This window comes from Oncorhynchus kisutch, linkage group LG23 (assembly GCF_002021735.2).
Source record: "Oncorhynchus kisutch isolate 150728-3 linkage group LG23, Okis_V2, whole genome shotgun sequence".
Lineage (NCBI taxonomy): Eukaryota > Metazoa > Chordata > Actinopteri > Salmoniformes > Salmonidae > Oncorhynchus > Oncorhynchus kisutch.
Genome location: NC_034196.2, coordinates 37909858 through 37981946, shown reverse-complemented (window position 1 = coordinate 37981946; position 72089 = coordinate 37909858). Strand labels below are relative to the sequence as shown.

Here is a 72089-nt window from a genome sequence, read left to right as displayed (position 1 = left end):
TTGGCACATATGATACGATATACATTGCAGTACATACAACACAATACAGTATATTACATTATCCCGGAGCTCATTCTAGAATGAACATTATAAACTGGGTGGTTCGAACATTTCTTTTTACTGCTCTAATTACCTTGGTAACCAGTTTATAATAGCAATATGGCACCTCAGGGTTTTGTGGTATATGGGCAATATACGAAGGCTAAGGGCTGTATCCACGCACTCCGCGTTGTGTCCCTCGAAATAATAGCCCTTAGCCATATTGGTCATATACCACACCCCTCTGGGCCTTATTGCTTAATTCTAGAAGCATGCTCTAATCTATAATGGAGATCATCCTATAAGGATAATGTGATTATCCCTGAGATCATTCTAGAATGGACATTCTATAATCATGCTCTAATCTATAATGGAGATCATCCTATAAGGATAATGTAATTATCCCTGAGATCATTCTAGAATGGACATTCTATAATCATGCTCTAATCTATAATGGAGATCATCCTATAAGGATAATGTAGTTATCCCTGAGATCATTCTAGAATGGACATTCTATAATCATGCTCTAATCTATAATGGAGATCATCCTATAAGGATAATGTAGTTATCCCTGAGATCATTCTAGAATGGACATTCTATAATCATGCTCTAATCTATAATGGTGATCATCCTATGAGGATAATGTAATTATCCCTGCACTAATTACACTACTCACAACCATTATCATGCTCCACCAATTGAGCCACGCGAATTAAGAATCTATCATTGCATTGTTTTATTCAGCCCTACACCTCTCACAGTACATTGATTGTACTACAGTAACATTAATGATTCAAAGTTTAACAAGACTGTTGGAAGTCATTCAAAGTGTGTCTGGGTTTGTGTGTGTGTGTGTGTGTGTGTGTGTGTGTGTGTGTGTGTGTGTGTGTGTGTGTGTGTGTGTGTGTGTGTGTGTGTGTGTGCGTGCGTGCGTGCGTGCGTGCGTGCGTGTGTGCGGCGGGTAGCTGGGTGGGTCGGAGGGGAGTCAGACAGTTCTCCATTGTGCCACTGCCTGTGTATTAGACAAACTGGCACAGCTGGCAGGCTCCATGTGTTGTGAGCGGGACAGCTGCTCTGCTCTGTCTCAATGGGGCTGCTGTGTCAGGTAGGAGCAGCTGCTACTCAAACAGGTACCACGGCAACAACGGTATTGTGCCACATGTGCATGCAGCAAACCCGCCCCGGCTGTTACATTGTTTAATCCCGCCTCCTGTGAGGGCATTTGGAGAAAGTTCTGGAGATGTTCTGTTTAATTAGTGTTGTGTTAAGTACTAAAATAAATGTTTGAACCAATGACTGTATGGTTTGAACTTGATCTCTAAGGAATTGATTCATTTGGAGAGAAAAAAAAATATTGACACAATTACCTACAGTATATGCAAAGCTGGAAAGTTTTAGAGACTGTGTCATTACTATTCAGTACCAGTAGAAATGTTTAAACCAATTACTTTATGGGTTGAACCATAGAGGTACAAAGAGGACTTACTTTGTATCTGTGCTATAGTGGCTTCTGTAACAGCATGGGCGGTGCCATTGAGGGCTAGTTCAATTTGAAGAAGAAGACAATGCTCTGATCATTGGCTGATCCCTCCCAACCCATAGGAATACCCATCCAGTAGACTACTTTAAAATAGTGGAAGCCCTCAATGGCAATATCCATGTTAAAACTGGTTTTATTTGTCCAGAGCCCTCTTTCTAGCTCTATGGTTTTAAATCTGTATCCGAAAAGCTGATTCATTCATGAGAACTTTATTGACACTCTTACATATATGACATACAGCGCTTTTCCATATGTTTTTTTATTTGAACATGTGGGTAAAGTGAGAGGTATAGATGTAATGAACGTATTCCTATGCCTTGGTTTCCTTATATTACACATTTAAGGCACTTTACACTTCATGTTCTCTCTTTAGTTTGTTTAGTTGTTTCAACCCAGTATACAGAGTATATTTGATTTGGTATACAGAGGTTTCATGTGAAAAGTCAAAAGGTCATTGACTGTTTTCTGTTATTACAATGATACGGTATTGTTACATTTTCCCATGCTCTATAGGGTACTTCTATTTTCCTTAGATATTTACAGTCAAAGTAGTGCTTGCCAAGGATCAACATTGGAACACATATAATCTTATAATGTAATAAACTATAGGCAAGCCGCCTGGTTGTGACTCAAGAGATCATTCATTTCACATGAGATTTGATCAACCATGCAGAACAGTCAGATAGGTGTCAGCCAAGCACCTCATTAAAGTAATGAAATGAAATGGTAGAGAATTGTAGGGAAAATGTAAGGCAAGATAATACATTACCTTACCAAGCGTAAACACAACCCAAATAAATAAGACACTAAAGTAATTTGGCAAAACAAACATAAAACAATGTCTTATACATTATTAATATGCTAGTCGTTTATTAGCTAGATTCACATTTGAGTGTTGGCGTACTTGGTGTCCAGACAAGATGTCACAACAGAGTTATCTGATGATATCAATGACAGTCCATTGTCCTCTTTTGTCTCCCTGTTTTGTGCCCAGCTGCCACCCGATGTCTGGCGAGTGCTCGTGCCAGCCTGGCTGGTCGGGGACCTACTGTAATGAGACGTGTACACCCGGCTTCTTCGGCGAGTCGTGCCAGCAAGTGTGCCAATGCCAGAATGGTGCCGACTGCCACAGCGTGACCGGGGAGTGCATCTGCGCTCCTGGCTTCAAGGTAAAGCCACTATGAGGGGTCTAGGAAGGCTCTGTGAAAGGTTATGAAGGCTAATGAGTGGTAATATACTCCATGTGCAGTCTAATAATGCTACAGTAGCCTAAATCATTCATAACATTATTGATTATACATTGTGTTCTGAAGAAGTAACAGTTGACTTTATTAAGGTGGTGTATACTTGGAATTGTAAGGTCCAAGGATTGGACTGACTTAGTCTTGAGCATTCTAACAGACTGTCTAACAGACAGTATTCACTCGTAATTCCATTGTGATGTTACCTGGGTCATGTTCAATAAGGAGAAAATGTTATGAAATGTTTTCTACGGTATGCCTCCCTGAACACGACCCACTTACCATGTATGATGAATAACACAAAATCAACTAAACTATAGTACAGGAATGCTAACAGTATTTCCATTGCAGGGGTCCGACTGTTCCACAGCCTGCCCATCAGGGACCCACGGGATCAACTGCTCTGCCACGTGTGGCTGTAAGAACGGGGCACAGTGCTCTTCAGTGGATGGAGCCTGCTCCTGTAAAGCAGGTAGGCTGCTTACACCAGGGAATTCTGTGTGTGTAAGGCTAGCCCATTCAAGGAGCACATACAGTAGAAATACAGTAGAAATACAATAGAATATAGTAGAAATACAGTAGAAATACAATATAATATAGTAGAAATACAGTAGAAATACAGCAGAATATAGTAGAAATACAGCATAATATAGTAGAAATACAGTAGAAATACAATATAATATAGTAGAAATACAGTAGAAATACAGCAGAATATAGTAGAAATACAGTAGAATAAAGTAAAAAAGCAGTAGAAATACAGTAGAAATGCAGTAGAATACAGTAGAATATAGTAAAAATACAGTAGAACTGCAGTAGAAATCTTAACTTGCATATGAAAGCAAAACTTAATTTGTAATTTGTGGATCTGCTGGATCATTCTACTTATGCAGTGGCATTTGGGTACGACTCTTTGGGGACCAATTCATATTCTCAATTAAAGATTTACAAACATAACTGTAGACACTAGTTCATTCGAGAGAAATTGACTACTCCTCTGTTAAACTATGTTGATGTTCAAAATGTCTTCTCCCCCTTCCAGGTTGGCACGGAGTGCACTGCTCCATCAACTGCCCCAGTGGCACATGGGGGCTGGGGTGTAACCTCACCTGTATGTGTGGTAACGGGGGCGCCTGCAACGCCCTCAACGGACAGTGCACCTGTGCCCCCGGCTGGAGGGGTGAGAGGTGTGACCTCCACTGCCAGGTGAGTGATGTTGTCCCCCCCACCCGCCCCTGTCGCACAGTGATGACATCATTATAGGGTATAACACTCTTATTATCTTCCTATAATATTATGATGAATGTGTACAACGTAATAGGCATATATATTATTATTTCAATTTAATTTCAGTTGAGAAAAAGGTGGTGAAAGCTTTGATAAGATCAAACCACAGAACACTCTAGATACATTGCGTACAATGCTGGCTTTGATAGGGATCTGTGAACTACAATATGCACAGTTAGATATACATCACACCAGTGCTTAATTTGAGCTTGATCCTGCCGGAACAGAATCTGGCACCTCTCCGTTTTGGAATGTTTTGTTCTAGTACCTATTTGGATCCTGTACCTCTCGTGGCATTTAAAATAATGTACTTTTTTCTACGTAAAAATTATAATTAAAGCAATCTAAGTTCATTTGAGTGTCCTCTTCGTTAATTCTCCTGCCCCCACAAAAAAACGTTAGTAGATTTTCAGCCCGGCCCTAATATTCTAAGAGTTTGGGTTGGGCCGTACCGGGTTTATGGTTTTTCGCAACATTGTACCCAGTTTGAGACCAACGCTTGGCCGTGGCTGTGTGAGAAGTGGACCAGTATCTCACATAACTAGAATTAGATTAACTTTATATGATCTCTCTCTCTTCTGATAGACATGAGCCTGCAACTCTCATCTCTCCAACGTTGCACTTCATCCTTTATTTACTTATAGAAGCATAGCAGCACGAAGGGTTCTGAAGGAACTGCAGCACCCCTGATAAATTGAAATACATTTGCCAAAGTTATGAAATCATTCAGAATAGACAACTACACCATGAGAATAACTATGATGTAGCCACAGATCAATAGCTTATGTTTTTAAATAGCCTAACTATGGACTGCCAACAGTCGGGAACTCGCAGAAAATCTGCCAACAGTCGGGAACTCGCAGCAAATCTGCCAACAGTCGGGAACTCACAGCAAATCTGCCAACAGTCGGGAACTCGTAGCAAATCTGCCAACAGTCGGGAACTCGCAGCAAATCTGCCAACAGTCAGGAAATCACAGCAAATCTGCCAACAGTCGGGAACTCACAGCAAATCTGCCAACAGTCGGGAACTCACAGCAAATCTGCCAACAGTCGGGAACTCACAGCAAATCTGCCAACAGTCGGGAACTCACAGCAAATCTGCCAACAGTCGGGAACTCACAGCAAATCTGCCAACAGTCGGGAACTCACAGCAAATCTGCCAACAGTCGGGAACTCACAGCAAATCTGTCAGTGAAAAAACTTAATGCAGACAAAACAGCCCTTTCTCAATATTTCAAATACAATCGAGGGAAAACACAGGTTGGAAAGCAAATGGCTCCTGCTGAAAAGCTAAGACAAGGTCCTTTTCACTGATCTCAGATTCTCAGTTTGTCAGTGTCAAAGTAGCCTGTCATTTCCATCATTTCTGCTGTATTAAAAAAGATTCTGCTAAAGTCTCCAGTCATGTAAAATGACATAGAATTGAATGAAATGTGTTTAGAAAAGGCCACATTTTTCCCAGACCCTAGTCTACTTAAAATGTTCCCAAAGTGTGCAACTTTTTCAAGTGCCTCTACTGTACTGCTCTATGTCACTACGCAAATACCATGAAATGTATTATAAAGGTGATTTTTTTCCAGTACCTCAGAACTCCCCAGGTCACTCCCCTCTTGCGCTAACTTTTTGTTTCCGACATCTCCCGATTTACAAATGAACAACTGCATCACACTGACTCTGACCTCCATAGAACTTGAGCAGCATTCTTACAGCCAATTTGCATTGGAAACTCGCAAATGTGAAACTTGTGAAAGTGTGTTTCGTGGCCAATTGCTACCTTGAAGAAACTGCAGCTCTAGCACTTGCGGTGGAGTCTTGAGCAGTCACATGCTATGCTAAGCGCTAGTCCTTTGATCCACAGCTTTCTGTAATGATTTAGCAAATCCACCCTCTTCCAAGAGCTACTTGCCATTCAGGAAGTCAGGAGTTGGTGGATTAAGACTCTTTTCCCAATAGCTTGGCGTCGAGAAGCTCCAAATCTAGAGGATTTGTTCTTATATCTGCATACAAAGCCATATACCAGTTTAATGGTAGTTTCAAACAAGGTGGTGATGATGGAGGAGGTCAAATTAAGACTGATACAGTGAAATGTGGAATGAATCAAACATAACAAATATTTCACTCAGATGTTTAATGTTAGTGTCCCTTAATAGAAGGCATCACAAGTACTCAGTACTCAGTGTGAAATACCATACAGTATAATTCATATCGGCAGTTTTGCCTTCCGAGGTCCATAGTTTCAGGAGTTTTCCAGGACACTGGTTTAATCTTGTGAGGATGAAAACAGTATTTATTGAACACACATAAAATAAGCTTACCAAATCATAGGAGTAGTCCTGGGTGAGCTAGTGTTTGCTTAAACGGATTTCAACACCATTTATTTTCTGCATCATTTCCAATCCCCTATATTTTTTCGTAAATATATATATTATATATACAGTACAAGTCAAAAGTTTGGACAGACCCTACTCATTTTTCTTTATTTTTACTATTTTCTACATTGTAGAATAATAGTGAAGACATCAAAACTATGAAATAACACATATGGAATCATGTAGTAACCAAAAAAAAGTGTTAAACAAATCAAAATATATTTTAGATTTGAGATTCTTCAAAGTATCCACCCTTTGCCTTGATGACAGCTCTGCACACTCTTGGCATTCTCTCAACCAGCTTCATGAGGTAGTCACCTGGAATGCATTTAAATTAACAGATGCGCCTTGAACAGCTCAAATAAGCAAAGAGAAATGATAGTCCATCATTACTTTAAGACATGAAGGTCAGTAAACCTGGAACATTTCAAGAACTTTGAAAGTTTCTTCAAGTGCAGTCGCAAAAGAACATCAAGCACAATAAAGAAAAACACCTGAATGAGTGTGTCCAAACTTTTGACTTGTACTGTATATAACATTCTATTGGATGGGCCTCCCGAGTAGCACAGTGGTCTACGGCTCTGTCGCAGCCAGCCATGACAGTGGCGCACAATTGACCCAGCATTGTCCGGGTTAGGGGAGGGTTTGGCTGGCAGGGATGTTTCTGTCCCATTGCGCGCCAGTGACTCCGGCTGGCTTCCGGGTTAAGTGGTTGTTGTGTCAAGAAGCAGTGCGGCTTGGCTGGGTTGTGTTTCGGAGTACGCACGGTTCTCGACCTTCGCCTCTCCCGAGTCCATACGGGAGTTACAGTGACAGGACTGTAACTACAGATTGGATACCATGAAAAAGGGGTCAAATAATATATAACATTGGTTGCAAGAATGATTGTATTATACATTTAATTGAAAAACTCTGCATTTTGAATCCAGTGTTGTTTTGTGTATCAGTTCATAAACCATGTGCCATGGAATTATCGAAAATCTCTTCCCAACTATTTTACAATCTAAGTGTTTTGGTCCTTAATTGAAACTGGCATACTTTTTTATTTATCACAGTTTTCTTTAGCCAATTTTGGTCTTTAATGCAGACAAGTTCCTTACTTTCTCCCCTTTCCACTTGCCTCTTCCATTATTGCAGTAATGCTCCGAATAGTTGGTATTTTTGAGTAGAGCAGACATTTCAATATATTTTTGTTTCCTGCATGTGTGACATAAATCCACCTGTCCTATTTATGATATCATTTACAAAGATAATACCTTTTTTAAACATTTGTCCAAAAATATATATTTTTAATCAATTAGTATATTTGAGTTTAACCATAATATTTGTTCGGCCTTTTCAGGTGGATTAAACTGAAATTGCAACCAAATTCTCTGGCTTGTTTTAAAAATAGTGATATTTTAGAGCTCATTTCATTTTCAAATAACTGAAAGTTTAAGGTTGTAATCTGAATAAAGGGGAAAAGGTCATTCTTGAACAAGGGGTGAAACATTCTTACTAATCTGCTAGAGAACCAGTTTGAATTTAAGTATAACTTTTGTATGACTGAAGCCTTTAGTGAGAGGTCTAATGCTTTAATATTTAATCATTTCTGCCCCAGAATTCATATTCATTATATAAATAGGCCTGTTTAATTTTGTCTGGCTTGCCATTTCAAATCAAATGTAATATTCTTTGCTCGTATAATTTAAAAAACAAGTCTCTGGGTGTAGGCAAGGCCATATGCAAATAGAGAAACTGGGATATGACTAAAGAGTTCATCAGAGTAATTTTGCCACAAATAGACAGGTATTTTCCTCTTCAAGGTAGCAAGATCATATCTATTTTTGCCAACTTTCTATTAACTTTCTATCATCTCAAAAGAATGAAATTATCTCACTACAATACATTTGTATTTGTATTGTTTTGAGATGAATACCAACACGGTAATGTAGAAGTTGTATTTTTTAGTAATCCAATAAATAATATAGTACACTTATTATAATTTGGTCGTAATCCAGAGAGGTTAGAAAAAATATCTAGATCCTCTATGAGGCTGTTGAGGGATCCAAATTGTAGATTTAAAAGAGAATATGAATCATCAGCGTACAATGACACCTTTGTTTTTAAGCCTTGGATATCTAGGTCCTTGATATTATTGTTGGATCTTATTTTAATAGCTAATGTTTTAGTCGCTAACGTAATGTGCCGATAGTGTTGATTGAAATTAATGAAAAGACATCAGGCTGCAAAACAAAAACTTGCGTAGACAAAGCACCTGAAGGACCAGACTGAGACTGAGACTGAGACTGAGACTGAGACTGAGACTGAGACTGAGACTGGGACTGGGACTGAGACTGGGACTGAGACTGGGACTGAGACTGAGACTGGGACTGAGACTGAGACTGGGAAAGGGTGCCTAATGTACATGCACAACGTTTACCAAATATACTGTGTGTTGACTATGCAGAATCTGTCAAAACATCAGTCGATGGCCTCCCGAGTGGTTCAGTGGTCTAAGGCTGTGCCACTAGAGGTCCTGGTTCGAGTCCAGGCTCGGTCGCAGCCGGCCGCAACCGGGAGACCCATGGGGCGGCGCACAATTGGCCCAGCGTCGTCCGGATTAGGGGAGGGTTTGGCCGGTAGGGATGTTCTTGTACCATCGCGCTCTAGCAACTCCTGTGGCGGGCTGGGCGCAGTGCACGCTGACACGATCGCCAGGTGTGCGGTGTTTCCTCCGACACATTGGTGCGGCTGGCTTCCGGGTTAAGCGGGAATTGTGTCAAGAAGCAGTGCGGAGGACGCACGGCTCTCAACCTTCGCCTCTCCCTAGTCTGTTCGGGAGTTGCAGCGATGGGACAAGACTGTAACTACCAATTGAATACCATGAAATTGGGGAGAAAAAGGGGTAAAAAAAAAGTTACAATTAAAAAATAAACATCAGTCTAAACGGCATCTTTTGGGTTTTCTCCAGGATGGCACCTATGGCATGGACTGTAGGGAGCGCTGTGACTGTAGCCATGCCGACGGGTGCCACCCCTCCACGGGGTACTGTCGCTGCCTTGCTGGATGGACAGGTGAGTCTGGAGCCTTAACCTGTAGAACCCTCTAGCTTAAAATATTATCTATCTGTCCATTCATCCTATCCACCCATCCATCCACCCACCCATCCATCCAATCCAAATCCAAAATTACTGGGAATATTTATTGACTTTGCCTCAAATTTAAACCACTGTTAAAAGTAGTTGTACGACTATACCACCTGCCTCTGGATGATTTGACCTGTAAGCATGGCCCAAAAACTGTGTCACCAGTAAGTCTCCTCTCTTTCCCTCTCTTCTCCCGTGTTTTGCTTAGGTCCATACCTACACAGCATACTGATGTCAGACCTTTAAAAACTGCCGCATTTCTTCCAAGCTACTTAGCCGGACATTTATCGCCAGCATTCCGCCATCGCCTAGCAACGCGCACACAGCCCCTCAATGAGCCCTTTGTCCCCAGCCTGGGCACCGCACTCCATCACACTGTTGCCTATCACCCCCTGAGCATCAAAACATCCCAGAGAGAGAGGGAGAGAAAGTGAGGGGTGGGATAGAGGAAAAGGGGAGAGCATCAAAACAACCCAGAGAGAAAGAGATAGAGAGAGAAAAGGGAGAAAGAGAGGCGGGGAGGGAGGGAGAGAGAAAGTGAGTGGGAGAAAGTTAGAGAGAGAAAGAGGGAGAAAACAGAGGGAGATGAGAAAAGAGGGGTAAGGGAAACATAGAGGGGGAGAAAGCCTTTGACACAGAGAGGGAAGGGTAAGAGGAAAAGAGTGAAGAGAGAGAGAGATGTGAGGGAGACGAAGAGAGAGGTGGCAAAAAGACGGAGAGAGGAAGAGAGAGGTGGCAGAGGGAGTGAGAAAAAACAGAGTGAGTCAGGGAGGAGGAAGGAGGGGGAGAACTCCCTGGTTCTCAGATACGGTTCAATTTCCAACAGAAGAAAACAAGTTTTTTGTCACAGCTTGTCCTGCCAACTCCAAGTTAATATCTCTCTCATATTACATGCGTTTACACTTAAAAGTTTGAGAACTGTCTCTTTTTTCATAAACACGCTCATCATGCTTTGCCCATGCCTTTGTTGAAGTGATTCAGGGGGGAAGACAATGTAATTGGGAAACTCTATAGTGTCCAATCTCCCCATTGAAGCATTCTCTTTATCCACCAAGGGGCACAGTGCCCAGACAGTCTTGTGTGCTGCTCTTGTATGGCCCATATTGTCATAGTCTGAAACCAATCCCCTTGGACAATAACAAAGGGCCGTATTGTTTGTCTCACCTTTCTATTTCATGTTCTCAGGAGGAAAAAGTTAACTTAGTGTCATTCCTGCTAAGTCCTAGAGATAAAAATCTTGGTGTGTTTTTTTCTGCTTTAAAATGGCTTGCTCGATAGAGACAGAGAATGTGAGAAGCATTGTAATGCAGGTTAAAACGACTTGCGGACAAATTGCTGGCAAATTGAATCATATTACTCATTTGGCACAGGGCTGCTTCTGTGTCACCATCCAAAATAGAAAGTAATGTAGACCATCAAAAGAGTTTGAAGTTTGATAGGGTACAAAGATGTCATGTTTTCTTGACAGGCTTAATGTTAATAAACCATTAGAGCAATTCACTTGTAGATGTTGTTTGGGAAATTGAACGACTGAGGTCTACTACATGTATGTGACCAAAACATTACACTTGAATTTCTATTTGCAAGTAGAGTGCACAGTGTGTGGGAGTCCTTTCACCCTTTCTACTTCACTTTTTGCTAAGCCTATGATTTAACATTACTTCAGGTGTGCTACCTCTGTTTACTAAAAAACAATGAGACGTTACCAAGACTGGGCCTTATTATAGCCTACAACTAATGCCCAGATGATTTCCTTGTCAGGGCACTTGTTTGGGAAAGACTGAGGGCCCTAGTCCAATCAAATAGCCACATTTGGTAAATGTAATACATCACAAATGGAAAGATGCTGCATTGGAGACCCTAGTAGTATTGTGTTTGTGTGTGGAGCTTTGCCAGTAAGATGGTATTGACAGAAACCATCCCCGTATGATGCATTTTATGTCATATGATGCAAAATGCATCATACAGGGATGATTTCTGTATTTTGAAAGTTATACGTCTTGAAAACTTGATTGCTGAGAAGCAAAACAATTTGGGACTATGCCAACAATGGACTAATGAAACAAATGCCAAAAGATAGTTATTGGGTGGAGTTTTCCTTTAAGAGGCTTCCGTCTGGTATTAAACCCTGCAGCAATCTGGAAATCAATCCCTGTAATTAGCAGATTTACAATACCAAGCCTTCTTCAGCTGGGTCGTATTCATTAGGCGCTTAAATGGAAGAAAAGGGACTGAAATTGTTTTTGTTTTCTATTGCAAAATGTTTTGCTACGGTGTGATTGTGTGAATGAATAGAACCTTGGGCTATAGTGTAGAGTTAGTTAACCCTCACCCTTGTATGCTATGTGTTGTCCAACTGATACTGATGCTACCTATAGTGATGCTACCTATAGTGATGCTACCTATAGTGATGCTACCTATAGTGATGCTACCTATAGTGATGCTACCTATAGTGATGCTACCTATAGTGTTGCTACCTATAGTGATGCTACCTATAGTGATGCTACCTATAGTGATGCTACCTATAGTGATGCTACCTATAGTGATGCTACCTATAGTGATGCTACCTATAGTGATGCTACCTATAGTGATGCTACCTATAGTGATGCTACCTATAGTGTTGCTACCTATAGTGATGCTACCTATAGTGATGCTACCTATAGTGATGCTACCTATAGTGATGCTACCTATAGTGATGCTACCTATAGTGATGCTACCTATAGTGATGCTACCTATAGTGATGCTATCTATAGTGATGCTGCCATTGTCAACTCAAATCACATTTTATTTGTCAAATGCGTTGTTAACAACAGGTGTAGACTAACAGTGAAATGCTTACTTACGACCCTTTTTATTTTTTTATTATTGAATATCCAAAACATTCTTACAATGCAGAAAAAAACATGTTTAATTTCATGAGAAAAAAAATCAGACAAGGAATAAATACAAAATTAGTAACGATAACTTGGCTATATACACGGGGTACCAGTACCGAGTCGATGTTCAGTTACAAGGTAATTGATATAGATATGCACATATAGGTAGGGGTAAAGTTGCTATGCAACTGGATAGAAATAAACAGTAAGATAAGAGACCAGTGACTCATCAACAATGGGTAAAGTCCCATTTGCAGTTAAAGACTGGGTTAATGCTAGAAACATGAGCTTCGCTTATGTGGTGGGTCACAGGCACAAAAAAGGTTGTGGAAGACCTTAAGTACCCATTTCCCTCCCCATACAGCTGACCATCCCATCCCAACACCCCCTCTCCAGCTCACACCCACCAGGAAGATAGTGAGGCCCCTCCTAGCTGTCACACCCGTCCCTACTACCAGCCACCCGTACTTAGACCAGGAGTTGAACAGCCCTCCCTCCTTCCATATATTTTTTGATGGCCTTACAATTTCTTAACAACACCTAAGTCAGACCCAAATTCTTATAGTATATGAAGGCTTTATATATGTTCTCTGATTCAGAGTTGAGATAAACACAGGCAACTTGGACTTTCCCACAAATACAGCAAATCATTATTTTGTATTATTTATAATTTCGTAATATCCAATTGGTAGTTACAGTCTTGTCTCGTCACTGCAACTCCCATATGGACTCGGGAGAGGTAAAGGTCAAGAGCCATGTGTCCTCTGAAACATGACCCTACCAAGCCGCACTGCTTCTTAACCCGGAAGCCAGCCGCACCAATGTGTCAGAGGAAACACTGTTCCCCGGAAACACTGGCGACCGAAGTCAGTGTGCATGCGCCCGGGCTGCCACAAGTCGCTAGAGCGTGGCGGGACAAGACCTCCTGGCCGGCCAAACCCTCCCCTAACCTAGACGACACTGGGCCAATTGTGCGCCGCCTCATGGGTCTCCCCACTGCCTTATGGGTCTCCCTGCTGCGACATAGCCTGGAATCAAACCCGGGTCTGTAGTGACGCCTCTAGCACTGCGATGCATTGCCTTGACGTCAATGGGAGACAGACCTGTGTGGACTTGTTTGCGTGAGCCCTACGTTGTTTGTGTTCCCAGGTATCCACTGTGACGGTGTGTGTGTTCCGAGGTATCCACTGTGAAAGTGTGTTCCCAGGTATCCACTGTGACAGTGTGTGTGTTTCCAGGTATCCACTGTGACAGTGTGTGTGCCGAGGGCCGCTGGGGGCCAAACTGTTCCCTCCCTTGCAACTGTAAGAACGGGGCCTCCTGTTCTCCTGATGAGGGCACCTGTGAGTGTGCGCCTGGGTTTCGGGGAACCACCTGCCAGCGCAGTGAGTATTTCATATCTGACCAATTATTGTGTTAATGGCTCATATTGTATCTGATTGTGTGGGATTTATATAGAACGTTTCACAACTTATCAAAGGACAAGTTTGACCCTGGCCATGACCCCACTCTCAGAAGGTGTCAAAGGGGGAGTTGGTATGTGCAAAAAACAATTCACACATGGCTATATTACACACTTGTACAAGTCTGAAATAGGACAAAGATAAGCCAAATTATTAGTATTATTATTATAAACATATAGTACCAGTCAGAAGTTTGGAAGTTTGTACATTGTAGAATAATAGTGAAGACACCAAAACTATGAAATAACAGATATGGAATCATGGAGTAACCAAAAAAGTTTTAAATCAAAATATATTTTAGATTCTTCAAAGTAGCCACCCTTTGCCTTGATAACAACTTTGCAACCAGCTTCATGAGGTAGTCACCTGAAATGCATTCCAATTAACAGGTGTGTCTTGTTAAAAGTTCATTTGTGGAGTACAGGGTGGTATACAGAAGATTTGGTAAAAGACCAAGTCCGCATTATGACAAGAACAGCTCAAATAAGCAAAGGAAACGACAGTCCATCATTACTTTAAGACATGAAGCTCAGTCAATCTGGAAAATGTCAAGAACTTTGAAAGTTTCAAGTACAGTTGCAAAAAAAACGCCACAGGAAACGAAGACCCAGAGTTACCTCTGCTGCAGAAGATAAGTTCATTAGAGTTACCTGTCTCTCATGAGGACCGCCACAGGAAACGAAGACCCAGAGTTACCTCTGCTGCAGAAGATAAGTTCATTAGAGTTACCTGTCTCTCATGAGGACCGCCACAGGAAACGAAGACCCAGAGTTACCTCTGCTGCAGAAGATAAGTTCATTAGAGTTACCTGTCTCTCATGAGGACCGCCACAGGAAACGAAGACCCAGAGTTACCTCTGCTGCAGAAGATAAGTTCGTTAGAGTTACCTGTCTCTCATGAGGACCGCCACAGGAAACGAAGACCCAGAGTTACCTCTGCTGCAGAAGATAAGTTCATTAGAGTTACCTGTCTCTCATGAGGACCGCCACAGGAAACGAAGACCCAGAGTTACCTCTGCTGCAGAAGATAAGTTCATTAGAGTTACCTGTCTCTCATGAGGACCGCCACAGGAAACGAAGACCCAGAGTTACCTCTGCTGCAGAAGATAAGTTCATTAGAGTTAACTGCAACTCAGATTGCAGGCAAATAAATGCATCACAGAGTTCAAGTAACATACACTGCGTGACTGTGTGAATCAGGCCTTCATGGTCGAATTGCTGCAAAGAAACCACTACTAAAGGACACAATTAAGAAGAAGAGACTTGCTTGGGCCAAGAAACACGAAACCGGTGGAAATCTGTCCGTTGGTCTGATGAGTCCAAATTTGAGATTTTTGTTTCCAACCTCCATGTCTATGTGAGACGCAGAGTAAGTAAACGTCTGATCTCCGCATGTTTGGTTCCCATCGTGAAGTATGTATGGAGGAGTTGGTGTGATTATTGGTTGGTATTATTCTACAATGTAGAAAATAGTAAAAAAATTAAGAAAAACCCTTGAATGAGTAGGTGTGTCCAAACTTTTGACTGGTACTGTATATATACTGAGTGTACAAAACATTAGGAAAACATTGCTCTTTCCATGACATAAACTGACCAGTTGAATCAAGGTGAAAGCTATGATCCCTTATTGATGTCACTTGTTAAATCCACTTCAATCAGTGTAGATGAAGAGGAGGAGACAGGTTAAAGAAGGATTTTTAAGGCTTGAGACAATTGAGACATGGATTGTATATGTGTGCCATTCAGAGGGTGAATGGGCAAGACAAAAGATATAAGTGCCTTTGAACAGGGTATGGTAGTAGGTGCCAGGCGCACCAGTTTGAGTGTGTCAAGAACTGGAGCGCTGCTTGGTTATTCATGCACAACAGTTTCCCATGTGTATCAAGAATGGTCCACCACCCAAAGGACATTCAGCCAACTTGACACAACTGTGGGAAGCATTGGAGTCAGCATGAGCCAGCATCCCTGTAGAATGCTTTCCACACCTTGTAGAGTCCATGCCCCGGCAAATTGAGGCTGTTCTGAGGGCAAAAGGAGGTGCAACTCAATATTAGGAAGGTGTTCCTAATGTTTTGTACACTCAGTGTAAATATAGCACTTATAAATATGTTCCCAAAATGTCCAGGTTTTCCAGAAATGCTGGTTGGTGGATTCCTGGAGTTCCTGCTTATTTTTACGATATTCTGGTAATCTTCCAACCGGGATTTCTGGAAAACCTGGGAATCTTGTGAAGTTACTGTAATTTTGCAACCCGATAGAGGGGTAACTCACCCTGTCCACCTGGCACCCAGCTTGGTGATATGCAGCAACCATTTTGTACTAGAAATGTCCTAAATCCTTCCATTGACATCAATGCGTGATTCATACTACAGTTACATTCAGTATGTGAATATCTCAAGTCAGTATGTGTCTCACTCTTAAGTCTGACTCATTATTCTCAACCTGTCCTTCCAGTCTGTTCACCAGGCTACTATGGCCACCGCTGCAGCCAGGCCTGTCCCCAGTGTGTCCACAGCATTGGACCTTGCCACCATGTCTCTGGCCAGTGTGACTGCCTCCCAGGGTTCAAGGGAGCCCTCTGTAACGAAGGTGAGTGTTACCCGGTATGACACTCAAACATAACCTTGTATGACACCTTTTTCAGTACATGCTATACTGTGTCCAAGTGCTTTATCCAAGTAATTTCCATAAATTAGCTTTTTAATTAATTATTTCCTTCATAAGGCTACTTACCTGATAGACCGGGATAATTAATGTGTATTATAGTGATATGAAAACATTGCCACAAGAGTTATTCATGAATGTTATATGGCGTAACTCTCCGCTATGAAAAATACCATTGACTCTTCTTTGTCCCACTCTCTCTTGCCCTCCTCCCCCAGTGTGCCCCAGTGGTAGGTTTGGGAAGAACTGTGCGTGGGGGTGCACCTGTACCAACAACGGAACCTGTAACCCCATCGACGGCTCGTGCCAGTGTTACCCCGGCTGGATTGGAAGCGACTGTTCACAACGTGAGAACTCTCAAATGACTTTTCACACTATTGTGCCATTCTGAACCAACCTGGTTCACGTTTCCTCATAATGTCCTTTAAGCATTGTTGAAGAAACTATACAGGATGTGTAACCATCCACCTCAGCTCGTTACAGCTTGGCTTGGCTCGGTTTCGGCACAGAAATGTCTTGTAAAAAGCCTGTGTGACCCTGTCTATCTGCATCCCCAGAGTGGTAAAGTTCATCTTATTTAGTTAGGTCAATTCAGCAAATTAGTTGAAATTCAATATTGGAGAGATATCCTATTGTTTTCTGAGATTTAATATGGAACTGACATTAACTTGTTTCTTTTGTGGATTAGGTTTGTTTCTTAGGATTGGTAGAATATGTCAGAATATGTTGAACGTATTGTATATCCTATCCTTAGAATCTGGATAACATTCCATGCTAAAGAACATATCATAATCCAGTATTTCCCTGCTTTGTTCTACCAAGTCATGTCAGAAGTCCTGAAAGTCATAATTTTGTATAACAGAAAATGATTAAATTTAGCAAAACAACTCAAATTACAAAACCATTAGATTAATTACACCAAAAACACTTCCATTTTGTACACATTTACCATCTCTGCTAATCTACTTGACAAGCCCCTCGTCAGCTTCACTAGTCTTCCTAGCTCCATTAATGCCCATTAAGACAGACCACAGGTGCTACTTACTGCGACCCTTGACTCTGAACGTGTTTTGAGCGAGACACTCTCCACATTAGATTTACCGGTCTCTGACACCATTATCTAAGGCGCTGACATTTGCTAGCCCCTCGGCCTGGCTCACGTTACTGCCAAGTGAGGAGACCTCCGTGACCCCTTTTGAACTCTCATGACCCCTATTGATCTCTGCATGACCCCCTAACTCATCACAATCTTAAAGGACCCTGGGATACCCTGCATGGGCTGCCTCATCATCACAGATGTGTGGCGACATGCTTCGCATTCTGAGTGTCGAGTAGTATTGACGCCGACCTCTCGTGTAGCCCGATAACTTTCCCCCAGCATAATGTTACATCATGGACTTTCCAGGACGAATTCCTGGGAAGACATTCTGAGGGAGAACATTTTCTGTTTGTAATAGGGCACTATTGGGTGTAGTAGTGTGGCTAACAGTCTGGGGATTGATGTACTATGGCTCCCTCTGGTGTTGGTTCATGATACATGGATTTTCAGCCCATATAAATACTTCTGTGGGTCATTCCTAGTCCTTAACCTATGAGCACAAGTTCAGGAGATGTCTTTTTGGTTCAGGAGATGTCTTTTTAATGCCTAGGGTCCGCTGGTTTTCTATTCGTCCTGGTTCTTCGTTGCTCAGTGGCTCAAATATTGTCATTGGTTAGCAAGACAGTTCACACCACCTGGTTTTCCCAATTATAGATTAGTTACTGAATAAAGAGGAAGTAAAACCAGAATTATTGCTGCTTTCAATCCCCACTCTGTATAGTGTGTTCTGTAAACATAGTTTAGTGTACTGTAACATCATCCCCAGGCTCATACTGTGGTTGTTGTCCTTGTCTTTCAGCTTGTCCCCCTGGTCAGTGGGGGCCCAACTGTATCCACACATGTAACTGTCACAACGGGGCCTACTGCAGTGCCTATGACGGGGAGTGCAAGTGTACCCCGGGCTGGACGGGCCTCTACTGTACACAACGTGAGTCACACACACACACAAGTACACACCCCATCTAGCACTGCCCACCTCATCATGACACTCTGTCATAAAACTTTGTATTTAGATCCTGTGTAAAAAATATATTTCATAACAGGCTGTATGTGACCACACTTCAATCAAATGCTGACCTAAGACTGATAGTATATGAATCCATTGCAGGCTGTCCATTGGGCTTCTATGGTAAGGACTGTTCCCAGACCTGCCAATGTAAGAACGGAGCTGACTGTGACCACATCTCTGGCCATTGTACCTGCCGGACCGGCTTCATGGGACGCCACTGTGAGCAAAGTGAGTTTATGTATCATCAGAATAACTACAGAACACAGGATACACATGATAGGAATGAGAGCTGGGGTCAAAATCATGCTATTGAAATATACTCATAATGTAAATAGTTGTCTCTCAATGTTAAAATTATTCTCCTAAATGAACTGGCATTGTAGTGATGTTGACTCCAACTCAGAGAAGCATGACAAGTTCTCCTGTACAGTGTTGTACATCAGTAATGCATGGTTAAAGAATAAATGAGTAACGTTGATTGTAATATGCTTGTCGATTACCTTGCTTGCTCCCAGAATGCCCCCCTGGTTCCTATGGTTACGGCTGTCGTCAGGTTTGCGACTGTCTGAACAACTCCACCTGTGACCACATGACGGGTACTTGCTACTGCAACCCCGGCTGGAAGGGGGTGAGGTGTGACCAAGGTGAAGACCGTTACATATTAGAACAAACCTGGCACTGATAAGATGGTTTTGAATCCTACTGCTGACACCAATGTGGTGTTTATTTGGTGGTGCAAGGTCCCGAGGCGTGATTCAAACCTGGCACCTTTGGGATCAGACTCAGACACGTAATTGCTGCTCAAAGAACAATATCAATATACTGGCCCAATACCAAACTGATCCTTAGCCCCTACCACTAGGCCCTTGTTAGTGTCCCCTTGCAAATCTGTAAGAGTAAGATAAGTAGCATTAGGGCACCTGCACTCTAACAATAGCTTCTGAGGGGATGAATAAAGTTGAGTTAGTTGAATTGAATATCTCCTAGACCTAACATAATCCTTCTTCCATAGCTGGGGTGGTGATCGTGGGAAACTCCAACAGCCTGACTAGCGCTGCAGTGCCTGTGGACTCCTACCAGATCGGCGTCATTGCGGGCATCATCATCCTGGTGTTGTTGGTGCTGTTCCTTCTCCTCCTCTTCATTGTGTACAGGAAGAAGCAGAAGGGCAAGGAGACCACTATGCCTGCTGTCACCTACACACCCACCATCCGCGTCGCCGTCGACTACGCCATCGCCGGTAAGCATAGGCACCATTGCCCTAGTGATTTGGCGGTACTATAGCCTCATCTTTTATCTATATTTTCAATTCAGTTGCATATACTTTTATCCTGTGGTCAAGTTATATCACTATGACAGTACTGTGAAAATATTTTTTTGTCCCTGCTCAGTTCACATTTAAAATAGCCTTTTTTTTTCAAATTCCTACTGCAGTTGCAACAGAAATGAATAGCCACTTCCCCTTACTAGCATGTATTCTAATGTGGCTATACATGTGATGAAATGGTTTTTAGGTCTGACTTAAGTAAGCAGTCTATCTCGGTCTTTCAGATGCAGCGCACCCACAAACGAGTCAGACACCCAGACATCCCAACAGACATCCCAACAGCAACTACTTCTCTAACCCCAGTTACCACACTCTGACCCAGTGCACTAGTCCCCCACATGTCAACAACCTACCCTACGGAAAGGTAAGACCCCTTTTTAATGGACTTGTGATAAAGAGCTTAGCTTGATGGTAAATTTGACATTTAACTGTGTACTGAGTTTGCCAATTCCATTAGTATACCATTTACAAACCCTCCCTATTGAACTACATTTTCATGAGGTGTGAAAAGCGCTAGGTAAAAAATACATAGATTTTCGATGTTATTTGATGGAATCATAGAGATGATAGTTGTTTTTCCAACTTTAAAACCTTTTACTGCTGTGGGCTGAATCAGGGCCACAGTCTTGGTACCTTAAACAAATCTACTATGAAACAAAAGTATATACTTCACACACATGGTTATGGGCTTATGAAAAGAAAACACCTGTACTGTGTCAGATATAGAGTTGAAATATATTCAATTTTGAGTTTGCATCCCAATATTACACTTGATATACATCACAGAAGACTGAAATATAACAAAACTGTTTGACATAGAAACACTGTATTTTCTTTGTATATTAGAAGTATATTAGAAGTATATTAGAAGTATATTTATTAATTCCAATCCAAAGTTAAATCTAGAATTGGCTTCCTATTTCGCAACAAAGCATCCTTCACTCATGCTGCCAAACATACCCTTGTAAAACTGACCATCCTACCAATCCTCGACTTTGGCGATGTCATTTACAAAATAGCCTCCAATACCCTACTCAACAAATTGGATGCAGTCTATCACAGTGCAATCCGTTTTATCACCAAAGCCCCATATACTACCCACCATTGCGACCTGTACGCTCTCGTTGGCTGGCCCTCGCTTCATACTCGTCGCCAAACCCACTGGCTCCATGTCATCTACAAGACCCTGCTAGGTAAAGTCCCCCCTTATCTCAGCTCGCTGGTCACCATAGCATCTCCCACCTGTAGCACACGCTCCAGCAGGTATATCTCTCTAGTCACCCCCAAAACCAATTCTTTCTTTGGCCGCCTCTCCTTCCAGTTCTCTGCTGCCAATGACTGGAACGAACTACAAAAATCTCTGAAACTGGAAACACTTATCTCCCTCACTAGCTTTAAGCACCAACTGTCAGAGCAGCTCGCAGATTACTGCACCTGTACATAGCCCACCTATAATTTAGCCCAAACAACTACCTCTTTCCCAACTGTATTTAATTTTTATTTATTTATTTATTTTGCTCCTTTGCACCCCATTATTTTTTATTTCTACTTTGCACATTCTTCCATTGCAAAACTACCATTCCAGTATTTTACTTGCTATATTGTATTTACTTTGCCATCATGGCCTTTTTTTGCCTTTACCTCCCTTCTCACCTCATTTGCTCACATTGTATATAGACTTGTTTATACTGCATTATTGACTGTATGTTTGTTTTTACTCCATGTGTAACTCTGTGTCGTTTTATCTGTCGAACTGCTTTGCTTTATCTTGGCCAGGTCGCAATTGTAAATGAGAACTTGTTCTCAACTTGCCTACCTGGTTAAATAAAGGTAAAATAAAAATAAATAAATAAATAAAAATTATGAAAAAGATTAATAACATTTCACCCATGAGGCCAAAGAGATCACTTTTGGTCATTGACTACAGGAAAGGGCTACATAAGATACAGTATTACTGCATTGTTGAGAAAGAGCAAGTAAGACAGGCATTTCACTGTACTTCATATAAAAAACTGCACAGCACATGACAATAAAAAATCTTGAAACTTGCATACTGATACTTATGGTACTGTATATATGAAGGTAATAGTATTTTTTCACAACAAAAGCATACAGCTAACAATAATGATCAGTAATTCCATATAAAGTGTTAAAAGCCTGGATCATTACCATAACCATGGTGTTCTGGGATGTACTTAAGGCTAAGAACAACCAGTTGTTTGTGAACCTGAAGAACGTGGACCAGAGGAAGAGGCTTCCCATAGCGGACCACACTGGAACCCTGCCTGCCGACTGGAAACAGGGGGGCTGCTTTAACGAGCTGGGTGAGATCACACACACCAGGACACTATACACACACACAGACAGACAAACATATTTCACACTTATTTTAAAGTGAGTGGTTTTAATGCTGTACGTATCATTATAATGTACTTATATATTTTTCATATCATTCTTTATTGTACCAGGAGCTTACGGAGTGGACCGACGATACATGGGGAAATCCCTGAGAGGTAGGCTCTTATTACTGTATATCATGGGTGTCAAACTCTGGCCCGTGGGCCAAATTTGGCCCGCGGGGTAATTATATTTGGCCCGCGAGACAATACCAAATTACTACTAGAGCTGGCCCGCCGGTATTATACAGCGCATTCACCACTAATACTACGAATCCCATAATGCTCTGCTGTTTTCGCGCGCCAATCAGGACAGGACCCAGAAACGCTCTCTCCTCTGTGACAGTAGTCATAGCAACATAGACGCTACAACTGTCAGCGAGCTAACCCTTCCCAAAAATGGCGAAAAGAAAGGCAGAAAACAGGAGCTTTCTGGACAAGTGGGAGGCAGAATATCTGTTTACATATGTAAAAGACAAACCTGTTTGTCTTGTTTGTGGAGTCAACGTGGCTGTAAGTAAGGAGTACAACATTAGACGACACTATGAAACGAAACACCATGACAAATACAAGGACCTGGACATGACTCAAAGGAGCCAGAAAGTAGAGGAGATGAAAAGAAGTTTCACAACAGAATATGTTTAAAAAAGCCACATCACAAAGCGAGGCTGCTGTAAAGGCTAGTTATATAGTGGCAGCAGAAATCGCAAAATCAGCCCGGCCCTTTAATGAGGGAGAGTTCATGAAAAAGTGCATGATGAAGGTTTGTGACCTCGTATGCCCAGAGAAAAAACAAGCATTTTCAAACGTGAGCCTGAGCAGGAACACAGTAGCTGATCGCACATGTGATCTTGCCACCAATCTGTATGACCAGCTGATGGAAAAGGGAAAAGATTTTGTTGCGTTCTCCCTCGCTGTGGATGAGAGCTGCGACGCATCTGATACTGCTCAGCTGTCAGTCTTCATCCGTGGAGTGGACTCAAATCTGTGTGTTACGGAGGAGCTATTAGGATTCAAATCAATGCATGGCACAACCACAGGAAAGGAAATCTTTGAGGAGGTTTCCAAATGTGTAACTGAAATAAAGCTGCCGTGGGATAAACTCGTTGGATTAACGACAGATGGTGCGCCAGCGATGTGCGGTAAAAAGAGTGGACTGGTGGGCATGGTTCGGGAGAAGATGCGGGAAGAGAACTGTGCAGGTGAGCTAACTGTTTACCACTTAACTTTATAAGAGCCAAAGGTCTAAATCACCGCCAGTTTAAATCTTTTCTGGAGGAGTGTGGTTCGGAATACGCAGACGTGCCGTATCACACAGATGTGAGATGGCTAAGCAGAGGAAAAGTACTGAACAGATGTTTCGAGCTGCGTGAGGAAATATGTCAATTCCTGGAAACCAAAGGGAAGGATACAGCAGAGCTCCGGGAGCAAAAGTTCCTGTGTGAGCTGGCCTTTCTCTGTGACATCTCGAGCCATCTCGATGCGCTGAACCTGCAGCTTCAGGGGCGGGGGCGCATCATCACAGACATGTACGCTGCAGTGAGGGCCTTCAAAACTAAACTGTGCCTGTGGGAGAATCAGATGCTGCAAGGAAACCCTTGCCATTTTCCCTGCTGCCAATCCATAAAAGCGCAGATCTCTACCGCCGTGTTCCCATGCGCACAGTTTGCTGAAAAACTCAGTGTTCTCGCCGCTGAGTTTAGCCGGCGATTTGCCGACTTCGATGCCCAGAAATGCAAGTTTGAACTGCTTAGTAATCCCTTCGCAGTTGATGTGGAAAATGCACCAACCAACATCCAAATGGAGCTGATTGAACTCCAGTGCAACGACACGCTGAAGTCAAAGTATGATGCTGTGGGCGCCGCACAGTTTCCACGGTTCATCCCTGACACAATGCCTCAGCTCCGCACCCAAGCTGCTCAGATGCTCTCCATGTTCGGCAGCACTTATCTATGCGAGCAACTTTTCTCCTCGATGAAGATGACCAAAACAACTCACAGGAGACGTCTGACTGATGAACATCTTCGCTCGATACTGAGGATTTCTTCAGCTCAGAGCTTGAGCCCAGACATTGATGAACTAGCATCCAAGAAGAGATGCCAGGTATCTGGCTTGGGCACATCAGATTAGACCAGTGTGCAATAATTAACGTTTTCTTTATGCACTTTTTCTTGCTACAAGGCATGGGCTTGAATGGTTGATTGATTTATTATCATTTTATTTGTAAAATTATTAGCCAGTGGAAAAAGTTTATTTTGGTATTTAAATCAGAAGGCTGCAAATAGAAAAGAGGCATACAATTTTTATTTAAATTTTATTTATTTAATAAATGAATGCCATTGATGTGTTTTTTCATTTGAAATTCGATTTTGCATGTCTCCACTATTAAATTATATATTGTATGGTAATAAGCGATGCTTGTTCCATATTCAATGTTAAAGCAAAACTCGTTTGGGTCCATATTAAAAGGTTAATTTGTTCAATGTTGGCCCGTGACTTTGTTCAGGCTTTACATTTTGGCCCACTGGGTATTTGAGTTTGACACCCCTGCTGTATATCATATACTCTATATAATAAAACACAGGTTGGTCAGTTTGAATTTCGTATCTGACTTTTTCTCTGTCACTCAGACCTGGTGAAGGGAACGCCCTATCACGCCAGCTCCTGCTCCCTCAACAGCTCAGAGAATCCCTACGCCACCATCAAGGACCCACCCCTCCTGATGCCCAAAGTAGAGTGCGGCTACGTTGAGATGAAGTCACCCGCACGGCGAGACTCGCCCTATGCTGAAATCAACAACACCAGTCCCACAAATAAGAATGTCTACGAAGTCGGTGAGGAACAGTAGGATTTTTGTTTATCTTATTTTTAGCCTATACCTATCCATTATGACCATTTACCACTGTCTGGTAAAAAAAAATGTGGGAGGGGGTGATACTGTTAGACAAATTCAAATTAAATTAATATTCCCAAAGTTTGAAAAAAATTGTGTCATTGCTATGTTGCTAACAGTATCTGAAAATGCTTGCATTTCAAGAACCCACTGTCAACGCCATCCACTCACCTGGGAACAGCAACGGTCACGGCCCCTTTGGCCAGGACCCGTACGACCTACCAAAAAACAGCCACATCCCCTGTCACTATGATCTCCTGCCCACGCGGGACAGCCCCCCGTCACCCCACAAGGAACTAGACAGCGAATGAGCTACCAGAGAATCCCGCCACTAGGAGTTGGACAAGCGAATGTGCTTCCAGAGACTCAACAAGGACCCCACCCCCTCTACCCATGGCTCAGCCAATGAATGCTCCTCATTTGCTGGCATACTGTATGCTCATTCGCTGCACCATTGTTTTCTTGCATTTGTTTTTTTATTATCACTATAATCATTCTTAATCACGTTTTTTTTCGGAGAGAGGAACTCTTATGTTGCCTCAAGTGTCACATTCACAATTTTCTTTATCAATGTAGACATGACTTTTATTTGTGAAAAGTTTGGTATTTTTGGTGCTTGAGTAATATTGATATACAGCTTTTGACAGATTTTCCTATATGAAGTGTTCAGTAAATCATTTCAATCACCGGGGACTCATCACCTGCCTTTTAAAATCTATAGCATACAAAACAAACCTCAATGTATTATTGTAACGATTAAAGTGAACTTTAACAGTATTAGGAATCCGCTAATTAACCAGTTACCAGTATTTTAGCCATTTTTTTTCTTCATTTTCTCCCCCCTTTGTTTTTTGTTATTAGTACTGTACGATTGAGCATTGTTGTTTGTTTGTTAGACAATGTAACTGTTATTGTTGTTGACAAATCTTCATCTTTTTTTAGTCTGACATCAATACTAAAGTAACCAAAGGTTTAAGTGCCATAGTAAGTCATAGTGATGCTTTTCTTTTAAGTTCCTTTTGCTCTTTTAGTGGTGGATTATGAGCAAATAGTTGAATTGTGGCAAAAGCATTCAATCAGTTTGAGGTCTACTACTATAAGCAGAGTTGTGTCAGTTACTGTTGTGAGAACAAGTTTAAATGTATTGCCATAATACTTTCATGACACTTCATAAGAATGACATAAAGCCTGTTATAACCTCCTGGAAGGTCATACAACTGACTGCAGAACACCGTAACGTTCCATGTCAGCATTATGTCAATTCAATTGTGAAAAAGAGCAGGGTTTTATTCCTGGTTATGAAGGCATGTTGAAGGAGGACCACTAAAATATCTCCAGATTATTAAATATCTCCAATATTAGATAGACTATGAGTTCATTGGCAATTACCTGTGAAATTGTGTTTAGACTTTTAATCAAATTTAGAACAGGAAAACTATTAATATGATGTACTCTGTTGTTAAAATATGTAATAGTAATTGAACTTTTATGCAGTGCAATTAAAAGGGCTCAGTATCATTTAAAAAAAGAATGAAATAATAAATAATTTGTAGTAATAATGCATAAGCTGGACTTTTGCATCTCAATGAAATGAAAGACCTTATCAAAAAAACAATATATTGAGACAAATTCAAGATTCACATGAAATACTGTATAAGCCTACATTTCCAGAAAATACTGTATAGGCCTATATTTCCATAAATACTGGATTTGTTCAACATTAGATTTAGAACTCTTTGTGTATTCTGCATGTCTTTTCACGCATTATGAATGGCCTAAAAGACAGCCACAAGTCTTAAACTATTCTGAGCCAGATATGAAATGTATTTGTACAAAAATGATGTATATAGCTGTAATCACTTGAAAACGAGAAGTGATGTTTGGTGTTGATGTAAAAAAAAAAAATCAACAACACACCATGCCTTCCTTTTTGTATGTTATTAATATATCACACCCTGTGCTCCGTTCTTCGAGGTCCAATCAGAATAGCATAAATATCAAACTGTAGATAAGACTATATTTCACTAAATTATTTTCATTACAAAGAATTCCATAATAATTAAATCCCTGTTCTCTTACAAATGACAAGTTTCACAAGGAAACAACATGACAGTTTGACAGTGGCTTGACATTGGTTTCTTGAAGGCTGACAAAACTCTAGTCACTTAAACAATATATTGTTTTTATACCATTAATTGTTTATAATGCGTTATAAATAACATGTCACTAAAAAACAATACAATTCAGGATTAGTGTTATTGAAAATGTAGGCTATTGGATTGGACACGTGTAAATCTAAATGTATATACACATATTTTTGCTCGTTTGTTTTCAATCACCCTATTCTACTTAGACTTTTTCTAAGAGTTTCACACTTATTTTTCCTCCCCAAAGAAATCTCATGACAAGGAATTAATTTTAATACCACTTGTTATACATGCTCAATATTGCATTTTGTCTCTTTTTTGTTTTTTAATAGGTTACATGTACTGTATTTGCAAATGCTTTTCAATAAAATGACAAAAATGTGACCTGCGTTCATGGTACATAAATGAATGATGCACATAGGCTAACAAAAAGTGAGAAGTGATGAAGAGGTCATCACCTGGGGACACAGGACGCAATTACAGAGTTTCTAACCCAATATTGTACTGTTTTTGAAAGGTCAGTGCTATCTGGAATCCTCAGGAGGTCCTAACCTTAACCTCTACCCGAGTCCCGATTTTCATGACTTGTGACTCTACTTGGACCCAACCATTGGTGACTTGGAGTTGCCTTCTCGTGACTTGTATTTGCACTTGGACTGGATAGGTTACGATAAGCAGAATATTAGCAGCACTAGGTGCCCAGCGCAACGACGGTTCTGTTTTCTAGCAGTAGGAAGGCACACTTAGCCTATGATAAGCTGCAAGGGGGGGGGGGGGGGCTATGTTCCGGCACCGCCTCCAATCATAGCATACACTTCCCCGTAACCACCAGTCTCCAGCTTACTATTTTGCTTTGCCTGGTTGAGAAACAGGAACTTCTTTACGAAATTGAAAACAATATTAGTATTGAGTTTAATAGTAAAGCAACAGTCTAGCTATTTGTCTCTCTCTCCCCTTAACTATAGAAAAGTAGTCTGTCTTTGAATTTCATCTTCCTCTATCCTCCCACTTTCAATCCTGCATCCCATAGCCAGAATCTGACAAGTCAACCTTTAGTATTCAGTTTGCAAATATCAGTAGGTGATTACAGATAAGTAGCTGAGAGTTTGACTTGTGTAGTAAATACAATGAACAAACATTTAAAAAGCAACCCGTAAAGTCCCATGTTTCATGAGCTGAAATAAAACATTCCCAAAATGTTCCATTCGCACAAAAAACTTATTTCTCTCAAATGTTGTGCTCAAATGTGTTTACTTCCCTATTAGAGAGCATTTCTAACCAAGTCAAGATAATCCATCCACCTGACAGGTGTGGCATATCAAGAAGCTGATCATTACACAGGTGCTGGGGACAATACAAGGCCCCTCTAAAATGTGCAGTTTTGTCTGGCAACACAATGCCACAGATGTCTCAACTTTTGCGGGAGCGTGTAGTTAGCATGGTGACTGCAGAAATGTCCACCAGGGCTGTTGCCAGAGAATTGAATGTTCATTTCTCTACCATAAGCCACATCCAACATCGTTTTAGAGAATTTGGCAGTATGTCAAATGGCCTCACAACCGAAGACCACGTGTAACCACGCCAGCCCAGGACCTCCACATCCAGCTTCTTCACCTGCGAGATCGTCTGAGACCAACAACCTGGACAGCTGATGAAACTGTGGGTTTTCATAACTGAAGAATTTCGGCACAAACTGTCAGAAATTGTCTCAGGGAAGCTCATCTGCATGCTCGTTGTTCTTACCAGGGTCTTGACCTGACTGCAGTTTGGAGTCGTAACTGACTTCAGTGGGTAAATGCACAACTTCGATTGCCACTGGCATGCTGGAGAAGTGTGCTCTTCACAGATGAATCATGGTTTCAACTGTACCAGGCAGATGGTAGACAGCATGCATGGTGTCATGTGGGTGAGCGGTTTACTGATGTCAACATTGTGAACAGAGTGCTCCATGGTGGCGTTGGGGTTATGGTATGGGCAGGCATAAGCTACGGACAACGAACACAATTGCATTTTATCGATGGCAATTTGAATGCACAGAGATACCGTGACAAGATCCTGAAACCGATTGTTGTGCCATTCATCCGCCGCCATCACCTCATGTTTCCACATGATAATGCATGGCCCCATGTCGTAAGGATCTGTACATAATTCCTGGAAGCTGAAAATGTTCCAGTTCTTCCACGGATTGCATACTCACCAGACATGTCACCCATTAAAACGTCTTAATGCTTGAATCCTGCTAAAGGGATCGATATGACAACAGCCAGTGAAAGTGCAGGGCGCCAAATTCAAAACAACAGAAATATCATAATTAAAATTCCTCAAACATAGAAGTATTTTAGACCATTTTAAAGATAAAGTTGTTGTTAATCCCACCACAGTGTCCGATTTCAAAAAGGCTTTACGACGAAAGCACACCAAACGATTATGTTAGGTCTGCACCTAGTCACAGAAAAACACAATTTTTCCATCCAAAGAGAGGAGTCACAAAAAGCAGAAATAGAGATAAAATTCATCACTAACCTTTGATGATCTTCATCAGATGACACTCATATTACTTCATGTTACACAATACATGTATGTTTTGTTCGCTAAAGGTCATATTTATATACAGAAATCGGAGTTTACATTGGCGCGTTGTTTAGTAATTCCAAAACATCAGGTGATTTTGCAGAGAGCAACATCAATTTAAAGAAATACTGATAATAAACATTGATAAAAGACAACTATTATGCATGGAATTATAGATACACTTCTCCTTAATGCAAACGCTGTGTCAGATTTCAAAAAAGCTTTACTGAAAAAGCACACCATGCAATAATCTGAGTTCAGCATTCAGACAACAAATCAAGCCATACAGATATCCACCATGTTGTGGAGTCAACAGTCAGAAATAACATTATAAATATTCACTTACCTTTGATGAATCCCAGTTCCACAATAAATGTTTGATTTGTTCGATAAAGTCCATAATTTATGCCCAAAAACCTCCTTTTTGTTTGCGCGTTTAGCCCAGTTATCCAAATTCATGACGCGCAGGCCAGACGAAAAGTCAAAATGTTCCGTTACAGTCCGTAGAAACATGTCAAACGAAGTACAGAATTAATCTTTAGGATGTTTTTAACATAAATCTTCAATAATGTTCCAACCGGAGAATTCCTTTGTCTTCAGAAATGCAATGGAACTCAAGCTAACTCTCATGTGAACGCGCTCCAATTCCCCCCTCCATCACAGTAGAAGCATCAAACAAGGTTCTAAAGACTGTTGACATCTAGTGGAAGCCTTAGGAAGTGTAATTTTACCCGATAGACACTTTATATTCGATAGGCAAAGAGTTGAAAAACTACAAACCTCAGATTTCCCAATTCCTGGTTGGATTTTTTCTCAGGTTTCTGCATGCCATATGAGTTATGTTATACTCACAGACATCATTCAAACAGTTTTAGAAACTTCAGAGTGTTTTCTATCCACATATACTAATAATATGCATATATTAGCAACTGGGCCTGAGTAGCAGGCAGTTTACTCTGGGCACCTTATTCATCCAAGCTACTCAATACTGCCCCCAGCCATAAGAAGTTTTAAGCAGTTTGAGATGCTCTGGCTCGATGTGTATGACAGTGTGTTCCAGTATCCAGCCAATTTTCAGCAACTTCACAGAGCCTTTGAAGAAGTGTGGCACAACATTCCACAGGCCACAATCAACAGCCTGATCAACTGTATGTAAAGGAGATGTGTGGCGCTGCATGAGGCAAATGGTGGTTTATACGGACTAGTTCTGATCAACGCCCCCACCTTTTTTTAAATATAAGGTATCTATGACCAACAGATGCAGATCTGTATTCCCAGTCATGTGAAATTTCATAGATTAGGGCCTAATGAATTTATTTAAATTGACTGATTTCCTTATATGAACTAAGTTTTTGCCTGTTGTGTTTATATTTTTGTTCAGTGTAAGTATTTAAGCACAGATATTGAGTATAACTTGTGAGGTAGTGATGAATAGTAAGTTAGGTGAGATTTTTCATTAAGGATTGGCGATATACTGCCATGGTGGTGACTAGAAACAATTGCATAATATAGACCTGTTCTAAATTGATGGACTCGTAACTCAATGGTCTTAGACTTGATTTCAGCCATAGGGACTAGTGACTCCACTCAAGCACAGGAGACTTGGGACTTGAGTTTAAGTGCCTCGACCACAACACTGCTACCCTACCTTAACCCTAACCTTAACTTTTACTTAACCCCTTAAATGTCAACTTCAATGGAGTATGGACATCCCAAGATAGAGCAGACCGTTTTGGAACATTCAGATAGCCTATTTCTATGTAGAACAAACATGTCTCTGACATGTAGAATAAGAAATCACATCAGCTCTATTCATCACATTTCTATCTGCAACGTTCAAGAACGTTTGGCAACTGAACGTGGCCCTGGGCTAGTGCATGCATTTTACATCTTCAGGCTTGCAACTAATTTACCAAAATAAAATGGAAAACTACATATGAATCAATTCTGCAGTTTTGTTTCCTGGGGCAAAACCTCACACAGGTAAGGCACTCACTAAACAATGCCTCTGCCACTGGTTAGTGGGGGCTATTGCTTTGGCCTACACAAGTAAGGGTCTTGAGTCTCCTGCCCACGGGCTCATTCCACTAGAGCAGTGGTTCCCAAACTTTTTAATAGTCCCGTACCCCTTCAACCTCCAGCTGCGTACCCCCTCTAGCACCAGGGTCAGTGCACTCTCAAATGTTGTTTTTTGCCATCGTTGTGAGCCTGCCACACACACACATTTATTAAACATAAGAATTCGTTTTTGTCACAACCCGGCTCGTGGGAAGTGAAAAAGAGCTCTTTTAGGACCAGGGCACAAATAATAATAATCTATAATTTTGCTCTTTATTTAACCATCTTACATATAAAACCTTATTTGTTAATTGAAAATAGTTAATAACTTACCACAGGTTAATGAGGTGGGTGTGCTTGAAAGGATGCACATAACTCTGCAATGTTGGGTTGTATTGGAGAAAGTCTCAGTCTTAAATCATTTTCCACACACAGTATGTGCCTGTATTTAGTTCTCATGCCAGTGAGGGATCGAGAATCCACTCTCACATAGGTTCATGCTTGCAAAGGGCATCTGTGTCTTAACAGCACGATTTTCCAAGGCAGGATACTCTGAGCGCAGCCCAATCCAGAAATCTGACAGTGGCTTCAGATTAAATTCAATTTTCACAGAACCGCTTGTTGCAATTTCGATGAGGCTCTCTTGTTCAGATATCGGTATGTGGACTGGAGGCAGGGCATGAAAGGGATAACGAATCCAGTTGTTTGTGTCATCCGTTTTGGGAAAGTACCTGCGTAATTGGGCATCCAACTCACTCAGGTGCTTCGCTATATCACATTTGACATTGTCTGTAAGCTTGAATTAATGTGCACACAAAAAAAATCTTACAATGATGGAAAGACCTGTGTGTTGTCCTTGTTAATGCAGACGGAGAAGAGCTCCAACTTTTTAATCATAGCCTCAATTTAGTCCCGCACATTGAATATAGTTGCGGAGAGTCCCTGTAATTCTAGATCCAGATCATTCAGACAATAAAAAACATCACCCAGATAGGCCAGTCGTGTGAGAAACTCGACATCATGCAAGCAGTCAGACAAGCGAAAATTATGGTCAGTAAAGAAACTTTAAGCTAGTCTCTCAATTCAAAAAAATGTGTCAATACTTTGCCCCTTGATAATCAGTGCACTTCTGTATGTTGTAAAAGCGTTACATGGTCGCTGCCCATATCATTGCATAGTGCAGAAAATGCACGAGTTCAGGGGCCATTTTCACTGTAGTGTCCAAAACGTCTTTCAAGCTGTCAGGCATTCCCTTAGTAGCAAGAGCCCCTCGTGGATGCTGCAATGTACCAAAGTGGTGTCGGGAGCAACTATTTGCACACGCGTTACCACTCCACTGTCTCCCTGTCATGGCTTTTGCGCCATCAGTACAGATACCAACATGAACAGCTGCTACGTTTGGCTACATACAAACCGTTAGTGGAATTCCAGCGAGAGAGTCACGGTTAATGTGATTGAATGTTAATTATTTGACTAGGCTACCTGTATTTGACATGATTTTTGGCAGTGAAACGAGGCTCCTCAGGTGAGAAATAAACCTCACACAAATGTATAGCCCCGTTGGAAAATATAAATTGAATGTTTGAAAATGTGAAGATTATTTTTTGTTACAAAAAAAATACAAAATTACATGGGAATCACATTTTTATTTGGCGTACCCCCGGCGGCATCCAGTTTGGGAATACCTGGTCTAGGAAAAGGAGACAATTCAACAGTGTACTGATGTGTTTTCAGAACAGTGGACAGTGACTGCAATCCAAAGCGTGTTTGTTATGAAATAATATTTTTATTAGTGTTGCACCATTGTTCTTACATAATATAACCATATACATTTTCAGTACCCCATGTCCATGAGTGATGGACCCCCTTGAGTGATGGACCGACCCTGGAGTATGCTGTTTTACGTGTAGGATCTTCTGAGGTGCAATGCCTATTTGTGTGATATATAGCAAAGGGCAGTCGGTTGTCAGGATAAGCTTATCTGGCAATACGGAGGTCAGTATATCCCATAGTGAAATACAAAAACAAATACTTGAAAGAGAACTATAGGTTACGACTGTAACCCCAGTTCTCTGATTGTATGAGTGAGATATTTCACCAGAACACCCTCCTTGGATGAGCGAGGAAGAGGTTTGGCTTATTCTTGAATGACTCAGAGAAGCTGCATAGGGTAGGAGGGACACCCTTCTCCGAAGCACACATCTCGACGTCCAGCCAATCATGGCTGGCGTAGTGTAATAAGTCTTCTGAAGAATAAACTGGAGGCGTATCCCATAGTGAAATACCTCACTCATACTATCAGAGAACCGGTGTTACAGTTTTAACCAATAGTTCTGTCACTTTACTTCCTCCAGCGATTTTGGAACGTTTACTGTTGAAAAGTGATATCCCAAGTATAAATACAGTAAAGTATACACAGTAAAGGGTACAAAAAAGGAAAACATTGGATTAGTAACACGAGCCGACTGTTCATCCCACTTTGGTAATACGTGGCAATGCCTGACGTCATTAGAACGCGGCCATCTTTCCACAGTTAGTGCGTTTGCTACTTCTCTTTTGGCTCAATACATTGGAAAGTGATTGATTTTCCACCCACTCGTTTCTCTGGAATATCAAGATTTCAGGTAGGAATGTATGTACTTCTGTCAAGTGCAAAAAAAGTCAGTCATTACATGAATGCCTTTGTCTTGCGGTAAATCAGTCTAGCTAGCATGAACCAGCATAACTAACGTTTGCTAGCTAACTTACACGTCCAGCTCTAGTTTGCTAACAGTAACTTAGTTATAAAACCTCAGTCTCGCAGACAACCTAAAAGTTACAAAATAATTGTGCGTTTAGTTAGCTATAAAGTTATGTTGCAGTTGACAAGGTGATAACTAAAAGAGGTAGCTAGCTGTTGCCTTTAGTTAACTAGTTACATTTGTTTATTTTATAATGTTACATCAAAGGCGAACTATTATTGATGGCACAGCAGTCTACACTCCACAATTTCATGTAAAACACATGCATGCACACTGTCCATTGATGCACACTCGTGCGCATCTGCATGATGAAGACGTGGCAACAGCTGACTGTTGGCTAACAACCGGCATTTTGCCAAGAGTTGTATTGGCACAGGCCAGGCAGTCACTATTTTATCTTTCTACAATAAAAAAAAAACACTAGAATAATACAAGTAGGTAATAATACAATGACCAAAAACAGCAACTACCAATATCATGTCAACGATGTACCGTTGCGCTTTTTATGAAAGTGCCACGTTCTGTTTGTACTCAGTGTGTGTGTGTGTATACAGAACTCACCTTTATCCCTAGCTCTCCAGTAGTTCTCTTATTACCAGGCTTACATCGGCTTCCTACGTTTCATTGGAATAAAGAATACCAACCTATCCAGAGAACTGACGAGTTACAGTGGAGAGGGGGCCATCAGTTAGGAGCTTTAGCTTCCATGTTTTCTGACACCTACCCATTCCAACTTAGTCTTGTGTAGAGACCATTAAACGTGCCTCAACTAAAGAACTGCCTCTCATACTAAGAACTCAAGCCATGTTGTCTAATAATGTGTCCTTTCTTTGATGTGGCAGACCGAAAGCCGGGAAGATGATGGAAGAAAGTGGAATAGAGACCACCCCACCCGCCTCCCCTTTGCCTCCCCCTAGCATGGCAGCCGCAGTCAACCCCCCTCCCCTGACTATGTGTAAGTCATTCATTGATACAGTGGATGCACTGCTTCCAACCTACGTTGGTACCTCCACCAACGGCACAAAATGCAAGCTATACGTCCAGCTTTGGTTCGGTACACTACCAAAAGCATGGAATTGCTACTACAAATCTGCCAGGTCTATATCCTAAACCAAGGCAAAAAATGCAGCCTTATATTTTAATGCTACATTTCTGTCTTAAAACTGTTCAATCTTCTGGGCTGTATTTCATTCCAGAAAGTTGTCCACTTCTTTTTGCCCTCATTCATTCTCCTTTACAGAGTAGTCTATTATCAAAAGCTCCACCTAGACTTCTCCATGTTGCTTTCAGCTATATCAATCCTTTCAGAGGGGAGAGAGTGTCATTCTGCAATGAAACACATCCTCAGTTTCTAGCAGTATGTATCTCCGTAGTCACAACATCAAGCAAGAGAGAGGTCAACGGCTTGAGGTCATAGTTTGTCAGTTGTTGGAATGGGATGCAAAGCAGCGGAGGGGATTAGTGCTTGGAACATTGGCATGAGAGACTGTCTGTCCTTGAGTTTGTGTGGGACAAAGGGACAAGGTCGGCTGTTAGGCAGAACCGTGCAAGTCAATTCTGATAATCACCTGCTCACTGTATAACTTTGCAGTAACACAGCAATACTTATCACAGAAATAATTGAAGCCTTGGGCAAATTATGTTCTCTGAAGTGCAATGGAAGCAGCCTGTCCATTGTATTTCTTACAATGGAAATGACATCCCGACGATCCTCAGAATGTCGACGTAGGCCAGGCTGTACAACGAGCCATTCATTTCAGCCAATGCAGTAGTGCTTAGGGTATTATCAAGTCATTATGTTGGGTTTAAAGGAACAATAGCTAGTGATAGAGAATTGTTTTACACTCAAAGATATAGCTACGCTAAGATTTGGTTCAGTGGGGTCTTTGCTCCAACTTTCATGTACATTGTAAATTGGGTGAATTATCCCTTTAAACATTCTCATACTTACCTTATTATTTGTTACTCAATAATACTCTCTTGTTCCCCTCCAGGCCTGTCCAGTCCCCTGTCCCTCCCCAGAACCACCGGCATATCCACCTTCGCCCCCGAGGGCTTCTCAACCCCCGCCCCTCTCGCTGTCTCCACCTCCATCCCCCCTATCCACTCCTCCGCGCCCCCTCCCTTCGGCAGCCCCATACCCACCCTGTCCTACCCCCCTCCGCCCATTGGGGGAGCACCTTACACCCCCAGCCCCATGGCCTTCTCCTCCCCCTATCCCTCCGCGCCCCCGATGGGCGCTGTGGCCCTGCCTCCGACCGGTCCGGTGATGGCGGCGCCACCGATGGGCCCGCCCACCACAGGCTTTACCATGAGTGCGGGCTATGACATCACGCGGGGACACGCCGGACGCACACCGCAGACGCCGCTCATGCCCAGTTTCTCCAGTGCCGCCCCGATGACAGGTAAAGCTGCCGACTGGCCGGAGCTAAAGTAGCCACGTGGTGTAGGCTATATTTGTCGATTTGAACTGATTGCAAAGGCCTCGGTATTATCAATAGCTTCTGGTCTGTTAGGTCATCCTCTCTTGATGAAAGTGCCTGAGACTTCAATCTGGGTATATCATTCCCAACACAAGAGTTGTAAAGTGGAAATTGAATGGAAGTCCATGTGTGTCCAAGGTGCTCTCTTCCAATGCCTTTTTAGTGCTAAACTGAACTGTCATTGCAATGTATGGTGATGGGGAAAGGTGAACAATTTCAGGTGATAACCTTAAGATATTCTCTGACTTGGATCTCCTAGAATGCACATTCAAACATGGTCATCAGTCTAGCGCTTTTACTCTGCCCTCTGTGTGTGTGTGTGTGATGGGGAAGGGGTCAGTGGGCTAAAGGGAAAGCTATTATCTGTGGTCAAGCAGAGAGGGAAATAAGCCCACCAATTTGAGCGGCTCAGTGGACTGCCAGGTTCCGGGTTGGCCTTCTCTAGGGCTTGACACAAAAACGCACATGGAGAAGAGACACATGCAAACTACTCCACTAGTCCTACCCACTCTCCATATGGACATTTTATTTAGCCTGCCCACACCCCAATGGATATATATTTTTGTCGGTTGTAAATTAAACAAAAATATAATTTTCCATATGCACAAAGAGCTTATTTCTCTCAAATGTTATGCGCAGATTTGTTTACATCTCTGTTAGTGAGCATTTGTGACCGACCGCTTCGATTCAGTCTTATGTAGCAAAATTTGAAATTATACTTTTATCCAATGTAAAAAATACAGACTCAGAGCTAGAAAATGGTATATCATAAAATGCAGTTGAAGAACAATGGGAAAGTAATTCTGCCTTGAAAGTTTAAACTTATAACCCCACTTTTGAGAATGTTTTGGTACATCTACTGGGGAGCTCTTCTTTGTCTACACCCATTCAGCATTGTTCACACCCTCTTTCTTTTCTTTTTCTTTAGTTCACCTTTATTTAACCAGGTAGGCTAGTTGAGAACAAGTTCTCATTTACAACTGCGAACTGGCCAAGAATAAATTCCAGTGGGTCCCAATTCCAGTGGGTCACAGGTTTACATACACTGAGTTGACTGCCTTTAAACAGCTTGGAAAATTCCAGAAACTATCATGGCTTTAGAAGCTTCTGATAGGCTAATTCACATAAGTTGAGTCAATTGGAGGTGTACCTTTAAAAAATATATATATTTCACATTTATTTAACCAGGTAGGCTAGTTGAGAACAAGTTCTCATTTGCAACTGCGACCTGTCCAAGATGAAGCAAAGCAGTTTGACACATACAACAACACAGAGTAACACATGGAATAAATAAGCAGTCAATAATACAGTTGAACAATCTATATACAGTGTGTGCAAATGAGGTAGGATAAGGGAGGTAAGGCAATAAATAGGACATGGTGGGGAAGTCAAATCAAATCCAATTTTATTTGTCACATACACATGGTTAGCAGATGTTAATGCGAGTGTAGCGAAATGCTTGTGCTTCTAGTTCCGACAATGCAGTAATAACCAACAAGTAATCTAGCTAACAATTCCAAAACTACTACCTTATAGACACAAGTGTAAGGGGATAAAGAATATGTACATAAAGATATATGAGTGAGTGATGGGGCATAGGCAAGATACAGTAGATGGTATTGAGTGCAGTATATACATATGAGATGAGTATGTAAACAAAGTGGCATAATTAAAGTGGTTAGGGATACATGTATTACATAAAGATGCAGTAGATATACAGTATATACGTATACATATGAGATGAATAATGTAGGGTATGTAAACATTATATTAGGTAGCATTGTTTAAAGTGGCTAGTGATATATTTTACATTTCCCATCAATTCCCATTATTAAAGTGACTGGAGTTGAGTCAGTGTGTTGACAGCAGCCACTCAATGTTAGTGGTGGCTGTTTAACAGTCTGATGGCCTTGAGATAGAAGCTGTTTTTCAGTCTCTCGGTCCCAGCTTTGATGCACCTGTACTGACCTCGCCTTCTGGATGATAGCGGGGTGAACAGGCAGTGGCTCGGGTGGTTGCTGTCCTTGATGATCTTTATGGCCTTCCTGTGACATCGGGTGGTGTAGGTGTCCTGGAGGGCAGGTAGTTTGCCCCAGGTGATGCGTTGTGCAGACCTCACTACCCTCTGGAGAGCCTTACAGTTGTGGGCGGAGCAGTTGCCGTACCAGGCGGTGATACAGCCGGACAGGATGCTCTCGATTGTGCATCTGTAGAAGTTTGTGAGTGCTTTTGGTGACAAGCCGAATTTCTTCAGCCTCCTGAGGTTGAAGAGGCGCTGCTGCGCCTTCTTCACGATGCTGTCTGTGTGGGTGGACCAATTCAGTTTGTCTGTGATGTGTACGCCGAGGAACTTAAAACGTACTACCCTCTCCACTACTGTTCCATCAATGTGGATAGGGGGGTGTTCCCTCTGCTGTTTACTGAAGTCCACAATCATCTCCTTAGTTTTGTTGACGTTGAGTGTGAGGTTATTTTCCTGACACCACACTCCGAGGGCCCTCACCTCCTCCCTGTAGGCCATCTCGTCGTTGTTGGTAATCAAGCCTACCACTGTTGCTTTCTTGGGAACAGGAACAATGGTGGCCCTCTTGAAGCATGTGGGAACAACAGACTGGGATAGGGATTGATTAAATATGTCCGTAAACACACCAGCCAGCTGGTCTGCGCATGCTCTGAGGGCGCGGCTGGGGATGGCGTCTGGGCCTGCAGCCTTGCGAGGGTTGACACGTTTAAATGTTTTCCTCACGTCGGCTGCAGTGAAGGAGAGTCCGCATGTTTTAGTTGCGGGCCGTGTCAGTGGCACTGTATTGTCCTCAAAGCGGGCAAAAAAGTTATTTAGTCTGCCTGGGAGCAAGACATCCTGGTCCTCTTGTGTCTGAGCCGTTGAATTGAGATTCTACTTTGTCTCTATACTGACGCTTAGCTTGTTTGATTGCCTTGCGGAGGGAATAGTTACACTGTTTGTATTCGGTCATGTTTCCGGTCTCCTTGCCCTGATTTAAAAGCAGTGGTTCGGGCTTTCAGTTTCACGCGAATGCTGCCATCAATCCACAGTTTCTGGTTTGGGAATGTTTTAATCGTTGCTATGGGAACGACATCTTCAACGCACGTTCTAATGAACTCTCTCACCGAATCAGCGTATTCGTCAATGTTGTTGTCTGACGCAATACGAAACATATCCCAGTCCACGTGATGGAAGCAGTCTTGGAGTGTGGAATCAGATTGGTCGGACCAGCGTTGAACAGACCTCAGCGCGGGAGCTTCTTGTTTTAGTTTCTGTCTGTAGGCAGGGATAAACAAAATGGAGTCGTGGTCAGCTTTTCCGAAAGGAGGGCGGGGCAGGGCCTTATATGCGTCGCTGAAGTTAGAATAGCAGTGATCCAAGGTTTTTCCACCCCTGGTGGCGCAATCGATATGCTGATAAAATTCTTGTTTTCAGATTAGCCTTGTTAAAATCCCCAGCTACAATGAATGCAGCCTCCGGATAAATGGATTCCAGTTTGCAAAGAGTCAAATAAAGTTCGTTCAGAGCCATCGATGTGTCTGCTTGGGGGGGAATATATACGGCTGTGATTATAATCGAAGAGAATTCCCTTGGAAGATAATGCGGTCGACATTTGATTGTGAGGAATTCTAAATCAGGTGAACAGAAGGACTTGAGTACCTGTATATTGTGATGATCACACCACGTCACGTTAACCATGAAGCATACTCCCCCGCCCCTCTTCTTACCAGAAAGATGTTTGTTTCTGTCTGCGCGATGCGTGGAGAAACCAGCTGGCTGCACCGATTCCGATAGCGTCTCCAGTGAGCCATGTTTCCGTGAAGCAAAGAACGTTAGTCTCTGATGTCCCTCTGGAATGCTACCCTTGCTCGGATTTCATCAACCTTGTTGTCAAGAGACTGGACATTGGCGAGAAGAATGCTAGGGAGTGGTGCACGATGTCCCCGTCTCCGGAGTCTGACCAGAAGACCGCTCCGTTTCCCCCTTTTACGAAGTCGTTTTTTTGGGTCGCCGGCTGGGATCCATTCCGTTGTCCTGGGTGAAAGGCAGAACACAGGATCCGCTTCGCGGAAGTCATATTCTTGGTCGTACTGATGGTGAGTTGATGCTGCTCTTATGTTCAGTAGTTCTTCTCGACTGTATGTAATGAAACCTAAGATGACCTGGGGTACTAATGTAAGAAATAACACGTTTAAAAAAACTGCATAGTTTCCTAGGAACGCGAAGCGAGGCCGCCATCTCTGTCGGCGCCGGAAGTAATTACAATATACCAATTAAACACGAGAGTGATTGATGTGCAGAAGATGAATGTGCAGGTAGATACTGGGGTGCAAAGGAGCAAGATAAATAAATACAGTATGGGGATGAGGTAGTTGGATGGGCTATATTACAGATGGGCTATGTACAGGTGCAATGATCTGTGAGCTGCTCAGATAGTTGATGTTTAAAGTTAGTGAGGGAAATGTAAGTCTCCAGCTTCAGTGATTTTTTTTCAGTTCATTCCAGTCATTGGCAGCAGAGAACTGGAAGGAAAGGCGGCCAAAGGAGGAATTGGCTTTGGGGGTGACTAGTGAGATATACCTGCTGGAGCGCGTGCTACGGGTGGGTGCTGCTATGGTGACCAGTGAGCTGAGATAAGGCGGAGCTTTACCTAGCAGAGACTTGTAGATGACCTGGAGCCAGTGGGTTTGGCGATGAGTATGAAGCGAGGGCCAGCCAACGAGAACGTACAAGTCACAATGGTGGGTATTATATGGGGCTTTGGTGACAAAACAGATGGCACTGTGATAGACTGCATCCAATTTGTTGAGTAGAGTGTTGGAGGCTAGGATCAGTAGGATGGTCAGTTTACAAGGTTATGTTTGGCAGCATGAGTGAAGGATGCTTTGTTGCGGTATAGGAAGCCGATTTAATATTGGATTGGAGATGTTTAATGTGAGTCTGGAGGGAGAGTTTACACTCTAACCAGACACTTAGAATATGTGGACAACTACAAATACTTGCGTCTGAACCGTCCAGAGTAGTGATGCAGGACGGGCCAGCAGGTGCGGGCAGCGATGGGTTGAAGAGCATGCATTTAGTTTTCCTTGAATTTAAGAGCAGTTGGAGGCCACGGAAGGAGAGTTGTATGGCATTGAAGCTCGTCTGGAGGTTAGTCAAGTGTCCAAAGAAGGGCCATAAGTATACAGAATGGTGTCGTCTGCATAGTGGTGGATCAGAGAATAACCAGCAGCAAGAGCAACATCATTGATGTATACATCAAAGAGAGTCGGCCCGAGAATTTAACCCTGTGAAGAAGAATGTGGTGATTGACAGAATCGAAAGCCTTGGCCAGGTCGATGAATACAGCTGCACAGTAATGTCTCTTATCGATGGCGGTTATGATATCTTAAGCCTTAGCCCCACCCACCTCTTTTAAGGCTTCACATGTGAGGATATTTGATAAACAGTGATTAGTTTAGTGAACAACCAAAGACTAAAAGTGGTGAAAGTTGCCTACTATAATGAAAAACTCCATTTAAAAATCCACTTTATCTTGTCCTTGGCCTATATCCTAATCTGATTTTGGTGCAGGTCATGTTGTTGTTCACATTACTGTCTCTGGTAAACACACACACTATATAAAATAAAACGTTGATTTGTCACATGCACAGGATACAGAAGGTGTAAACTGTACATTGCAATTTTTACTTGCATAGTAGCAATAACAGAAAGTGATAGCGTCATAAAAATGTTTTATAATTATTAGACTACACTTACCTGACACACTTGTCTGAATTGATGGGTCATATGAAGGAAATGCTAGATCCAACCCCCAGCCACATCAGGCAAAGTGGATGGGATTTAATCATCTGGTGAAGTGTTCCGTTTAGACATGTAGCTAGCTAACTAAACAATGAACCAGCATAATCCCAACTCATACTTCGACCAACCAATACAAATTATGTCATAGCTGTAGTATGAATCTGCAAGTAGTTAAAGATAACCAACCAGGTTCAATGTTAGCTAGCTACCATTAGGCTATAGCTAAGAATGCAAATAGTTCTGTAAATGGAATAATAGTACTACACAAGCTAACGTTCACTAGCTAGCTAACAGTACGCTTTAACTTGCAATGAAAACAACTTTCTGACGAAGCTAGAAATGTATAATATCTGAAAATGTAGCTAGACTCTTATCCATATACATGGATGAACTCTTCACGGCAGACTGCAACCGCTTAACTCTGTTTTGTTTGTAGCTACATCTCGTTTGGCCAGCGTTGTAAAGTCCAGTGGAGGCTGGTGACTTGAAAAATTGAGGATGGAAGACCCATGGTATAGTCGCAGAACTAATGGCAGAGCGCATTTAAAAAATCATCTAAGAGCTTTGATTTTAACCTGAAACTTTTAAAGACATTTATAATAAAATATTATGGGGAATGGGAATAAGAGGGCTACTTAGTGTTGGGAAGGGCAGCAGTGATTGAATGAGGGTATGAGGCATGAGCAGAGGTGTTCAGAGGCTTGATTTCAGTGCAGGACAGGGATGAGGCTTCAGTACAGAAAAAGGCTCATCATGGATTGTGTTGGAAAAGAGCCCAACTCCTCCACTAAGGGCAGGACAGGATTTGACTGTGAAAACAAAACTTTAACACACAGTTAGACTAAAGAGCTAAGAATTAGTTAGTCCAAGCAAGGAGTGAAATCACATTGTGTATATGATTGACTCTACATAGTAATTAAATAAAATGTATAGGGGTACTCGCAGTGCTTGGAGAGGAAATATTCAATGTGCCGGTGGATGAAAGGGAATATGGGGAATAACAGACAGCAGAGGACCAGGGCTGTTCAGTTCTTCAGAGGGCCATGGGTGGAGCATGGGGAAAAACTGTTGAAAACAACATTTTAAATGAATATCAATTAATACAAAATTGGTAACATAATTGTAAATGAAATTAAAATAATGTAAACATTATTATAATGGGGGACATGTTAAATCCTTACTTTTAAAGAAGTCCATTCTACTCATAATCTACTTGGCATACTAGTCGATGGCCTTTTCGTACCAGTGAGGATTTTTCTTCATTTATTTAAGATTAATAGCACATCATAATGTGCTATTACCTCTGCAAGCTCCCTGTCGTTGCCTTTGTTAGCGTAACTTTCCCTCTTGACGTGTCCTCAAAGCTAATTCTTGCATGCCCAAAAATGCAGTGGTGTCGTTAAGCCGCTTGAGTACATCCCAGTTTCTTTTTACTTTCTCGTTGTGTTGCGCAGTTTGAATACGTAGACCTTCATCCATTACATGATCGATTGGACTTTTTCCCAGAATCTTTAATCTGATGTAGGCATTTATATGCTCCCTGCTTTTGTGATTCCGTTTAGCTGAACCCTCAATGTTCTTCAAGTCACAGTACCGCCCCCCCCACACTTTGCACAATGCTCAGACTTTTCAAAAAAGCAGGCAAGACCAGCAATACAGGCGGATTGATGAAAGGCTCCCTGTTAAGCAGCTATACTTTTGATACCAATTGGTACTGAACCCCCTCACCTTTTCATCCTTCATGAAACTGATCTCAGTCAGAGATTGACTCTCTGTTTTAATTTGCACCTTTTCCATGTACCCCAGAGAATGAAAGGGGTTCTTCAACAAAAAGTCCAACATTTTCAGTAGCATTAGTCATTCAGGCAGAGAACTGCATGCTCATTCTGCTAGCTAGCTAAATTGTGCAGCTCCATTGTAAATAAGAATTTGTTCATAACTGACTTGCCTAGTTAAATAAAGGTTAAATGTAAACATAATCACTCTTAATCTCTATCCAACAATGTCACCAAGCTTCTCAACACATATAACCTCTATAATGCTCTGTGGCACAATCCCAATGCAACACACTAGGTTCATTCTCTGATCCTAATCCTGTGATTGGACGAGAAATATGTCAGTTCATGCTGCGAAAGCTTTGATTGGTTTGAGGGTGTTCTCCGGAAGTGGTCATAATTACTATGTACACCGTTAAGTTTGGGGTGACTTAGAAATGTCCTTGTTTTCCATGAAAACATACATGAAATGAGTGGCAAAATGAATGGAAAATATAGTCAAGATGTTGTCAAGGTTATAAATAATCATTTTTATTTGAAATAATTGTGTCCTTCAGTCTTTGCTTTCGTCAAAGAATCCTCAATTTTCAGCACTTACAGCCTTGCAGACCTTTGGCATTTTAGTTGTCAATTTGTTGAGGTAATCTGAAGAGATTTCACCCCATGCTTCCTGAAGCACCTCCCACAAGTTGGATTGGCTTGATGGGCAATTCTTATACTATACGGTCAAGCTGCTCCCACAACAGCTCAGTAAAGGTTGAGATACGGTGGCTGTGCTGGCCACTCCATCATAGACAGAATACCAGCTGACTGCTTCTTCCCTAAATAGTTCTTGCATAGTTTAGAGCTGTGCTTTGGGTAATTGTCCTGTTGTAGGAGGAAATTAGCTCCAATTAAGCGCCGTCCACAGGGGATGGCATGGCGTAGCAAAATTGACTGATGGCCTTCTTCAAGATCCCTTTTACCCTGTATAAATAAATCTCCCACTTTACAATCACCAAAGCACCCCCAGACCATCACATTGCCTCCACCATGCTTGACAGATGGCGTCAAGCATTCCTCCAGCATCTTCATTTTTTTCTGCGTCTCACAAATGTTCTTCTTTGTGATCCAAACACCTAAAACTTAGATTTGTCTGTCCTCTGTCCAGTGTCTGTGTTCTTTTGCCCATCTTAATCTTTTCTTTTTATTGGCCAGTCTGAGAGAAGGCTTTTCTTTTTGCAACTCTGCATAGAAGGCCAGCATCCCAGATTCGCCTCGTCACTGTTGACGTTGAGACTGGTGTTTTGCGGGTACTATTTAATGAAGCTGCCAGTTGAGGACTTGTGAGGTGTCTGTTTCTCAAACTAGACACTCTAATGTACTTGTCCTCTTGCTCAGTTGTGCACCGGGGCCTCCCACTCCTCTTTCTATTCTGGTTAGAGCCAGTTTGAGCTGTTCTGTGAAGGGAGTAGTACACAGCATTGTATGAGATCTTCAGTTCCTTGGCAATTTCTCGCATGGAATTACCTTCATTTCTCAGAACAAGAATAGACTGATGAGTTTCAGAAGAAAGGTCGTTGTTTCTGGCCATTTTCAGCCTGTAATCGAACCCACAAATGCTGATGCTCCAGCTCAAACGGGGCGGCAGGGTAGCCTAGTGGTTAGACCGTTGGACTAGTAACCGAAAGGTTGCAAGTTCAGATCCCCGAGCTGACAGGGTACAAATCTGTCATTCTGCCCCTGAATACAGCATAACCCACTGTTCCTAGGACGTCATTGAAAATAAGAATTTGTTCTTAACTGACTTGCTAGTTAAATAAAGGTAAAATAAAATACCCAACTATTCTAAAGAAGGCCAGTTTTATTACTTTAATGAGCACAACAGTTTTCAGCTGTGCTAACATAATTGCAAAAGGGTTTTCTAATGATGAATTTGAGTTAGCCAACACAACGTGCCATTTGGACACAGGAGGTTGCTGGTAATGGACCTCTGTACGCCTATGTCGATATGCCATAAAAAATCTGCTGTTTCCAGCTACAATAGTCATTTACAACATTAACAATGTCTACATTGTATTTCTGATCAATTTGATGTTATTTTAATGGTAAATTTTTTTTGCTTTTCTTTCAAAAACAAGAATTTCTAAGTGACCCCAAATGTTTGAACGGTAGTGTATGTCTATGGAAGAGGTTGAGGATTACGAGGCTCCTAGGTTTTGTATTGAAGTCATTGTAGCCAGAGAAGGACGGAAGCTAGCTGTGCTCCGGCTACTCTATGGTGCTACAGTATTGCAAAACAGTGCATTTCTATCCATTATTTGGTGACATATTTAGTATAGTTTCACTTTTTATGGAAAGAAATTTGAGGATGGTCCTTTGAGGATCCTCCACTGGTCAAGTCACTCCGGTTCACACTGACCGTGGCTTGTGCAGAAAGTAGTAAATCAAGTTTTCCAACTCATCTGTCGACAGTACCTGCTAAATTCAGGGTATCAATGTTGTTGAGAAAAGTAGCAGAACTTTTGTAGTTCTGGATGGCTAACATTATCTATTTAAAAAATGGCACGGTAGAAAGGACTATCACCACATACTGAGGAGCTCACGTTATAAACAGACGCATGCTACATGGCAGACCAATCCAAACTCATCTCTTGGCATGTCCAGCCCATCCATTATCTCAGCCAATCATGGCTAGCAGGAAGGTTCCTGGCTTTTTCTGTGGCTAAACCAACTAGACTCATAATTTAACCATTTGTATTTACAGCTGGAATACTATTTTGTTATTAAGGCACATGAACGTTTTTGATAAAGGTATGTTTACATTCAAATGCCTCTCCTGTGAAGTAGTGACGTGAGACATACGCCTAGTTTCCTCAAACGAATCACATTTCTCCCTTGCCAAGGTAATCCATACACCTGACAGCATATCAAGTAGCTGATTTAACCATGATTATTACACATTTGCATCTAGTGCTGGGGACAAAAAATGTGCAGTTTTGTTACATAAAACAATGCCACAGATGTATAAAGTTGAGGGAGCATGCAATTGGCATGCTGACTGCAGGAATGTCCACCAGAGCTGTTGCCAGAGAATTGAATGTTCATTTCTCAACCATAAGCCGCCTCAACGTCGTTTTGAACAGAGTGCCCCATGGTGGGGTTATGGTATGGGCAAGCATAAGTTATGGACAACAAACACAATTAGCATTTTATCGATGGCAATTTGAATGCACCGAGATATCGTGACGAAATCCTGACGCCCATTGTCGTGCCGCTCATCCACCGCCATCACCTCATGTTTCAGCATGATAATGCACGGCCCCATGTTGCAAGAATCTTTACACAATTCCTGATAGCTGAACATTTCCCAGTTATTCCATGGCCTGCATCCTCACCAGACATGTCACCTGTTGATTTGATTTGAGCCTGTTTGGGATGCTCTGGTTCAACGTGTACGACAGCGTGTTCCAGTTCCCACCAATATCCAGCAACTTCGCAAAGTCATTAAAGAGGAGTGGGACAATCAACAGCCTGATCAACTCTATGTGAAGGAGATGTCATGCTACATGAGGCAAATGGTGGTTACACCAGATACTGACTGGTTTTCTGATCCACGCCCCTCCCATTTTTTTAAAGATATTTGTGACTAACAGATGCAAATCTGTATTCCCAGTCATGTGAAATTCATAGATTAGGGCCTAAATTAATTTATTTTAATTGACTGATTTGCTTATATGGACTCTAAGTCAGTAAAACCATTATTGTTGGGTGTTATATTTTTGTTCAGTATTTTTTTATTTCTATATGGTGTTTTGTTTCATTCACACCTGCACTGTTGGAGCTCAGAGCTGAAGTATTTCACTACACTACAATTACATGTGACTAAATTTAAAAAAATACAAGCACTTTCACAGAGTGAGTAACATACTACCTCACAAACAAATGGGGCAATGCGTACACACACAATGGTTAAACATCACAACGGTGACACATTAAAATGGTTTGAATGTTTGTTTGAGCCAAGGTGTTTGTCTTTGAGGTGGGTGTGGTTTATGTATCCGTTTCTGCTGTTTACTTTGCATGGATAAATGTGTTTTACCTAGTGTCTATTCTCTTGATTACATTATTTTGTTACTGTGCAAGTCCACCTGTTTTTGGTTGTCTTTCTGTATGCCTATTGGATACAGCATGGGTATTTAAATCCAGGCCTCAAGGTCTGCTTTTTATTAATTTTTTCTGACTGATTCCTGTCCTTAATTGGGCAGACCTTGGTGTCCAAGGTCTTAATCAGTCCCTGTTGAGAAGGAAAGGATGAGAACCTGCAGTGTTATTGTCCTCCAGGTCCTGATTTGAATACCACCAGTTTGGCCCCTTATGAACACAATCGTAAGAAAGCAGACCGCAACAGGGTTGCTACCTGAATGTGTCTGATAAACGCATGTTTTCGTTTTCTGTTGCGAAAACATTTCCTTTTGGTGCCTAATGAACACAACCCTGGTATACAGTATGTTATGATGAGTGGTAACGGTATTCATGATGTCTCTTCCAGGGGTAGTATCCAACCCAATGGTGCAACAGCCAATGATGTCAGGGGGTCTAGATGCCGGCTCCCCCATCACCTTCCCTGAGGTCGAAAACGAGGACCCCCGCCTCGCCGTAGATGCCAACGCCGGGGGCGGCATTTGGGGTTTCTTCAAGGTACGTCTTTTTCAGTAATTTCGGTAGGGCAGTGGATGTTTTTACGCACCTGACACTCTCAAAGTAATGTGAACACACACACAGTAGTGGACATCCGCGTCGTGTTCAATAGGAGAATGTTTTTAAATGTTGTACAACGGAAATAGGCTTTTCTATTTCACAAGCTCAGGTTGGCCTTCCCTGTTTCAGTCCGTTTTCTTCGGTTTGATGTCTAATGAACAATACCCAGGCAACACAGCAGGGCTGCCTTTTTAAAAGCAGGAAACGCTCACTAAACTAAAAAACAGGACTAATGCTGTGTTTACGTGGTACGAGGAAGATGGCAGGCGGTAAACCAGATGACATTGTTTTCAATGAGAGCACAACGGTAAATGCCATTAAGGCGGGCGGTGAATGCTGTCAGAAGCCACGGTAGACGGGACTTGCCGCCAAAGTTAAAATATTTCAACTTTTGCCATCTGCCGTAGCGTCATTTTCTTCCTTCCTGAAATCACTGTAGCAACACATACTGTCGTGCTGACTTGCTTTTGCCGTTAGTCTGTATTTTGTGTCCCTCGTCAAAACGCAGCATAAGTCAATAGTGCAAAGACGGGCGGTTTCAGAGGAAGGCCAGAAAAACTGTCAAAGCCCTGGGTCTCGACCCCGCTCTGTGCAACTCGGTACTGGACTTACTGACGGGCCGGCCCCAGGTGGTGAGGGTAGGTAAAAAACATCTCCACCCCGCTGATCCTCAACACTGGGGCCCCACAAGGGTGCGTTCTGAGCCCTCTCCTGTACTCCCTGTTCACCCACGACTGCGTGGCAACGCACGCCTCCAACTCAATCATCAAGTTTGCAAACGAAACTACAGTGGTAGGCTTGATTACCAACAACGACGAGACTGCCTACAGGGAGGAGGTGAGGGCCCTCAGAGTGTGGTGTCAGGAAAATAACCTCACACTCAACGTCAACAAAACAAAGGAGATGATCGTGGACTTCAGGAAACAGCAGAGGGAGCACCCCGCTATCTACATCGATGGGACAGTAGTGGAGAGTGTAGTAAGTTTTAGGTTCCTTGGCGTACACATCACAGACAAACTGAATTGGTCCACCCACACAGACAACGCGGTGAAGAAGGCGCAGCAGCACCTCTTCAACTTCAGGAGGCTGAAGAAATGCGGCTTGTCACCAAAAGCACTCATAAACTTTTACAGATGCACAATCGAGAGCATCCTGTCGGGCTGTATCACCACCTGGTACGGAAACTGCTTCGTCCTCAACCGTAAGGCTCTCCAGAGGGTAGTGAGGTCTACACAAAGCATCACCGGGGGCAAACTACCTGCCCTCCAGGACACCTACACCCCCCGATATCACAGGAAGGCCATAAAGATCATCAAGGACAACAACCACCCGAGCCACAGCCTGTTCAGAAGGAGAGGTCAGTACAGGTGCATCAAAGCAGGGACCGAGAGACAGAAGCTGTTTTTCAATCTCAAGGCCATCGGACTGTTAAACAGCCACCACTAACATTGAGTGCTGCCAACATACTGACTCAACTCCAGCCACTTTAATAATGGAAAAATTGGTGTAAAAAATATATCACTAGCCACTTTAAACAATGCCACTTAATATAATGTTTACATACCCTACATTACTCATCTCATATGTATATACTGTACTCGATACCATCTACTGTATCGTGCCTATGCCGTTCTGTACCATCACTCATTCCTATATCTTTATGTACATATTCTTCATCCCTTTACACTTGTGTGTGTGTGTGTGTGTATAAGGTAGTTGTTGTGAAATTGTTAGGTTAGATTACTCATTGGTTATTACTGCAGTGTCAGAACTTGAAGCGCAAGCATTTTGCTACACTCGCATTAACATCTACTAACCATGTGTATGTGACAAATAAAAATTGATTTGAATACATTACCGAAGCGACTGCTGGAATAGTTAATCAAATGGCTACCCTGACTATTTGCACCGGCTCTATGCACACTCACTGGCCTCTACCTACACATACTACACTGACACTCAATCACACACCGACTTATATTGACACCACTCACACATAAACACTCTTTCACTCTTCACATACGCTGCTGCCACTCTGTTTATTATCTATCCTGACTGTCTAGACACTTTTATGCCTACCTACATGTACATATTACCTCAACTACCTCGTACCCCTGCACATTTGACTCAGTACCAGTACTCCTTGTATAAAGTCTCGTTATTGTTTATTTTATTGCGTTACTATTTTCTTGTTCATTTTTGGCAAATTTTTCTTACTTTTTAACTCTGCATTGTTGGTTAAGGGCTGGTAAGTAAGCATTTCACGGTAAAGTCTACACCTGTTGTATTCGGCGAATGTGACATGAGTTCTTTGCTCTTATAAAGCAGAATTGCATAGCGCGTTTCAACCTGATTCAACCTATCAGGCATTCAGATCAATATGTCTTTGCACTGAGTTTCGTAAACACCTTTCCTGCATATTAAACAGTTCCTTGTCTCTTTGTTCTGTCACAAAAGAGAAAAATCAAGTGAACTTTCCCAGCCTGTTTCCCCAGACACTGACGCCTTTACAACAAAAATCATGCTTTCTCGAATTTGAAATGAGTCGCGTACTAGGTATAATCTGTGTCCGAGGAAACCGACCCCTTGACATTTAACTAAATCTCTTTAAGTCCACTTTATAAAACACTCACGGTCCAAATGTAATTTAGGCTGCTTTTACACAGGCAGCCCAATTATTTTGCCTAATTAGATTTGCTATTTTGACAATAATTGGGCAAAAGATCAGAAGTGGGGCTGGCTGTGTTTGTGCCAAAATGGATGCGTTTACACGTCACAACCCCATTTTGTATGATAAACCTTCAGTCAATGTCCTGCCAGAACCGAATCTCCTGTCGCTCAATACGCAACAGCCTGTATTGGGGAAACACTTTCCTGGACGACACCCATAAATTGTCTGTTAATGCTATCAGTGTTGCGTTAGATGACCAGTACGTCTGGTAATATCCAGGGCTGCAGCCCAAAGGGCTCCTTATTCTCTATGGGCCCTGGCCAAATGAAGTGCCTTATTAAGGGAATTGGGTGCCATTTCAGGTCTTCTTCATCCTATTCATCTGGCTGGCTGGCTGGCAAGGAGGACTGTGGTATGCCTCAGACAGTTAGGGAGACAGTTGGGATTCGGAGCACAGCTTGTCTGATAATAAGTCCTAATTGTATCCATCCAGTCTCTACTGGGAATAAGGCCTAATGGTATCTATCCAGCAGGGTTTCTGTCGATTTTGCAGGTTTTCCTACTTACAAAGCATGTAGAGGTCGAATTTTTTATCATAGATACACTTCAACTGTAAGAGACGGAATCTAAAACAAAAATCCAGAAAATCATGTATGCTTTATAAGTAATTAATTAGCATATTATTGCATGACACAAGTATTCAGTACTTTGTTGTAGCACCTTTGGCAGTGACTACAGCCTTGTGTTTTCTTGGGTATGATGCTACAAGCTTGGCACACCAGTGTTTGGGCAGTTTCCCCCATTCTTCTCTGCAGATCCTCTCAAGCTCTGTCAGGTTGGATGGGGAGCATCGCCGCACAGCTATTTTCAAGTCTCTCCAGAGATGTTCAATCGGGTTCAAGTCTGGGCTCTGGCTGGGCCACTCAAGGACATTGAGACCTGTCCCGAAGTCACACCTGCGTTGTCTTGGCTGTGTGCTTAGGGTCGTTGTCCTGTTGGAAGGTGAACCTTCGCCCCTGTCTGAGCACTCTGGAGCAGGTTTTCGATCCTGACTAATCTCCCAGTCCCTGCTACTGAAAAACATCCCCACAGCATGATGCTGCCACCACCATACTTCACCGTAGGTATGGTATTGGCCAGGTGATGAGTGGTGCCTGGTTTCCTCCAGACGTGAAGCTTGGCATTCAGGCCAAAGAGTTCAATCTTGGTTTCATCAGACCAGAGAATCTTGTTTCTCATGTTCTGAGAGTCCTTTAGGTGCATTTTGGCAAACTCCAAGCGGGCTGTCACGTGCCTTACTGAGGAGTGGCTTCCGTCTGGTCGCTCTACCATAAAGGCCTGATTTGTTGAGTGCTGCAGAGATGGTTGTCATTCTGGAAGGTTCTCCCATCTCCACAGAGGAACTCCGGAGCTCTGTCTCCCCTGATTGCTCAGTTTGGCCGGGCGGCCAGCTCTAGGAAGAGTCTTGGTGGTTCCAAACTTTTTCCATTTAAGAATGATTGAGGACTGTGTTCTTTGGGACCTTCAATGCTCCAGACATTTTTTTGGTACCTTTCCCCAGATCTGTGCCTCGACACAATCCTGTCTCAACGCTTTACGGACAATCCCTTTGACCTCATGGGTTGGTTTTTGCTCTGACCGGAACTGTCAACTGTTGGACCTTTTCATATAGACAGGTGTGTGCCTTTCCAAATCACGTCTAATCAATTGAATTTACCACAAGTGGAAACATCGATGGAAACAGGATGCACCTGAGCTCAAGTTCGAGTCTCATAGCACAGGGTCTGAATACCTATGTAAGTAAGGTATTTCTATTTTTTATTTTGAATAATTATCAACAATTTCGGAATCTGTTTTCGCTTTGTCCGTATGGGTTATTGTGTGCATAGGTTGAGGATTTTTTTTTAATGTGTAATCCCTTAAAAAAAAAAAGCTGTAACAAAATGTGTATAAAGTGAAGGGGTCTGAATACTTTAAGAATGTACTGTATTGTACACACTCGCCAATTTAATTCCACAAAATTATACAAATTAACCTGTAGACCGATAAGCATGACCAGTCAAATGTATTTACATCGACTGGTTTTTACATCAACTAATAGGCTAAAAAGCATTATCCCGGATAATTCGCCACTTCCAAATTTATCGGCTTTTTTTTATCGGCCAAATCCCCGGCTTTTACTGGCTAACGGAAACCCTGCCATCCAGTCTTGTTTGGGATTACATGCACATTGCGCACTGGCAGGTAGTCAGTCGGGCAGGCAGGCACAAACTGTTGGTTCAACAATTGGAACTGTTCAGGGTTCCCTCCTTTGTTTTGTCCTGAAACGACCCCTGGTGTACGGACTCATGAGTTAGTGATGGTGTGTTTTTATTCAGTTACATTAGAATGCTTTTGAAACAACTGAGATACAGAGAAGTTTTTTTTAAAGGTACTTTGAAACAGTCGCTTAGCCTAACTTAATTTCCTTCAAACATTGTACCACCTGTAGAAGTAATGAGCTATGATACTAATTAGCTTGGGTCATTAGCGCATTCATTGTCACACAAATTAACATAACGTCTTATTTCAACCAGTCCGTTAAGGGATGCAAATGACATCCAGCTTTAGAAACAATTTTTTAACTGTGTGTGTCCATCCTCAGGGCGTGGCAGGTAACCACATGGTAAAGACGGTCCTGGATAAGACCAAGCACTCAGTGGAATCCATGATCACCACTCTGGACCCGGGCATGGCTCCATACATCAGTAAGTCAACACCAACACCATTTATCATTCATTTAACAGTGGTGGAACTAGGGTTGGGGTTAATCAATTCAGGAACTGAAATTCCAATTTAGTAAATTGAAAAAAACTTGCTTTTATCTTCCATGACTTCTCAATAAACCGAAAAGGAGAAGCTTTTTTTTCCCATTTTTATTTCTCCAGAAAAATCACTTCCTGAATTGAGACTTACATTTTAATTGAGCCCAACCCAGTTGAAAACACACTAGCTAGCCAATGCTTACATCAATCCCTTGCTTTGAAATCCATTACAGGAACTGTACAAGTGGACACTTTGGGGAGAAGGGTGGGGGATTGGGATGAAGCTTATCCATTGTCGCCCTATATCTGCAAGCCAATGGGTGCGTCCCAAGTCACACCCTATTCCTATGGGCCGTGGACAAAAGTAGTGCACTATTTAGGGAATAGGGTGCCATTTGGGATGCAAACTATGTGTGCTGGTGCTAGAATGTTTTTTATTTAACTAGTCAAGTCAGTTAAGAACCAATTCTTATTTACAATGACATCCTACACCGGCCAAACCCCGACGCCGCTGGGCCAATTGTGCACCGTCCTATGGAACTCCCAATCACTGCCAGGTTAAAATCACAGAAATGCTCCTCTAAATAAGAACTTGCCACTGACTTAAGTCTAAACGTTCCTTGCGGGACGTACTGGATAAAATCGCTTGTTGAGTCTCTCGATTTTCAAACTCTTCTTGGGCTAGCATGCACTCTCCATCATGGATATAGCGAATCGATAATGGGTGACTGTTTTAAACATTTTCTTTCTTTTGACCTTGTACTACATTAAATATAAACCCTCAACTGTTTTTCTTTAAATCCTGGTGCTGTAAACCCAGTGGTGTAAATTACTTAAGCTAAAACACTTTAAAGTACTACTTAAGTAGTTTTTGGGGGGCATCTACTTTTACTATTTATATGTTTTACTACTTTTACTTTACCACATTCCTAAAGAAAATAATGTACTTTTCACTCCATACATTTTCCCTGACAGGACAGGAAAATGGTCCAATTCTCACATACTTGTCCCTGGTCATCCTGACTACCTCTGATCTGGCGGACTCACTAAACAAACATGCTTTGTTTATAAATTATGTTTGAGTGTTGGTGTGTCCCTGGCTATCTGTAAAATAACTACAGTGGGGCAAAAAAGTATTTAATCAGCCACCAATTGTGCAAGTTCTCCCACTTAAAAAGATGAGAGGCCTGTAATTTTCATCATATGTACACTTCAACTATGACAGACAAAATGACAAATCACATTGTAGGATTTTTTATGAATTTATTTGCAAATTATGGTGGAAAATAAGTATTTGGTCAATAACAAAAGTTTCTCAATACTTTGTTATATACCCTTTGTTGGCAATGACAGAGGTCAAATGTTTTCTGTAAGTTTTCACACACTGTTCGGGAATTTTGGCCCATTCCTCCATGCAGATCTCCTCTAGAGCAGTGATGTTTTGGGGCTGTTGCTGGGCAACATGGACTTTCAACTCCCTCCAAAGATTTTCTATGGGGTTGAGATCTGGAGACTGGCTAGGCCACTCCAGGACCCTGAAATGTTTCTAACGAAGCCACTCCTTCGTTGCCCGGGCGGTGTGTTTGGGATTATTGTCATGCTGAAAGACCCAGTCATGTTTCATCTTCAATGCCCTTGCTGATGGAAGGAGGTTTTCACTCAAAATCTCACGATACATGGCCCCATTCATTCTTTCCTTTACACGGATCAGTCGTCCTGGTCCCTTTGCAGAAAAACAGCCCCAAAGCATGATGTTTTCACCCCCATGCTTCACAGTAGGTATGGTGTTCTTTGGATGCAACTCAGCATTCTTTGTCCTCCAAACACGACGAGTTGAGTTTTTACCAAAAAGTTATATTTTGGTTTCATCTGACCATATGACATTCTCCCAATCTTCTTCTGGATCATCCAAATGCTATCTAGCAAACTTCAGACGGCCCTGGACATGTACTGGCTTAAGCAGGGGGACACGTCTGGCACTGCAGAATTGGCGTCGTATTGTGTTACTGATGGTAGGCTTTGTTACTTTGGTCCCAGCTCTCTGCAGGTCATTCACTAGGTCCCCCGTGTGGTTCTGGGATTTTTGCTCACCGTTCTTGTGATCATTTTGACCCCACGGGGTGAGATCTTGCGTGGAGCCCCAGATCGAGGGAGATTATCAGTGGTCTTGTATGTCTTCCATTTCCTAATAATTGCTCCCACAGTTGATTTCTTCAAACCAAGCTGCTTACCTATTGCATATTCAGTCTTCCCAGCCTGGTGCAGGTCTACAATTTTGTTTCTGGTGTCCTTTGACGGCTCTTTGGTCTTGGCCATAGTGGAGTTTGGAGTGTGACTGTTTGAGGTTGTGGACAGGTGTCTTTTATACTGATAAGTTCAAACAGGTGCCATTAATACAGGTAACGAGTGGAAGACAGAGGGGCCTCTTAAAGAAGTTACAGGTCTATGAGAGCCAGAAATCTTGCTTGTATGTAGGTGACCAAATACTTATTTTCCACCATAATTTGCAAATAAATTCACAAAAAATCCTACAATGTGATTTTTCTGGATTTTTTTTCTTCTCATTTTGTCTGTCATAGTTGAACTGTACCTATGATGAAAATTACAGGCCTTATCTTTTTAAGTGGGAGAACTTGCACAATTGGTGGCTGACTAAATACTTTTTTGCCCCACTGTAACTTTCCCTTCTGTTTGCTTTATGTAAGGAATTTGAAATGTTGTATACTTTTACTTTTGATACTTGCATATATTTAAAACCAAATACTTTTAGAATTTTACTCTAGTAGTATTTCACTTTTACTTTAGTAATTTTCTATTAAGGTATCTTTTACTCTTACAATTGGGTACTTTTTCCACCACTGCTGTAAACCCACTGGGTGTGCAGTCTTTTCTTTCTTTCCAGCTTTAACATTTCAGTCAGGTTGTACCCACAGATGTAGCCTTTTGAATATTATTATAGATACAAATGCATCCTCCAATTGCAACAGCTGCCTATGCCCACACACCTCAAGAAAATTGTTTATTTTTAATACCCTCAAACACAGTTAATACCCTCAAACTAATTTCAAAATAGGCCATTATCACTGTCAATCGTGATTTTCTTTTTTTCTGATGTTTTTCCAGTCAAACTGCATGCAAACTATAAGCCTTTCTTACGTGTTTTCTGTTTAAATCAAAGCATATCCTGCGGAGCGCGCTTTTGTGTTTTGGCCTCATGAGGGAAAAATTTTACTGTCCAGCTTCAGATAAGAAATGACTGAGGTGGTGTTTTTGGTTTAACATATTATAGGCAAACTGTGCTACAGTAGGTCCTATATACTATTCTATTTTGGTCTGTTATGTAAAATACGAATGAATCATTCGGTTCATGTGATGGATCAGTTTGTCTGCATATGCCATAGAGGTGTTTCTGTAAGCTAAGCAATCGGACAGTAGGGCGAATTCAAGTACTTCGTACAAGAGTTCCAAGTCCGTAACAAATTGTTTTGAGGACAGCTGTTTGAGCAACCCCTGATAGAGTTTTCTGTCTGTGGCTGTTCTGGTTACGTCTGCACACGCCTGTAGTTATTCATCATTCACTCCACCACCAGAGTGAGAGAAGACGGGGAATAAATCACTATTTACCTCTAGGCTGCTATAGCCTACATATTTATTTAGTTTGTCATTCCATTGTTTTCATGGAAGGTTTGTGGTAAATTATAATTATCAAAGTACATTTTCCAGAAATACACTATATATACAAAAGTATGTGGACACCCCTTCAAATTAGATTTGCTGAGATGCGTGTAAAATCGAGCACAGTCATGCAATCTCCGTAGACAAATATTGGCAGTAAAATGGCCTCACTGAAGAACTGTGACTTAAGTCAGTTTGTCAAATTTCTCCTCTGCTAGAGCTTCCCCGGTCAACTAAGTGCTGTTATTGTCAAATGGAAACGTTAGGAGCAACAACAACTCAGGCGCGAAGTAGTAGGCCACACAAGCTCACAGAACGGGACCTGCGAGGGCTGAAGCGTGTAGCACGTAAAAATTGTCTGTCCTTGGTTGCAACACTCACTATCAAGTTCCAAACTGCCTCTGGAAGCAGCATCAGCACAATAACTGTTCATTGGAGCTTCGTGAAATGAGTTTCCATGGCCGAGCAGCTGCACACAGGCCTAAGATCACCATGCGCAAAGCCAAGTGTCGGCACGAGTGGTGTAAATTTTGGCGCCAATGGACTTTTATTTTTCATGGCTCTGGCTAGGCCCCTTAGTTCCAGTGAAGGGAAATCTTAACAGGGCATACGATGACATTCTAGACGATACTGTGCTTCCAACTTTGTGGCAACAGTTTGGGGAAGGCCCTTTACTGTTTCAGCATGACAATGCCCCTGTGCACAAAGCGAGGTCCATACAGAAATGGTTTGTCGATCGTTGTAGAAGAACTTGACTAGCCGGCACACAGCCCTGACCTCAACCCCATCGAACACCTTTGGAATGAATTGGAATGCCAACTGCGAGCCTTGCCTAATCGCCCAACATCAGTCCTCGACCTCACGAATGCTCTTGTGGCTGAATTGAAGCAAATCCACACAGCAATGTTCCAACATCTAGTGGAAAGCCTTCCCTGAAGAGGGGAGGCTGTTATAGTAGCAAATGGGCGACCAACTCCATATTAATGTCCATGATTTTGAAATTAGATGTTTGACAAGCAGGTGTCCACATACTTTTGGTCATGTAGTGTATTTGTACCATGCATCTCTGGGTAGTCTCAAATTGGGAAAAAAGTGAGGACCTCCTGCTACGGCTGCATTACATCCCTGGTTAACAGTTAAATCAGGTGGTGTTCATTCTGATGCACCAAAAGACCAAGTCTACACTGAGTATCCAGGTTCAGGATTGGATGAGCCCTGCCTTTAAAATGTACCAGCTCTCTTTTTCTATTGAGATGTCCTGGCAAACAGGCAGCTGTACAATGATCCGGGCAAGTCAACCTTGAGACACAAACAGGCATGATTTAACAATATAGGCTACACACATTGGCATCAGCGACTCAATTGCATTTTCAGCAGTTGAATACAGAGTGATAGAGTTCTCAGTGGAATGTCTGTCAATCTGATGGCAACATTTCTCTGGACTATCAATGGTTTCAGGGGTAAAGGGCTCATAGAATATATAATGAATTAGAATGAATAAAAATAAAAGATTGGGAGGATTGATGTAGAGAAGTTAATGGAGGCAGGAACCCCGGCAGGAATTTGTTGTACGGGGTAGGGTTAAGGGAAAGGTGTTGTGTGAGATGGTTGGTAAATAAAGTCTGGTCCACCACTTTGCACATTGTGGGCAGAAGTGTCTGGGAATGAGATTATTCCTGTAATTAACTGTGTCTGTGTTTTTTTTTTTTTAGAGTCGGGCGGGGACTTGGACATTGTAGTGACATCAGACAAAGAGGTGAAGGTGGGGGCAGTGAGAGATGCCTTCCAAGAGGTGTTTGGCATGGCCATGGTGACCGGGGAGGCCGGCCAGTCCAACATCGCCCCCCAGCCCGTTGGCTACGCAGCCGGAGTCAAGGTCAGCTGTCTATCACGTTCCCAATATCTCAGACACTGGTGTTCATTTATGTATTAGTGCTAATGAAGATATATATGCGCCTTTATAGTTTGTTTAAAGTGTGATCTGGGTATGTGTTGCTGTTCTTTATACAGTGTGTGTGCGTGCACATACAGTGTATGTAGACTATATTTAAAACATATGTTTTTGCTCTGGATTTTACTTTTTTATCCCTCTTCTGTCACACCTATTTACTGACGTCATTAGTATTCAAATTCTAACAACAATGTAGCAAATGTGTCCACGTAGAAAGGATACCCTTAGACTGTGAATGTGCTGCCATGTAATAGGACACCAGTAGTCACTGACAGCGATAAGATTATATTCTGCTACAACTGGGGTCAGGCCATAAAATAAACTTTTTGGTCTACCAGCCATTGTGGCAGGTAGATTTTAAAACCAACAAAACACAAAAATGGTGAGCATGCTTTGTAATGTTTCTATAAAAAAAACAATATTATTCGTAAGAAGTAATGTGGTATGTTATAGTAACGTGACTAGTCATGTTTGTGCCTGTGGGATTTGAGTCTGACGAGTAGAAAGTGTTGTCTTCCCTAACAGTTGAAATTCAAACATGGAAAAAAAACCTAGCTTGTGAACAAAACTAAGTCTCCTTTGCTTCAAGTAAATTAGCACTTCTAAAACTGAATCTTTCACTCAGCTCTTCACTCAGCCCCCAGGCAGGCGGTGTTGCTGTACGATAGGCTATAGGATTCGTAGTTATTTGACTTGGTGAGATACGTTTACCAGCTATGAGACAAAACAGCAGAAATACTTTGAAAACAGCAGTTACACATTGGGATATTATTTTTGGCTATCTTAACGCAAAATCATTTTTGCGCAAGTTGGCTGTACCTGCACCAAAAACTCCAGTATTTTTCAATCCTAGGTTGTTCTCCATCTAGTTTTTAATTAGGAAGCCCATTTGTTTTCAGCCCTTATTTCAATGTCTGATCAACTTTTCTCATGGCTCTCTCTTCTCCCTCTGCAGCAGACATATGGTGAGCAATATGTTTGGACCATGGAATCACAAGGAAATTAGTGTTGAATCGAAATAGAAATCGTATCTTGAGGTCCCTTGCAATTCCCAGACCCTAGTGTGTGTTTTAACAAACAGGTAGCCATTGGTCTTAAAGGCTATCCTCACACACCTGTTCTCTATGGAAGCAGATGGTGTTTGTGTCCAATTCTATTTAGGCAGCAATGCATCATCCTCTCAGTGAAGGAAACTCTGGTTTACGTACAGTGCCATGTAAAGCACCGCAGACCCAGACTGACAAATGCTGTTATACTGCAGGAACACGCTTTCTATTGAAAATGCCTTGAGCTCATTCTACTGCATGCGGTAAACACTCGGATCAGTGTTAAGTCATCCAGAGAAGCGTTTTGTGTGTATGCGTGTGTTCAAGAGATGGTGTGTGTGCATTTCCTTTTGATTCTCAAATGTCTCACCACAAGAGATGTTAGGCACCAGGCTGGATGGTGGCGGGCAACGTGAGTGTGTGGTCTGACTTGCTCATATCCAGCGATGGGTGTCTTCCACTTGTTGGTGCAAAACCGTTTTGTTACAGCTTAATGCTATGTAAATGCTAGAGTTGAGTCGTGCTCTTCACTGCTAATTTTGCACATCTGTCCAGTAACCTCTTTACAAACCGCACAGAGGAGTAATTTACTGCTGGCTCATTATCTATAGGGCACTAAAAGCCTAGCCAGGCGGAAATCTAGTTTCCTCTGGTTAGGCTTTAAAGATCCTATCACGCTATCTTAGACATATAGGCTGTGAGAACCGGCTAGAACCTGTTCTCATTTGTTTTCTTTTTCTAAGGAAGTGGAGCCAATTACCCCTTATCTCTTTTACAAGCTTTCCTCCCCTTTTGAGGGGTAAGCAGCTCTTTGTGTAGATGAACTATGTAAAGACTGTGATTGTAAAATCTTAGAGATCCACTCCGGTATAATGTGAGAATTCCTTTTGTGTATGTCCTGGAATGTCCATCTTTATTATTGATAAATTAGTTCTGCCTGATTCTGAGGTGTGTCTGTCTCCACAGGGGGCCCAGGAGCGCATTGACAGCCTGCGGCGGGCGGGCGTCATCCACGAGAAGCAGCCCGTGGTCTCTGTGGAGAACTTCATCGCCGAGCTTTTCCCCGACAAGTAAGCACAGCAGGAGAAAAGACCCCTTAATTCTCAAATCCCCTGTACACACACATTTCACACACATGCATTTCATACACTCACTTTCATACACCCTCATTCACGCACACATATACACACACACACACACCCTCTCGCACTCACTCATTTCACTGTACACACTCACAGCATTCCACACACACACACACATCGCCAGCTGCCTCCTATGTAAGAACATGTTCGAATGACCAAGTTAGCGGTTTTCTCATTTTAATCTCTCTTGTTACACACTTGTGCAACTCTCTCAAACAGCCTGCTTATCTCCCCTCATATGTACCATTGGGTCCAAAAACCTCATCATAGATAATGAATGCTGTTTCGTAAGCTTTCCCATTACCCCTTTTAAAATGGATTATAATTTAGGAATGGTTTGAAATGAATGTTTACGCCAAGGATTACAGCAATCGATGAGTAATGAGATGGAAATGATACATTTTTCATATGTGTATTTGAATATTCTATCTGTGTGCACCTCCTAATAATGATTTACTGTATTTAGCTGCATCTGTTTATATCTGACCTCTTCCAAAAGCATTTCATTTGTTTAATTACAATATCAAAGATTATGTTTAAGATGATAGATTTACAGAAAATGTGTATATTTATATGAACCTTTATTTAAACAGGTAGTCACATTGAAATTAAACTCTTTTACAAGAGAGCCTTGTATATGTTTACAAATAAAACCCAATACATAAATGAAGCACAACAGCCCAACATAATCATTCCAAATAAAACACACTATAAAAAACATAATACACAACAGTAAACAGATTTAAGAAATGCAATGTCATTCTGTAACATAAGTCTCCAATCAATCATTTTAAATGTCTGAAAGATCCACACATAAGGGGCAAAACTAGAAGCAGATTTTCCTAATTATGTGGAGACTAAAGGGATCTCTGGAGTTATCCATCCCTGAGAACAGGTTTGGTCATTTGTACGTCTAAATTGAATCAATGACGTTACGTACAGAGGAAGTTTCTGCAAGACTGCTTTGTAAATAAATAAGAGTGCAGCTCTCTTCTTACAGAGGTCCATCCCACATTTTTGTAAATAAGACGATGGGTCCTAAAACTGTAGTTTCAAAACAGAGGCTACCGCATGCATATAAAGTCACCATAGTCTACTACAGGGAGCAGCGTGTTTAAACAGAGGCTACCGCATGCATATAAAGTCACCATAGTCTACTACAGGGAGCAGCGTGTTTAAACAGAGGCTACCGCATGCATCTAAAGTCACCATAGTCTACTACAGGGAGCAGCGTGTTTAAACAGAGGCTACCGCATGCATCTAAAGTCACCATAGTCTACTACAGGGTGCAGCGTGTTTAAACAGAGGCTACCGCATGCATCTAAAGTCACCATAGTCTACTACAGGGAGCAGCGTGTTTAAACAGAGGCTACCGCATGCATCTAAAGTCACCATAGTCTACTACAGGGAGCAGCGTGTTTAAACAGAGGCTACCGCATGCATCTAAAGTCACCATAGTCTACTACAGGGAGCAGCGTGTTTAAACAGAGGCTACCGCATGCATCTAAAGTCACCATAGTCTACTACAGGGAGCAGCGTGTTTAAACAGAGGCTGGATTTATTTCTATATAAATAAATACAAATTAAAGTTAAATAATAGATTTCAGCTTCTTTGTAAAGTTTTCAATATGTTTCAAAAGGCAATTTCTCATCATTCCAGATACCCAAGTACTTAGTGAGAAACTTGTTCCATTTGAAGTGCAAATACTTAACTCCTCAGGATCAACATTACGAGACCTAGAGAACAGAATAAACTTGGTTTTATTTGCAGTTAACAGTAATTTATGCTCAGTAAGGGATTTTGGGGGGGGGGTTGAGTCGGAATCATGCTGAAGATCACGAATGGCCTGCTGCACTGAAGAGGCACAGGAATAAACAACTGTCATCTACGTAGAGATGAATTTTACAGGTGTTAACAGTATATTCAATGTAATCTATATACAACGTGAACAACAATGACCCTCAAGTCTAACACTGGGGTACCCCTTTAAGGACTAACTATCATAACAGCCTGTTGTCTATATAACAAAGCTGTCAGACTGCATTTGACAATTCCGTGTCATATCATATACGGTTATATTAAGCTACGTATGTTTTGCAATTGAAAAAAAAATGTGCATCAATCTGAAACTTTTCTAATAATGCATTTTTCTTGAAACCCTTGTACCAATTGTATTTTTATTAAAATCGCAATTTTAAGATAGACTATTGATTTCAGGCCAAAATCGGTCAACTGATTGTGACTTCAGTACCCAAGCTTCCCTTCTCTCTCGCCCCCACATTTGGAAAATACTGCGCTAGGGTGTGGTGCACTCTTGACAGACCTTTTCAGAAATCAGATAAAAACAACCCAATGTCCCCAGAAGGCTCTACTAATCTAACATACCTCACCTCACCTTGCTACATGTGTCAAAACTCCCATTTTCCCATCAGAAAATCAACTATGAGACCTGTGCAGTTAGACTGTTGATCTCCCCACAAGGCCAGTAATGTGCTTTAGGGCATTAAAACAGATGAGCTCTTCTGACCTCGACCTTGAATGCCTTTACCTTTATCACCAAGTAGCAGAGTGGCTCAACCTCCCAGAGGGCTTCCTCAAATGAACAGAATGTTGCATTCCAAGCCAAGTACCAGAATGTTGCGGGCCAAGCCCAGGATAAAATGGCTGTGTTTACACAGGCACCCAAATTCTGATATTTTGCCCAATTATTGGCAAAAGAGCTGATCTGATTGGTCGAAAGACCAATTAGTGGAAAAAGATCAGAATTGGGTTGCCTGTGTAAATGCAGCCTTTATAGCTTAGACCAGCTCCCAGACGTTTTAGACTCCACTAGAGTAAGGGCCAATGAACCGAATAAGATTATCATCACAAGGGTAGAATACTATATGGAGGAGCATGGACCGTTAATTAGACCAGGGTTGTGTTCAGGTTGTCAGTCAAGCAGGTGAAGGTGTGGCTGTTAGTTGTATCAGGTATGTTATTGCTAGTCTGGAATATCCTCTCTAGCATTCAGTATTCGGTGCTGCTCACTGCTTTGCTTTATCAGAGGGTTGCAATTGATGGACCATAATATTTAGTTAATGGTTCCTCCTCCCTTCCCTACTACTTCCTGTCAACCTAAATCCAAAAGTATGATTTGCTCATTGTCTGCTTATTGGTTAGAGTCACTCTTGTCATAATCTGTCTTGCCTGCATTGTGATGCATACGCCATGCTTCAAGGTGCAATGTGCAGAAATTGCTCTACCATTTCCTGGTTGCAAGAATTCTAATAGTTTGTCTAATTTCAGTTTGACACAACAAGCAAGTATAGTCTAGATTATCATTGTGCCATCTAAACCTCTGAAATATATTTTCAACTGTTTGAAGCTGGTGTAAAAGATGCAAAAACTTCACTGAAAAACAAAGTATAGAAATAATAGACATACAGACTTGCTTTCAATGAGAATGACGGATCTACACTCAGTTTATTAGGTACATGACCCCGTTCACGCACATGGTTTGTTCCTACAGACAGTAAGTCGTGTGGCTTTGGCTTGCTATATAAAGCAGGCTGACAGGCATCCAGTTACTGTTCGATTGAACGTTAGGTCACTTGTTTTGCCTATTCTAAGTGACTGAGCGTGGTATGATCGTCTGCTAGGCGCGCTGGTTCCAGTATCTCAGAAACGACCGGCCTCCTGGGCTTTTCACGCGTGACAGTGTCTAGCATTTACCGAGAATGGTTCAACAAACATCCAGTCAGCTGCAGTCTTGTGGGTGAAAACAGATCGTTGATGAGAGGTCGAAGGAGAAAAGCAAGAATCGTGCAAACTAACAGGCGGGCCACAGTAATAATGGCACAGTACAACTGGTGTGTAGAACGGCATCTCGGAACGCACAACATGTCGGTCTTTGTCACGGATGTGCTATTGCAGCAGAAGACAACACCCTGTTTTCTGTTTCATCAGAAAAACAAGTAGTGTCTCCAGTGGGCACGCGATCACCAACACTGGACAGTTGAGATGTGGGAAAAACATTGCCTGGTCAGATGAATCCCGGGTTCCTGTTGCGTCGTGCTGATGGGAGTGTCAGGATTTGGCGTAAGCAGCATGAGACCATGGCCCCATCTTGCCTGGTGTCAATGGTACAGGCTGGTGGCAGTGTTGTTATGGTGTGTGAAATGTTCTCCTGGTACACGATAGCTCCCTTGATACCATTTGAGCAACGTTTTCATGCCCCAACGAATTCAGGCTGTTCTGAAGGCGAGTTGGTTCTGACCTGGTACTAGATGGGTGTGCCTAATAAACTGTTGCCCAAAAAGTTGCATATTGCATCTTTAACAGTGCTGTTATTCTGTGACTTTCCAGATGGTTTGACATTGGCTGTCTAATCCTGGAGGATCCTGGAGCTGGCATTCACATTGAGACCTTCACTCAGGCTACGCCACTGGCCTTGGCGCACGTCCAGCAGGTAGGAGCTCACAGCTGCCACTACTGCACCCTCATGTTAACAGTACAGTTCGCCCCACAACACAATGATGCTCAATTAATTAATGTATTTACTGTATCTCTTAATGTGGTTGCATGTGTTATCAACGTTAGATTGCTGTTAGCACTCAATGTTAGCACATACCATACACTTATCTATTGAAAAAGTAAAATGGAACTGGGGGGAGTTTTAGTCTTTCCCTCTGGATGAAAAGCCATTAGTGTAATGACAGGCTGCCATTGTATCATAAGTGCCCCTTTTCAAAATTCGACCTGTCAAAGCTGTAGCTTGGTGTTGTATTGAAATAGAATTTCATAATGTAAACCTAATTGCCTTGATTTAAAACTCTGAAAATGAGTCTTTCGGTCAATGCTGTGTCACTGGTGAAATTGGAACATTGCTTCAAAGTAAAAGCGTGAAAGGGTTTGAAGGCAAATTTATTTCCGAATTGTTATAATTTAAGCAGTCTTGAAACATGAAATATTAAATAATGCTTATTCATTAAATGTGAATTGAGTTGAGTGTAAATTGTTGTTAGTCTACAGAATATGGACTAGACAGTGTAAGGAGAGTGGTTGTATGAACAGGTGTTGGTGAAATGAATGCATGTAAATGTCGAGTGATAGGAACACTATCTTTCACCTGTCCCCAAAGGCCCAGTCCCTGACCCCACCGGACTACAGCCTTCGCTGGTCGGGCCTACTGGTGACGGTGGGCGAGGTGCTGGAGCGCAACGTACCCAATGTGTTGCGCACGGACTGGCACCAGGCCTTCACGGGCATGTCCCGCCGCCAGATGATCCAGAGCGCCGCCAAGGCCCTGGCGGGCATGTACAAGCAGCAGCTTCCACCCAGGACAATGTGAGGTGGCACCATATCCCCCAGCCACCATGTCTTTAAACTGACAACTAGGGGGAGGGAGAACCAGAGGAGGGAAGAGGGGGTTGGGCAGAAGCGACAGCCGTTTCACCAAATGGGATTCCTACTCTGCTTCTAGCTGTCCGTCCTGATTGGGCAAAAATCCAAATGCAATTATTTTCGTTATGTTTTATTATTTGTTTGTAGCAAGGTTTTATGGGTTGAAACATTCTGACGTGCCAACTGGATGGAGAGAATGACGGAAGTGGATTGTTCCTTCAAAAACAGGAAATCATCATTTATTTCTAAATCAACTTTTTCCCCCCAGCTAAGGCCCAGAAAGAAATGCCGTTTTAGAGATAGCATAGCAAACTAGCTCATTAAAGTAATGATTGATTATTTGAATTTTGTCGATTGTCCCTCTTTTATTGAGAAAGTATTATTTGTGATCCTTGATGGTAAATATCGGCGATCTAATTAACTTAATTTGTTGTTCAACAAATTGTATTCATGTCATGTAAATATGTAGAATGCGGTGTTGTATTACTTTTGGATGAACACGCAGGCGTTTTGTAAATGGGGAACGATAGTGCTTTGTCTGTTTTTGCAGGGAACTCATTTTGACAGGTCCGGAGTTCGTCACATTTCCATTATAGGTCCATTATCATTTCTACACATTTTCGCTTTTGGTATTAGTCATTTTAAAGTGTATTGATTTTGTCAGTACAGCTTTTTTTGCCAATATTTGGGCAAATATCAGAATTGGGCTGCCTGTATAAACACAGCCATTTACTCAAACCACCTGTGGGCCAGATTGGACCCCTGTATGTTTGACGCCCTGTTTTTAGAGAGTATAGCCAGTGCTAGTTGGTGTAGTATGTCAACCACCAACCTTCCATTTCTTTCTCCCTACCACTTGTATTTTTTTTCTGTATGAATTACCTGCAGGCTAAATGCTATCTTGAGATGTAACTTAACATTTATCATTGCATTTAGCGTATATTTATGCACATCTCTCATTGACGTCAACTTGGGATTTACGTAAAAGTCCATTTCACACTTAGCCTATGTAACTCAATGGAGGCTTTGGACTGAATGAGCTGTAATGTGCGCACCAAAATATCAGGGCCTTAAAATCCATTAGTTGTAATGTTTTGTTGTGTGTGTTAATGTAACAATTGTTGTCTGTACATTAACGCTACATAGGTTATTACATGTACACATACTTTAAATGTTAGTGAAGGCCAATGATTTTCAAATGGAGACGGGTGAAATTACATTCTTTGATCTATGAATTGGAATGATTCCTTGGAAGGTGTTTCCTGATAGACAAGTAATTTTCTATGTGATTTATTGGAACTCAGTTTATCGTAAGTCAATTCTTTAGTTTGTCCAACATTACCATTCTGTTCTATACTGTGTGAAGGCACCCCTTGCAAGAAAAACACTTTTTTGTATTTATTTTTACTCGAGTGATAACAGAAGAGTGCAACAAGAAAACACAAAGCTGTATATGACCTCTGGGGTTGTTTGGAAGGCAATCCATTTGTTATCCGTTGCTGCTGCCTGAGGCAGGAGTACGTTCTGTTGTCCAAAACACGGAAGTCCCATGGTAGTGGGATGCAACACCACTAGATCAAGAGGTGAGTAAACAACTTTTGTCAGATAGTTATTCAACTATACCAGAGAAATACTAGGACTGCGTCTAAACTCTTTGCTTTTTAACTGGTTTTATGTACAAAACAGTGATTTTCTGTGTTGGGCTTTTCTTAACTCCTAAATGTGCCTTCATGGGGAGAGTAAATATCCATTTTTTTCATACCTATTTGTCTCTGGTTTGCATGGTTATTTGGCTTCGATAAGAACTGCCACCTAGTCAATGTCACTGTCAATATTTAAGAAACTGACACCACACATATCTGCCCGTCACAACCAGTGTATGCCTCAGGGTAAAGATATAAAGATATTGACAGCAACTCTGTGCTGAATCGGGCTCCAGAGACACAATTAACCTACGGATCGATGCACCATCGCTGGATTCGCTCTGCTTATTGTACAGGGTTGGCAAGGTCAAGAAAATCCTGTGAAAGTCATAGCATTTTAAAATGGTGTTTTCCAGGCCTGGAAAAGTTTTGGAAAATGATACAAATCTGAAAAGTCATGGAAATAAAGTATTTCTTAAGTGTAATGTATTCAGGCACTGTTGTCAAATATTTTATCAACTAAATTAACATATCCGACAGGATCGGGGTGACATCTGCGTTCGCGCGGATCAGAAAGAATCAAGCTTTTGTCAAATTGACGTTAGATTTGACTTTTCGTAGCAGGTCAGGAGAATTCAATTCAGGTTATGAAAAATATTATGGTTATAAACCCTGGTTGTAGTTAAAGGCCTTCGTTATGAACACTCTAAGACATGTTTTCCACACTCCTCTCTGCTGCCTTGCTTAAGGCCCTTGTCATTATGTTTGAATTCTTGTACCTATGTATGAAAAGCTAAATGTAGAATTTTATGACTAAGAACGTTCAATGTAGAACATAAGGTGGCCTTGGCTTAAAGTAGCTAGCAGATCAGAAAGTAAATAATTTACAATAGTGCTGATAAGTTCAGTTAAATGTAATTTAATGATTAATTGAGAAATGCCTATATTCAGTAATAGCATCACCAGGATACTAATATTGATATGGTACTACAGTACATAAGTTAAATTAACTAATAAGGATCCAATTCTAAGACTTCCATTACAGACCTCGAGACCTTTAAGAGTGCCTTTCAAAACGATAACTTTCACAGTCTTTCAAAACACCAGCTGTATCTTCTCAACTTCTCTTACACTTTCAATAAATGATTAGACATTTACACTCATTAGTTATTCACACTGCATAAATTTACGTTTCCCCTTAAAATGTAATTACTGAGAACAAGGTACGTCCCGGAGTGTCAGGAAACAGTGAAAACGTTCAGCTCTGTCATTAGCCTGGGGAGACAGTACAAGGTACTGGACAAAGACAATGAAGTTATGTCCTAAATAACACCCTATTCTCTATTTAGTGCACTACTTATGACCAGCCCTGGTCAAAAGTAGTGCACTAAATAGGTGATAGGGTGCCATTTGGGACGTGGATGAAGACACAGAACTATCAGGAGAGATGACCTCAGAGGGTAAACGCACAGAGGACAAAACGACAGAAGTCGAAAGGATAATTGCTTTATGAAAGCAAGTTCCCTGACTGTACTTGTTCGCAGTGATTTAGTGGTAGTGTGTTCACGTCCAATGAACTCTCAACTTACTGCTGAGGCCATGTAGTGTACAGTGTTATTTTATGTCAGAGATGAAACAATGAAAATAATGGTTCCAATGAAATGTTCTGTTTTGTATTATCCTGGCACGTGATATTATAAATTATAACCATAGGTTTTTAATGTGTCCAAGTAAATAGTTGTACAGTTGAAGTTGGAAGTTTACATACACGTAGAAATAGACCTCTGAACCTTTCACCTATTACTACCTGTCAGGGCAAGGAGATTAAGGTTGTAACCTCATATACATATATTGGCATTTTAATTGATGACTGGCTCTCTTTTAAATTGCATATTCAACAACTTACATAAATATTGAAGCTGAAATTGGGATTTTATTTTAGGAATATCCTGTTTTTCTTTTGAAGCCAGAATGAGGCTAGTATCAGCTACATTTATGCCTAAACTAGACTATGGGGATATTTTATATATGAGTGCTTCTCCTCAGTGTTTGAGATCAATTGACACCCTTTACCATGGCACTTTGAGATTCATTTTAAACTGCAAAACCCTTACGTAC

At 41.8% G+C, this 72089-nt stretch overlaps 2 protein-coding genes across 4 annotated transcripts in view; both read left to right on the top strand.

The window, feature by feature from the left end:
- Positions 1–27860, top strand: part of megf10 (multiple EGF-like-domains 10) — a 100505-nt gene extending 72645 nt beyond the window's left edge. Inside the window, exons 10-25 of one of the 2 annotated variants that reach the window (XM_020457954.2) lie at positions 2574–2748; positions 3172–3292; positions 3860–4023; positions 9429–9531; positions 13718–13864; positions 16396–16530; positions 16824–16952; positions 18504–18632; positions 18813–18941; positions 19229–19357; positions 19726–19953; positions 20265–20404; positions 22241–22364; positions 22509–22553; positions 25067–25270; positions 25474–27860. In XM_020457954.2, the coding sequence (XP_020313543.1) occupies positions 2574–2748; positions 3172–3292; positions 3860–4023; positions 9429–9531; positions 13718–13864; positions 16396–16530; positions 16824–16952; positions 18504–18632; positions 18813–18941; positions 19229–19357; positions 19726–19953; positions 20265–20404; positions 22241–22364; positions 22509–22553; positions 25067–25270; positions 25474–25640 (2269 nt within the window). In that variant the 3' untranslated portion in view covers positions 25641–27860. Of the gene's footprint in view, positions 1–2573; positions 2749–3171; positions 3293–3859; positions 4024–9428; positions 9532–9811; positions 11100–13717; positions 13865–16395; positions 16531–16823; positions 16953–18503; positions 18633–18812; positions 18942–19228; positions 19358–19725; positions 19954–20264; positions 20405–22240; positions 22365–22508; positions 22554–25066; positions 25271–25473 lie in introns of those variants that run through there. The other variant, XM_020457955.2, reaches the window with a different exon arrangement.
- A 6538-nt stretch (positions 27861–34398) lies between these two features.
- Positions 34399–70093, top strand: prrc1 (proline-rich coiled-coil 1). Of its 2 annotated transcripts, none has more exons than XM_020457447.2 (9): positions 34399–34729; positions 35689–35801; positions 36841–37251; positions 49445–49593; positions 54969–55071; positions 60516–60679; positions 62767–62870; positions 67291–67393; positions 68066–70093. In XM_020457447.2, exons 2-9 carry the CDS (start codon positions 35705–35707, stop codon positions 68273–68275), a joined length of 1341 nt encoding a protein of 446 aa, XP_020313036.2. In that variant the 5' UTR covers positions 34399–34729; positions 35689–35704; the 3' UTR covers positions 68276–70093. The 2 variants fall into 2 exon arrangements, with proteins under 2 accessions (XP_020313036.2, XP_020313037.2); XM_020457448.2 differs by having other exon boundaries at positions 34405–34737.
- Positions 70094–72089: the final 1996 nt, after the last annotated feature.

Coding starts and splice junctions, on each gene's coding strand:
- prrc1 (XM_020457447.2), top strand. CDS start 35,705: ATGATGGAAGAAAGTGGAATAGAGACCACCCCACCCGCCTCCCCTTTG. Junction 35,802..36,840: donor CCCCCCTCCCCTGACTATGT/GTAAGTCATTCA, acceptor GTTCCCCTCCAG/GCCTGTCCAGTCCCCTGTCC. Junction 37,252..49,444: donor CAGTGCCGCCCCGATGACAG/GTAAAGCTGCCG, acceptor TGTCTCTTCCAG/GGGTAGTATCCAACCCAATG.